Below are 72,089 nucleotides of genomic sequence, written 5' to 3' on the forward strand. Positions count from 1 at the left end.
TTTGGTTTTAAGTCTCCTCTCGACTCTCCAACTCTCCAACACACTCCCTCTTCCTTTCAGATGTTAAAATTCCTCGCACACTTCATCCCTGTCCAGGCTCTTTGCATCTCCTGCTCAGACCGACTGTCGATCCTCACCATCACTAGCCCCCAGCTGACAGCCATCCAGAGGCTCCGTGGCCCCAGAAGTGGGATTCTGGTAGAATGAGGGCCCCCTCCGTCCAGACACTGCCACTGGAGGCATTACCCCTCCGTCCCAACACTGCCACTGGAGATATTACCTCTCCGTCCCGACACTGCCACTGGAGGCATTCCTCCTCCGTCCCGACACTGCCACTGGAGGCATTACCCCTCTGTCCCGACACTGCCACTGGAGATATTACCCCTCCGTCCTGACACTGCCGCTGGAGATATTACCCCTCCGTCCCGATACTGCCACTGGAGGCATTACCCCCCCCCCCCCCGTCCCGACACTGCCACTGGAGATATTACCCCTCCGTTCCGACACTGCCACTGGAGGCATTACCCCTCCGTCCCGACACTGCCACTGGAGATATTACCCCTCTGTCCCGACACTGCCACTGGAGGCATTACCCCTCTGTCCCGACACTGCCACTGGAGGCATTACCCCTCCGACCCGACACTGCCACTGGAGATATTACCCCTCCATCCCGACACTGCCACTGGAGGTATTACCCCTCCGACCCGACACTGCCACTGGAGATATTACCCCTCCGTCCCGACACTGCTACTGGAGGCATTACCGCTCCGTCCCGACATTGCCACTGGAGGCATTACCCCTCCGTCCCGACACTGCCACTGGAGATATTACCCCTCCGTCCCGACACTGCCACTGGAGGCATTCCTCCTCCGTCCCGACACTGCCACTGGAGGTATTACCCCTCCGACCCGACACTGCCACTGGAGATATTACCCCTCCGTCCCGACACTGCCACTGGAGGCATTACTCCTCCACCGTGACACTGCCACTGGAGGCATTACCCCTCCGTCCCGACACTGCCACTGGAGGCATTACCCCTCTGTTCCGACACTGCCACTGGAGGCATTACCCCTCCGTCCCGACACTGCCACTGGAGGCATTACCCCTCTGTCCCGACACTGCCACTGGAGGTATTACCCCTCCGTCCCGACACTGCCACTGGAGGCATTACCCCTCCGTCCCGACACTGCCACTGGAGGCATTACCCCTCCGTCCCGACACTGCCACTGGAGGCATTACCCCTCCGTCCCGACACTGCCACTGGAGGCATCACCCCTCCGTCCCGACACTGCCACTGGAGGCATCACCCCTCCGTCCCGACACTGCCACTGGAGATATTACCCCTCCGTCCCGACACTGCCACTGGAGGCATCACCCCTCTGTCCCGACACTGCCACTGGAGGCATTACCCCTCCGTCCCGACACTGCCACTGGAGGCATTACCCCTCCGTCCCGACACTGCCACTGGAGGCATTACCCCTCCGTCCCGACACTGCCACTGGAGGCATTACCGCTCCGTCCCGACACTGCCACTGGAGGCATCACCCCTCCGTCCCGACACTGCCACTGGAGGCATTACCCCTCCGTCCCGACACTGCCACTGGAGGCATCACCCCTCCGTCCCGACACTGCCACTGGAGATATTACCCCTCCGTCCCGACACTGCCACTGGAGGCATTACCGCTCCGTCCCGACACTGCCACTGGAGGCATTACCCCTCCGTCCCGACACTGCCACTGGAGGCATCACCCCTCCGTCCCGACACTGCCACTGGAGATATTACCCCTCCGTCCCGACACTGCCACTGGAGGCATTACCTCTCCATCCCGACACTGCCACTGGAGGCATTACCCCTCCGTCCCGACACTGCCACTGGAGGCATTACCCCTCCGTCCCGACACTGCCACTGGAGGTGTTACCCCTCTTCCCCGACACTGCCACTAGAGGTGTTACCCCTCTTCCCAGACACTGCCACTGGAGGTGTTACCCCTCTTCCCCGACACTGCCACTGGAGGTGTACCCCTCTTCCCAGACGCTGCCACTGGAGGTGTTACCCCTCTTCCCCGACACTGCCACTGGAGGTGTTACCCCTCTTCCCCGACACTGCCACTGGAGGTGTTACCCCTCTTCCCCGACACTGCCACTGGAGGTGTTACCCCTCTTCCCAGACACTGCCACTGCGGGTGTTACCCGTCTTCCCAGACACTGCCACTGGAGGTGTACCCCTCTTCCCAGACACTGCCACTGGAGGTGTTACCCCCCTACCCCGACACTGCCACTGGAGGTGTTACCCCTGTTCCCAGATACTGGCACTGGAGGTGTTACCCCCCTACCCCGACACTGGCACTGGAGGTGTTACCCCCCTACCCCGACACTGCCACTGGAGGTGTTACCCCTCTTCCCAGACACTGCCACTGGACGTGTTACCCCTCTTCCCCGACACTGCCACTTGAGGTGTTACCCCTCTTCCCAGACACTGCCACTGGAGGTGTACCCCTCTTCCCCGACACTGCCAGTGGAGGTGTTACCCCTCTTCCCCGACACTGCCACTGGAGGCATTACCCCTCCGTCCCGACACTGCCACTGGAGGCATTACCTCTCCGTCCCGACACTGCCACTGGAGGCATTACCCCTCCGTCCCGACACTGCCACTGGAGGCATTACCCCTCCGTCCCGACACTGCCACTGGAGGCATCACCCCTCCGTCCCGACACTGCCACTGGAGATATTACCCCTCCGTCCCGACACTGCCACTGGAGGCATTACCTCTCCATCCCGACACTGCCACTGGAGGCATTACCCCTCCGTCCCGACACTGCCACTGGAGATATTACCCCTCCGTCCCGACACTGCCACTGGAGGCATTCCTCCTCCGTCCCGACACTGCCACTGGAGGTATTACCCCTCCGACCCGACACTGCCACTGGAGATATTACCCCTCCGTCCCGACACTGCCACTGGAGGCATTACTCCTCCACCGTGACACTGCCACTGGAGGCATTACCCCTCCGTCCCGACACTGCCACTGGAGGCATTACCCCTCTGTTCCGACACTGCCACTGGAGGCATTACCCCTCCGTCCCGACACTGCCACTGGAGGCATTACCCCTCTGTCCCGACACTGCCACTGGAGGTATTACCCCTCCGTCCCGACACTGCCACTGGAGGCATTACCCCTCCGTCCCGACACTGCCACTGGAGGCATTACCCCTCCGTCCCGACACTGCCACTGGAGGCATTACCCCTCCGTCCCGACACTGCCACTGGAGGCATCACCCCTCCGTCCCGACACTGCCACTGGAGGCATCACCCCTCCGTCCCGACACTGCCACTGGAGATATTACCCCTCCGTCCCGACACTGCCACTGGAGGCATCACCCCTCTGTCCCGACACTGCCACTGGAGGCATTACCCCTCCGTCCCGACACTGCCACTGGAGGCATTACCCCTCCGTCCCGACACTGCCACTGGAGGCATTACCCCTCCGTCCCGACACTGCCACTGGAGGCATTACCGCTCCGTCCCGACACTGCCACTGGAGGCATCACCCCTCCGTCCCGACACTGCCACTGGAGGCATTACCCCTCCGTCCCGACACTGCCACTGGAGGCATCACCCCTCCGTCCCGACACTGCCACTGGAGATATTACCCCTCCGTCCCGACACTGCCACTGGAGGCATTACCTCTCCATCCCGACACTGCCACTGGAGGCATTACCCCTCCGTCCCGACACTGCCACTGGAGGCATTACCCCTCCGTCCCGACACTGCCACTGGAGGTGTTACCCCTCTTCCCCGACACTGCCACTAGAGGTGTTACCCCTCTTCCCAGACACTGCCACTGGAGGTGTTACCCCTCTTCCCCGACACTGCCACTGGAGGTGTACCCCTCTTCCCAGACGCTGCCACTGGAGGTGTTACCCCTCTTCCCCGACACTGCCACTGGAGGTGTTACCCCTCTTCCCCGACACTGCCACTGGAGGTGTTACCCCTCTTCCCCGACACTGCCACTGGAGGTGTTACCCCTCTTCCCAGACACTGCCACTGCGGGTGTTACCCGTCTTCCCAGACACTGCCACTGGAGGTGTACCCCTCTTCCCAGACACTGCCACTGGAGGTGTTACCCCCCTACCCCGACACTGCCACTGGAGGTGTTACCCCTGTTCCCAGATACTGGCACTGGAGGTGTTACCCCCCTACCCCGACACTGGCACTGGAGGTGTTACCCCCCTACCCCGACACTGCCACTGGAGGTGTTACCCCTCTTCCCAGACACTGCCACTGGACGTGTTACCCCTCTTCCCCGACACTGCCACTTGAGGTGTTACCCCTCTTCCCAGACACTGCCACTGGAGGTGTACCCCTCTTCCCCGACACTGCCAGTGGAGGTGTTACCCCTCTTCCCCGACACTGCCACTGGAGGCATTACCCCTCCGTCCCGACACTGCCACTGGAGGCATTACCTCTCCGTCCCGACACTGCCACTGGAGGCATTACCCCTCCGTCCCGACACTGCCACTGGAGGCATTACCCCTCCGTCCCGACACTGCCACTGGAGGCATTACCCCTCCGTCCCGACACTGCCACTGGAGGCATCACCCCTCCGTCCCGACACTGCCACTGGAGATATTACCCCTCCGTCCCGACACTGCCACTGGAGGCATTACCTCTCCATCCCGACACTGCCACTGGAGGCATTACCCCTCCGTCCCGACACTGCCACTGGAGGCATTACCCCTCCGTCCCGACACTGCCACTGGAGGTGTTACCCCTCTTCCCCGACACTGCCACTGGAGGTGTTACCCCTCTTCCCAGACACTGCCACTGGAGGTGTTACCCCTCTTCCCCGACACTGCCACTGGAGGTGTTACCCCTCTTCCCCGACACTGCCACTGGAGGTGTTACCCCTCTTCCCCGACACTGCCACTGGAGGTGTTACCCCTCTTCCCCGACACTGCCACTGGAGGTGTTACCCCTCTTCCCAGACACTGCCACTGGAGGTGTTACCCGTCTTCCCAGACACTGCCACTGGAGGTGTACCCCTCTTCCCAGACACTGCCACTGGAGGTGTTACCCCCCTACCCCGACACTGCCACTGGAGATGTTACCCCTCTTCCCAGACACTGCCAATGGACGTGTTACCCCTCTTCCCCGAAACTGCCACTGGAGGTGTTACCCCTGTTCCCAGACACTTGCACTGGAGGTGTTACCCCCCTACCCCGACACTGGCACTGGAGGTGTTACCCCCCTACCCCGACACTGCCACTGAAGGTGTTACCCCTCTTCCCAGACACTGCCACTGGACGTGTTACCCCTCTTCCCCGACACTGCCACTGGAGGTGTTACCCCTCTTCCCAGACACTGCCACTGGAGGTGTACCCCTCTTCCCCGACACTGCCAGTGGAGGTGTTACCCCTATTCCCCGACACTGCCACTGGAGGTGTTACCCCTCTTCCCTGACACTGCCACTGGAGGTGTTACCCCTCTTCCCCGACACTGCCACTGGAGGTGTTACCCCCCTACCCCGACACTGCCACTAGAGGTGTTACCCCTCTTCCCAGACACTGCCACTGGAGGTGTTACCCCTGTTCCCCGACACTGCCACTGGAGGTGTTACCTCCCTACCCCGACACTGCCACTGGAGGTGTTACCCCTCTTCCCCGACACTGCCACTGGAGGTGTTACCCCCCTACCCCGACACTGCCACTGGAGGTGTTACCCCACTTCCCCGACACTGCCACTGGAGGTGTTACCCCTGTTCCCAGACACTGCCACTGGAGGTGTTACCCCTCTTCCCCGACACTGCCACTGGAGGTGTTACCCCTGTTCCCCGACACTGCCACTGGAGGTGTTACCCCTCTTCCCAGACACTGCCACTGGAGGTGTTACCCGTCTTCCCAGACACTGGCACTGGAGGTGTTACCCCCCTACCCCGACACTGCCACTGGAGGCATCACCCCTCCGTCCCGACACTGCCACTGGAGGTGTTACCCCTCCGTCCCGACACTGCCACTGGAGGCATTACCTCTCCATCCCGACACTGCCACTGGAGGCATTACCCCTCCGTCCCGACACTGCCACTGGAGGCATTACCCCTCCGTCCCGACACTGCCACTGGAGGTGTTACCCCTCTTCCCCGACACTGCCACTGGAGGTGTTACCCCTCTTCCCAGACACTGCCACTGGAGGTGTTACCCCTCTTCCCCGACACTGCCACTGGAGGTGTTACCCCTCTTCCTCGACACTGCCACTGGAGGTGTTACCCCTCTTCCCCGACACTGCCACTGGAGGTGTTACCCCTCTTCCCCGACACTGCCACTGGAGGTGTTACCCCTCTTCCCAGACACTGCCACTGGAGGTGTTACCCATCTTCCCAGACACTGCCACTGGAGGTGTACCCCTCTTCCCAGACACTGCCACTGGAGGTGTTACCCCCCTACCCCGACACTGCCACTGGAGATGTTACCCCTGTTCCCAGACACTGCCACTGGAGGTGTTACCCCTCTTCCTCGACACTGCCACTGGAGGTGTTACCCCTCTTCCCCGACACTGCCACTGGAGGTGTTACCCCTCTTCCTCGACACTGCCACTGGAGGTGTTACCCCTCTTCCCCGACACTGCCACTGGAGGTGTTACCCCTCTTCCCCGACACTGCCAGTGGAGGTGTTACCCCTATTCCCCGACACTGCCACTGGAGGTGTTACCCCTCTTCCCCGACACTGCCACTGGAGGTGTTACCCCTCTTCCCCGACACTGCCACTGGAGGTGTTACCCCCCTACCCCGACACTGCCACTAGAGGTGTTACCCCTCTTCCCAGACACTGCCACTGGAGGTGTTACCCCTGTTCCCCGACACTGCCACTGGAGGTGTTACCTCCCTACCCCGACACTGCCACTGGAGGTGTTACCCCTCTTCCCCGACACTGCCACTGGAGGTGTTACCCCCCTACCCCGACACTGCCACTGGAGGTGTTACCCCACTTCCCCGACACTGCCACTGGAGGTGTTACCCCTGTTCCCAGACACTGCCACTGGAGGTGTTACCCCTCTTCCCCGACACTGCCACTGGAGGTGTTACCCCTGTTCCCCGACACTGCCACTGGAGGTGTTACCCCTCTTCCCAGACACTGCCACTGGAGGTGTTACCCGTCTTCCCAGACACTGGCACTGGAGGTGTTACCCCCCTACCCCGACACTGCCACTGGAGGTGTTACCCCTCTTCCCCGGCACTGCCACTGGAGGTGTTACCCCCCTACCCCGACACTGCCACTGGAGGTGTTACCCCTCTTCCCCGACACTGCCACTGGAGGTGTTACCCCTGTTCCCAGACACTGCCACTGGAGGTGTTACCCCTCTTCCCCGACACTGCCACTGGAGGTGTTACCCCTGTTCCCCGACACTGCCACTGGAGGTGTTACCCCTCTTCCCAGACACTGCCACTGGAGGTGTTACCCCTCTTCCCAAACACTGGCACTGGAGGTGTTACCCCCCTACCCCGACACTGCCACTGGAGGTGTTACCCCTCTTCCCCGGCACTGCCACTGGAGGTGTTACCCCTCTTCTCTGACACTGCCACTGGAGGTGTTACCCCCCTACCCCGACACTGCCACTAGAGGTGTTACCCCTCTTCCCCGCCACTGCCACTGGAGGTGTTACCCGTGTTCTCCGACACTGCCATGGAGGTGTTACCCCTCTTCCCCGCCACTGCCACTGGAGGTGTTACCCGTGTTCTCCGACATTGCCATTAAAGGTGTTAACCCTCAGCCCTGACACTGCCACTGGAGGTGTCATCCCTTCGACGCAACACACTCGCTGGATGTGTTACCCCTCCACGCCAACACTGTCACTGGGGATGTTACCCTCTCAGCCCCGACACTGCCACTGGAGGTCTTATCTCTCCATCCTGACACTGCCACTGGAGGTGTCACCTCTCGTATCGTTAGCCCTGCTTTCTTCAAACTGCCAGAAAAGTGGGCCGGGATTCTCTGATGATGGGGCTATGTCCCCACACCCACCAGAAAACGGGCGCAAACCACACCAGACTTTTTTCAAAAGTCTGGAGTGATTCTCCGGTTTTAAGAGGAATAGCAGGGCCCCGGCGTGTGCCGCACAGCTCCTGCTGCCAATACCGGGTCCTGCACTTCCGCCCATGGGTCCGCACCTGCGAGCAGCGGCCGCTGCAGCGGCGGCCCCACACAACGTGGCGAAGCCACACAACGGGCTGGCGCAGAAGAAGGTAGGCCCCCCCCACACACCCCCGGATCGCGCACGCCCGCTGATCGGAGGCCCACGATCGCAGGCCTGGCCATCGTGGAGCCCCCCCCGGAGACTGATCCCACCGTACCCCACCAGGATGGCCACCCCAGCCGCGACGCCGAGCTCCCGCCGAGTGGAACCATACGAGAACCATGCCGGTAGGAACTCGGCCGGTCTACTGCAGAAAACGGCCCCCGACCGGCGCCACTTCGACTGCGCACGCGCGACTGGCGGCAATTTTCCGGTTGCCGGAGGTTCGGGTCCCGGCGTCGGACCCGATCGCAGTTCGAATGCCCCATTCTCCGTCCCGCGCCGAGTGCGATTTCGTCGCGGAGGCTCGGAGAATCCCGGCAGTGGTTTTTATTTCTTCTTCGAGAGGAAGTCTCAAACTGGAGGTACCCTCTCATACCCTTTGCAGCCTCAGTGGAGCCCTCCTCTCCCAGTGGAGCTGCTGATGTTGCAAAGCTGCTGGTGCTTTGCTTTTAATTTTTTTTTAATCCCATTCTTTTTTTTTTTAAATATGTTTTATTGAAATTTTTTTCCCAAACAACAATTTTCCCCCTCTTACAAAGCAAACGTAACAATAAAAATACAGAAATTTTTAACAATACACAAGTAACAAAACCCCTTTATCTTTGACCTAAACTAAACTAAACCCCCCCCCCTCCCCCCTCCCCCCTCCCCCCCCCCCCCTTCCCCCTGGGTTGCTGCTGCTGGTCATCTGTCTTCCCTCTAACGTTCCCCTAGGTAGTCGAGAAATGGCTGCCACCGCCTGGTGAACCCTTGAGCCGATCCTCTCAGGGCAAACTTTATCTGCTCCAGTTTAATGAACCCCGCCATATCATTTACCCAGGCCTCCAGTCCGGGGGGTTTCGCCTCCTTCCACATGAGTAGGATCCTGCGCCGGGCTACTAGGGACGCAAAGGCCACAACGTCGGCCTCTTTCGCCTCCTGCACTCCCGACTCTTCCGCAACTCCAAATAGAGCTAACCCCCAGCCTGGTTTGACCCGGGCCTTCACCACCCGCGAAATCACTCCCGTCACTCCCTTCCAATACCCTTCCAGTGCCGGGCACGCCCAAAACATATGTGTGTGGTTTGCCGGGCTCCCGCCACACCTCCCACATTTGTCCTCCACTCCAAAGAACCTGCTCAATCTTGCTCCCGTTATGTGTGCTCTATGTAGCACCTTAAATTGAATCAGGCTAAGCCTGGCGCATGAGGAAGAGGAATTTACCCTGTTTAGGGCATCAGCCCACATACCCTCCTCTATCTCCTCCCCTAGTTCTTCTTCCCACTTTCCTTTTAGTTCGCCCACCGACTCCTCCCCCTCTTCCCTCGTCTCTCGGTAAATCTCTGACACCTTGCCCTCTCCGACCCACACCCCTGAAAGCACCCTGTCCTGTATCCCCTGTGTCGGGAGCAACGGAAATTCCCTCACCTGTTGTCTAGTAAACGCCCTCACCTGCATATATCTCAAGAAATTTCCCCGGGGCAACTTATACTTTTCCTCCAATGCTCCCAAGCTCGCAAAAGTCCCATCTATAAATAAATCTCCCACCCTCCTAATTCCCAACTGGTACCAGCTCTGAAATCCTCCATCCATTCTTCCTGGGGCAAACCTATGGTTGTTCCTGATTGGGGACCCCACCAGGGCTCCCCGCACCCCTCTCTGTCGCCTCCACTGTCCCCAGATATTCAATGTTGCCGCCACCACCGGGTTCGTGGTAAACTTTTTAGGTGAGATCGGTAGCGGCGCCGTCACCAGCGCCTCTAAACTTGTCCCTTTACAGGACTTTCTCTCCAGTCTTTTCCACGCCGCTCCCTCACCCTCCATCATCCATTTACGTATCATTGCCACATTGGCGGCCCAATAGTAATCGCCCAAGTTCAGTAGTGCCAATCCTCCTCTGTCCCTACTACGCTGAAGGAACCCCCTCCTTACTCTCGGAACTTTCCCTGCCCACACGAAGCTCGTGATGCTCCTGTCTATTTTATTTAAAAAGGTCTTGGTGATTAGTATAGGGAGACATTGAAATACAAATAAGAACCTCGGGAGGACCATCATCTTAATTGCTTGCACCCTGCCCGCCAGCGATAGAGGCTGCATGTCCCACCTCTTGAAGTCCTCCTCCATTTGTTCTACCAACCGTGTCAGATTAAGTCTGTGCAAGGTTCCCCAGCTCCTAGCGATCTGAATCCCCAGGTATCGGAAGTTTCTTTCCACTTTCCTTAGAGGCAAGCCTTCTATCTCTCTACTCTGGTCCCCTGGATGTATCACAAATAAGTCACTCTTCCCCATGTTTAGCCTATACCCCGAGAAATCCCCGAACCCCCTCAAAATTCGCATAACCTCTATCATCCCCCCCGCTGAGTCCGACACGTATAACAATAGGTCATCCGCGTATAACGAGACTCGGTGTTCTTCTCCCCCTCTAATCACCCCTCTCCATTTCCTGGAGTCTCTCAACGCCATGGCCAGAGGTTCAATTGCCAACGCGAACAACAATGGAGACAGCGGGCATCCCTGTCTTGTTCCCCTATATAGTCGGAAATACTCCGATCTATGTCGAACTGTAACTACGCCTGCCGTTGGAGCCCCATAAAGAAGTCTAACCCAGCTAATAAACCCGTTCCCAAACCCAAACCTCCTTAACACTTCCCATAAATACTCCCACTCCACCCTATCAAATGCCTTCTCTGCGTCCATTGCCGCCACTATCTCTGCCTCCCCTCCACTGGGGGCATCATTATCACCCCTAATAGTCGTCGCACGTTAACATTCAGTTGTCTCCCTTTTACGAACCCTGTCTGGTCTTCGTGCACCACCCCGGGACACAGTCCTCTATCCTCGATGCCAGTACCTTTGCCAACAATTTGGCGTCCACGTTCAATAATGAAATGGGTCTATAGGACCCGCACTGCAACGGATCTTTATCCCTCTTCAAAATTAACGATATTGTCGCCTCCGACATCGTCGGGGGTAGAGTCCCCCCTTTCCTGGCCTCATTGAACGTCCTCACCATCAACGGGTAGTATTACAGTATTCTGTAATACTCCACCGGGAACCTTTTAATCCCATTCTTAAAGTCACAAACCCAATGTGCAGTGTGGACAGGGAAAGCCCTTAATCCATCTCATTGCTTGCTCCTAAAACCAATTCAAATTGAATCCAGTTCATGGTCTCTACAAGAGAGACATATCAGGTCCAAAAGTGAGCCAGCAATTTGGGAGTGTGCCCGCCTTCCAATTTTCAGCAGTGGGCTCAGGAGCACCCAATTAAGGAGCCATCGCTGGGAAGATTGCCAATATGATCCCACTGCTTGCCTGCCTGCACAAACTCAAAGTGCACATTAGGTCCCGATGCTGGCACGTACCCCCAGCTCGTTAAATACTGGCCATTAACTCTGTTTCTCTCTCCACTGACCTATTGAGTATTTCCAATGTTTTCCTGTTTTTCTGTCAGATTTCCTTCAGCTTCTGCAAAAATAACTCATATTGCCCCTTTGAAGCTCTGTCAATTTCTCACTTTGCTCCTGTTATAATTAGACAATTGGAAATTGGATGATTAGGGATTCTTCTCAATGATCATTAACCCTCTAACCTGATCAGTGGAACACAGTTATAATTAGTCTTTTACAAAAGCATGCTGCAGACAGCTCTAACCCAGATTTCTGTCAGCACTCAATAAGACCATCAGACAGAGGAGCAGAATTAGGCCACTCGGCCCATCGACTCTGCTCCGCCATTCAATCATGGCTTTTATTTTTTTCATCCCCATTCTCCTGCCTTCTCCCCATAACCCCGGATCCCCTTATTAATCAAGAACCTATCTATCTCTGTCTTAAAGACACTCAGTGATTTGGCCTCCACAGCCTTCTACAGCAAAGAGTTCCACAGATTCACCACCGTCTGGCTGAAGAAAGGACTCCTCATCTCTGTTTTAAAGGATTATCCCTTTAGCCTGAGATTGTATCCTCTGGTTCTAGTTTTCCCTACAAGTGGAAACATCCTCTCCACATCCACTCTATCCAGGCCTCCCAGTATCCTGTAAGTTTCAATAAGATCCCTGCTCATCCTTCTAAACTCCGAGTACAGACCCAGAGTCCTCATACGACAAGTTCTTCATTCATAATATAAAAGAAGATAGGAAAAGCTTTTTTCAATATATAAAAGGTAAGAGAGAGGCAAAAATAGACATTGGACCACTGGAAAATGTGGCTGGAGAAGTAATAATAGGAACCAAAGAAATGGCAGAGGGACTGAATTGTTACTTTGTATCAGTCTTCGCAGTGGAAGACACCAGTGGGATGCCAGAACTCCAGGATAATCAGCGGGCAGTGGTGAGTGCAGTGGCCATTACTAAAGAGAAGGTTCTGGGGAAGCTGAAAGGTCTGAAGGTGGATACATCACCTGGACTGGATGGACCACACTTCAGGTTTCTAAAAGAGATAGCTGAGGAGATTGTGGAGGCATTGGTGGTGATCTTTCAGGAATCACTGGAGGCAGGAAGGGTCCCAGTGGACTGGAAAGTGGCTAATGTAACACCTCTGTTTAAGAAGGGAGGGAGGCAGAAGACAGGAAATTACAGTTAGCCTGACTTTGGTCATAGGTAAAATTTTAGAGTCCATTATTAAAGATGAGATCGCAGAGTACTTGGAAGTACATGATAAAATAGGACTGAGTCAGCACGGCTTTGTCAAAGGGAGGTCATGTCTGACAAATTTGTTCGAGTCCTTTGAGGAGGTAACAAGGATGTTAGACAAAGGAGAACCAGTGGATGTAATTTATTTTGACTTCCAGAAAGCCTTTGACAAGGTGCCGCATAGAAGTGTTATGGGCCAGGGTTTAGAGAACCCCAAAGCGTAGCATGAGTTCACCTGACCCACAACTTTTAATAGATTGTCGTATGGGGAGCACACAGCCCACTCTACAGGTGTGGTACAGCAGAAATGGAAAAGTATTTTTTTAAGAAAAACAATGTTTATTCTATGAACTCAAGTTTACCTTTTAAAACATACAGTGAACATCTTAGCAACCATTAATTCAAATACAGCCCCCAAAGAATACAACACTAAGTAATCCGTAAGCTGTCCTTTTAACATCCAGAAGACTTTTTAAAAATCCTTTAAACAGAAGCACAACAGGTTAAAGTCACTACTGTTATTAGTTTTAAATCACCAGGATCGATTTACAGTCTTTAGATTACACAGAGACTCTAATAGACCTTCTGGCTGTGACTGCAGCTATCCAGCTCTGAAAATGAAACTAAAACACACCCTGCAGCAAACAGCCAAAAATGAAAGTAAAAAGCTGACAGACAGCCCCCAGCTCCACCCACACTCTGACATCACTGATAAGCACCCATTTCTTAAAGGTACATTTCTTAAAAATCAAATTCTTAAAAATACTCTCACATGACACCTCCCCCCAAGAAAAAATAAATAAACCATCAACTTCAAGATGGTTTCATTTTTCACCATTTCACTATCCTTTAACAATTGCATACAGTAAATACACTTTTTAAAAAAAAAACAACACACGCAAACAGGTACAATAATATAGTCCATTTTTATTCTTCTTCCTCCAACTGAAATCCTTCCTGATTGACAGTCTCCTTGAACAAGAAGGACTCTGCACGATCCATCCATTTCTTTACGCCTCAGCATTTCTCTTTCAAGTCAGATACTTTAGTTCAATCTGATCGCAGATTGTAATTCTCCCTTGTAATTCTCCAACACAGGAGCATTGGTTATCACAGCTTTCAGGCAGTCAAATGCATGTTGAAACTCCGCTGCCCACTGAAATTTTTGACATTTCTTCAGCAAGTCCATAAGTGGAGCAATCACGCTACAAACCCTTTGCGCGAATGTTCAATCAAATCCACTCATGCCAAGAAATCACATTATTTCCCTTCGTCTCGAGGGTATCGAAAACTCCTCAAGGAAAGTGACTTGGGCTTTTCCAAATTCACCTTTGGCTAGGTTTACCACCAAACCTGCCTCCTGAAGTCGATCAAATAACTCCATCAGATGTTTTACATGTTCTTTCCATGTCTGGCTGAAAATTACCAGATCGTCGATGTACACCGCACAATTGGGTAATTATGAAACAACTTTGTTAGTTAACCGTTGAAATATGGCTGGTGCGTTTTTCATGCCAAAGATAAAGGTGCCTGCCAGTAACCTTTATGTAAATCCAGTTTGGAAATAAAAGCTGATTGTCCCACTTTCTCAATGCAATCCTCCAAACGTGGGATAGGATAAGAGTCCGTTCTTGTAACTGCATTAACCTTTCTATAGTCCACACACAACCATTGGGTACCGTCTGGTTTAGGTACCATCATTATGGGTGAGCTCCATTGGCTGCAACCAACTTCAATTATGCCATTTTTAAGTATACTCACAATCTCTTTGTTAACCTGTGCCAATTTTAAAGGGTCTATATGGATGTTGTTTGATTGGAACAGCATTTCCCACATCTACATCATGTATAGCCATTTTAGTACATCCCAATTTATCTCCACAAACTTGCCCATGTGATATCAATAACTCTTTCTGGACAGTCCGTTTTTCCTCTGGAAGGTAACTCAACAATTTATCCCAATTTTTAAGAACATCCTCATTTTCCAATTTAATTTGAAGTATGTCAAATTCACAATCATCTGGGTTTGGTTCGTCACTTTGAGTTAGAATCATTCAAACCTCCTCCTTTTTCTCTCCTTCCCTTTCAAAGTACCTTATAAGCATATTCACAGGACACAGTCAGTGAGTTTTCCTTCTATGTGGGCTCCACCCACACTCTGACATCACTGATAAGCACCCATTTCTTAAAGGTAACTTTCTTAAACACCCAATTCTTAAAGGTACTCTCACATGACAGGAGATTATTAAATAAGTTAGAAGCCCATGGTGTTGAGGGTAAGATCCTGGCATGGATAGAGGATTGGCTGCCTGGCAGAAGGCAAAGAGTGGGGATAAAGGGGACTTTTTTAGGATGGCAGCCGGTGACTAGTGGTGTGCCTCAGGGGTAGGTGCTGGGACCACAACTTTTTACAATATTCATTAATGATCTGGAAGAAGGAACTGTTGCTAGGTTTGCAGATGATACAAAGATCTGTAGAGGGACAGGTAGTATTGAGGAAGTAGGGGGGCTGCAGAAGGATTTGCACAGGCTAGGAGAGTGGGCAATGAAGTTGTAGATGAAATACAATGTGGATAAATGTGAGGTTAGGCACTTTGGAAGGAGGAATATAGGCATAGACTATTTTCTGAATGGGGAAATACTTAGGAAATCAGAAGCAGAAAGGGACTTGAGAGTCCTTGTTCACGATTCTCTTAAGGTTAACATGCAGGTTCAGTCGGCAGTTAGGAAGGTGTTATATTACGTTGTGTAATATTTTATTATTCATTTGTTTCTTTCCAAGATGGTCCTGTATTCGATGTTCATTAACATTCAAAGTCTTCAATTAAAAGCATTAATTGTTTATTGAGTAATGATAACTAATGAACTGTGAGTTTGTTCTGTCTTCAGCAACTAAATTAGAGATTAACAAGATTAAATACATATTAACTATGATTAACAATACCTGCACTCTTAGCTACCTCTCTCTACATCTGGTCACTAGTCACTTCAAACACAAAGAGGTGGAAAATCTGCTTGAGTTGTCTTTTATATCCATTTCTCATGCTGCCATCTAGTGGTTACCTAGCTGTTATGTCTGTATATTAACCCTTTATATACAAACAGATATGCAGATCACTACATCCCCCTTTTTTTTTACACATTTTCTATACTTGTAAAGAAATTGTACAACAAATTAAGATAACTAATGATATGGATATCTGTACAAAAATGATGATAGTGCTAAGTATACATTGTTAAGTATCATTTAAGAGTCCAATCTTTACAAATTGAGTCGGTTAGGTTTCTTTCTTCTTCTGTTGGATCTTCTCAACTGTTGTGGTGCTGAGTCTGAAATCATAATGTCTTCGTGAATGTCAGCTGTCTTCTTGGTGTTCAGTAGATTCTGTTGAAACAATGACTCATCATATTTCAATGTAGGAAAAAAATCTGTGGTTGAAGTTGAATCTTCATTAAATCTCGTCAGTTACGTCACAAATGTAGGATCGAGGTGCTGCTTGCCTGAGTACAGTGGCTGGAGCAGACCATCCTCCATCTGGATTCTTTAGTCTGACAGTGTCATCTTTTGTCAGTGGGTCCAGTTTGATAGCGTGCTGATCAAAGTATAACCTCTGTTTAGAACGTTCATAGATCATAGAATTTACAGAGCAGAAGGAGGCCATTCAGCCCATCGAGTCTGCACCGGCTCTTGGAAAGAGCACCCTACCCAAGGTCAACACCGCCACCCTATCCCCATAACCCAGCAACCCCACCCAACACTAAGGGCAATTTTGGACACTAAGGGCAATTTATCATGGCCAATCCACCTAACCCGCACATCTTTGGACTGTGGGAGGAAACCGGAGCACCCGGAGGAAACCCACGCACACACGGGGAGGATGTGCAGACTCCGCACAGACAGTGACCCAAGCCAGAATCGAACCTGGGACCCTGGAGCTGTGAAGCAATTGTGCTATCCACAAGGCTACCGTGCTGCCTTGATTCCTTGATACGTTGTTCCTTGATTCTTTTTGAGAACTGGTATGTGATCAGGATCTTGAAATCATACTGCTGGTAAAGTTGTTCTGATGTCTCTGTTAAAAAGCATTTGAGCTGGTGATAGTCCTGAACTTAATGGAATTGCTCTGTATGATAATAAAGCCAAATGTATGTCAGATTGTGAATCATTCGCTTTACTGATAAGTTGTTTAACGATGTGAACACCTTTTTCAGCCTTCCCATTGGATTGTGGGTTGTCTGGACTAGATGTCACATGTTGAAAATTATAGTTTTTGGAAAACTTTGTCCATTCCCAACTAACGAAACAAGGACCATTATCAGACATTTCCGTTTGTGGAATCCCATTTCGTGAAAATGTTACATGCCTTTATGACAGGTGAAGGAATAAGATCAGGAAGTTTCATAACCTCCGGATAGTTTGAATAGTAGTCCATGATGAGAACGTAGTCACGACCAGTTGCATGGAAAGATCGATCCCTATTTTTGACCATAGTGATGTGATTAGCTCATGTTGTTGAAGTGTTTCTTTATACTGTGCAGGTTGGTGCTTCTGACATATTTCACATGTCATGACCATGTCTGTGATATCTTTGTTGATGCCATTCCAGTAAACTGCCTGTCTTGCTCTACTTTTACATTTCTCGATTCCGAGATGTCCCTCGTGAATTCTGTGTAGCGTGTCAGTGCGTAGACTCTGTGGAATCACAATCAGATAATTTATTAACAATAGCCCATTAACTACTGTTAACTCGGTTTGAATGTTGCGATATTGTGGGCATCGCCCCTTTGGCCAACCATGCTGGAGATGGTGCATCACCTTTAGCAAAGTTGCATCTTTCTTTGTTTCTTGCTTGATGAGCTGTAGTTCTCATCAGATGCCGCAAGATTCTCCGTACATAACTGAGTTTGAGCCTCAATGTCAATAATAAATTCCAGTGGTGTGCTTTCTGTAGCAATCGATCTGGATAACGTATCAGCTATGGTGAGATCTTTTCCAGGTGTGTATATCAAGGTAAAGTCATACCTCCATAACTTCATCATGATACACTGTAGGCGAGGAGTCATGTCATTTAAATTCTTCTCAATGATGTGGACCAACGGCTTGTGATCCATTTCCACTGAAAAGCCCGTTCACAGTCATGGAATTTAAGTATTCCCGTGAGTAATCTGAGATATTCCTTTTCTGTCTGTGCATATCTGCACTCTGTTGCAGTCAAGCCCTCAAAGCATATGCAACAGGAACCCAATCAGATTGATCATTCTGCTGTAAAAGAACTGCGCCTATTCCATCCTGACTTGCATCAGTGGATATCTTGGTTGCTCTTTTCGGGTCGAAGAAAGCAAGTATCAATGAGGTCATTAGTCGTTGTTTAAGATCGACCCATTCATTTTGATGACTTTGTGTCCATTCAAAAGTGATGGACTTCCTGATCGGACTTCGTAATGCAGATGTTCTCGATGACAGGTTTGAGTTAAACTTGCCCAAGAAATTTACAAAACCCATAACAGCTTTCTTATCTTCTGGCGTTTTCATATTTTGGATTGCAGAGATTTTAGTATTATCCAGTCTCACACCTTGAGAGGATATGGTATCTCCCAAGAAGTTTAATGATGATTGTGCAAATGTGCACTTCGCCGGGTTTAATTTCAATCCAAATTTATGGATTCGTTGAAAAACCTTCTTTAAACGACAAATGTGTTCTTCTTCGGTGGTGGACCAAATGATTATGTCATCGACATACACCCTTACACCATTAATACCCTCAGTCATCTGCTCCATTATCCTATGGAAAATCTCTGAAGCAGATATGATCCCAAAAGGCATGCGGTTAAAGCAGAATCGTCCAAATGGAGTATTGAAAGTGCATAATAATCTGCTCGAGTCGTCAAGCTGCAGCCAGAATCCCTGCGAAGGTCGAGTTTTGTGCAGATACGAGCATTCCCCATCACGCATGTGATGTCTTCAGGCTTAGGGATGGGATAGTGTTCCCTACGAATATTTTTGTTTAAATCCTTCGGATCTATGCAGATTCGAAGATCTCCAGAAGGTTTTTTAACTAGAGAGCTGACCCAGACCCAGTCAGTCGGCTGCGTGACTCGAGAGATGATTCCTTGTGATTGTAGTCGGTCAAGTTCTAATTTCAACCTCTCTCGCAAAGGAGCAGGAACCCTCCTAAGCGGATGAATTACACATTTTGCATCTTTTTTTAGTAAGATCTTGTACTGGTAAGGTAAAGTGCCCATACCTTTAAATACATCAGGGAACTGTTGAAGGATGTGCTGGATTTCATCTTCTGTGCGTAATGTGTCCTGAGATTCTTTGAACAAGCTGCAAGTCTTTGCAAGCCTGAGCGCCTAACAGTGATGATTTTTGGTTTCCACAATCTCAAATCGTAGAGTCTTCCTTATTTTCTTGTTTGCGACTTTGAGGTGGCATGATCCCAATTAAGCAATCTGGTTGCCATTGTGGTCCTTCAGTCTACATGCAGCAGGTAGCATCTCATGTTCCCCTGGAATTGTATTGAGATCTTTGCTTGTCAGTAAATTGGCTGAGGCCCCTGTGTCAAGCTTGAACAATATTGGATAATTGTTAACTTGCGCAATTGAGTTCCATTTACTGCTGGAGTTGATCATGTTGACTGGTTGAGGAGCGCTTGTTGTAGCCTCAGGTTCCTCACTTCTTTCAATTATTCCCACGAGAAACATGTTTTCTAATGAGAAATTGTCCTCTTCTGATGAATAATTCTCTTCGGTTTTCTTCTCCGATGAATCCACACTTCGAATGTTGATGTACCTTTCTTTTGGTTTCGGAGTTTGAAATTGCGCTGTAGATCCTCATTGTGAAGCACAGTGATTGAGTTTTCCACATTTTAAACATTGTTTGCCTTGTGCCGGACATTTCCTTTTTAAGTGGACGTTGCCACATTGGTAAAACATCATGACATCGTCTCTCTGCCGCATGAGACACGTTCGCGCATGAGCAGACTTCTTTTCTTCAGTCTCGCATTTTCGAGCGAAGTGCGCATGTCCCAGGTTGGAGTGCGCACGTGCAAGATAGCTGCCATTCGAAACACGCTTCTTTACTGCCTGTGACACCATTTTAACACTCTCGACCTCGTGGTTGACTTTCGTGCCTTTTTCACGGTGGTAAAATTCAATATACTGCTTTCGATTCTGTTCATGAGCTTAACATTTTTCAATTGCGATTTTCAGTGCTACATCTTGCTGTCTTAACAATGCTTCTCTTAAACTCTCATCACTTATTCCATACACTATTTGATCAGCGAATCATGCAAAACTGCATAATCAGAAGTTTGTGCCAGTAATTTTAAATCGGTGGCAAAGCTGGTGAATGATTCCCCATGTTTTTGCAAACATTTGTTGAATCTAAATCTCTCAAAGATTTAATTTGTCTGAACTTTGCAATGGTCATCAAATTCTTTAATGATTATATCGAATTTGCTTTTGGCCTCCCCTTCAGAGAAGTTGAAAGAGTTATATATTTCTATTGCCTACTGTCCTGCCATGGATAAAAGCAGTGCTATTTTCCTAGACACAGTAGCGGTGGTTAAATCATGTGCCTCTAGATAAATTTGGAACTGCTGTTTGAACAGTTTCCAATTGGAATTGAGATTACGGTTGCCTTGAGTTGACGTGGAGCTTGAAAGTGATCCATCGAGGTGATTTTTCTGTGAAGGATCCGAATGCTGCAAAGCTTCCCCAGTTGAATAGTCGGGACGAATTTGTCCTTTTTTTCTCTCTTTTTCCAATTTAATCTAGTAAATTTTCTTGAAGTCAATATCCTGGTACCATGTTATATTACATTGTGTAATATTTTATTACTCATTTGCCTCTTTCCAAGGTGGTCATGTATTCGATGTTCATGAACACTCAAAGTCTTCAATTAAAATCAAATACTGTTTATTGAGCAATGATAACTAATGAACTGTGAGTTTGTTCTCTCTTCAACAACTAAACTAGAGATTAAATTAACAAGATTAAGTATATATTAACTATGATTAACAACACCTGCACTCTGAGCTATCTCTCTCTACCACTGGTCACTAGTCACTCCAAACACGAATAGGCGGGAACACTGCTTGAGTTTGTCTTTTATACCCATCTCTAGTGCTGCCATCTAGTGGTTACCTAGCTGTTACTTCTGTACATTAACCCTTCATATACAGATATATACAGCTATGCAGATCACTGCAGAAGGCAAAGGCAATGTTAGCATTCATGTCGAGAGGGCTAGAATTACAAGACCAGGGATGTACCTCTGAGGCTGTATAAGGCTCAGGTCAGACCCCATTTGGAGTATTGTGATCAGTTTTGGGCCCCGTATCTAAGGAAGGATGTGCTGGCCTTGGAAAGGGTTCAGAGGAGGTTCACAAGAATAATCCCTAGACTGAAGAGCTGGACGTATGAGGAACGGTTGAGGACTCTGGGTCTGTACTCGTTGGAGTTTAGAAGGATGAGGAGGATCTTATTGAAACTTACAGGATACTGCAAGGCCTGGATAGAGTGGACATGGAGAGGATGTTTCCACATGTTGGAAAAACTAGAAGCAGAGGACACATTCTCAGATAAAAGGGATGATCCTTTAAAATAGAGATGAGGAGGACTTTCTTCAGCCAGAGGATGGTAAATCTGTGGAACTCTTTGCGGCAGAAGACTGTTGAGGCCAAATCACTGAGTGTCATTAAGACACAGATAGATAGGCTCTTGATTAATCAGGAGATCAGGGGTTATAGGGCAAAGGCAGGAGAATGGCGATGAGAAAAATATCAGCCATGATTGAATGGCTAAGAAAACCCAATGGGCCGTCTGGCCTAATTCTGCTCCTATGTCTTATGGTCTTATAAGATGGTCGTGGTGGCAGGGAACAGTATAGTGAGGGGGAGCGAGAGTCCAGACATTTGTGTTGCCTGCCTGGTGCCAGGTTTGGGAAATCTCTTCGGAGCTGGAGAGAGGCTTGCAGTGGGAGGGGGAGGATCCAGTGGTCATGTCCACCTAGGTGCCAACCACATAAGCAGGACAAGGAAGGAGGTTCTGCCAGGTGAGCAGGAGGTGATAAGCACCAAATTAAGTTGTAGAACCTCAAAAGTAATAATTTCTGGATAATTACCTGGGCCAGGTAAAAATTGGCAAACGCCAAATAGGATTCGATAAATGAATACATGGACCGGGATTCTCCAATAATGGGGCTATGTCCCCACGCCCATGATGAAACTCGCGCAAATCATTCTGGACTTACCTGGAGTAATCTGCTCGCATCTCCAGCTGCCGTTACGGGGCTCTGCACTTCCGGTCGGGGGTCAGCGCAGGCGCACGGTGGCGGGTCGTCCACCACGCGCGACATGGCCGACCTACACTGCGGACCGGCACCGACATCATAAGCCCCCCCGAGGTCGCGCGCGCCCGCGGATCGGTGGCTCCTGATCGGAACCCTGGCCGTCCTGGAGGACCCTCCGGTGAAGGACCGCCCCCCACCAAGGTGGCCGCGGACTGTGTACGCAGCTGCCAGCCAACGTTCCAGCTGGGTGGGATCATGCGAGACCCACGCTGGCGGGAACCCGGCTAGTTGTTGGCGGAGAATCGCCTCGGGGGCCTCTTCCACTGCCCCCGAACGGCGCCGCTTCGATTGCGTGCCCCCGATTGGCGGCGATTCTCCGGTGACAGGAGAATCGCGGGGGCGGGCGCGATCGGTTCCGAGCACGATTTTGCCGCAGAGAGTCGGAGAATCCTGCCCATGGTTCGAAGACTGGTGTGAGAGAAGTGGGTTCCGGTTTGTGGGGCACTGGCACCAGTGCAGGGAAAAGTGGGGTCTATATCGTTGGTATGGTCAACATCTGAACCATGCAAGGTTGATGGTTTAGCACGCTGTATAACTAGGGAAGTAGAAAGAGTTTTAAACCGAATATTGGGGGCAATGGGGTCAAAATTGGCCAGGTGCAGTGAAACAAAGAGCAGAGACAAGGCAAGGGAGAAAGGAAGTCAACCAGAGGGCAGGCGACTAGACCTGGTATTATGCAGTGAGATAGAATTAATTCATAACCTTATTTGAAGGCATCCCTTGGTAGCAGCGATCATAATATGCTGGTATTTTGCATTCAATTTGAGGGAGAGAAGAGTGTGTCCGAGACTAGTACTTTAAACTTGAAAGTAGAGGTAGCTAAAGTGAACTATCAAATGTGCTTCAGGGATAGATCAATAAGATGGAGTGGCAGACTTTGATCAGAATACACAGAATAGATACATTCCAATAGAGCAAAGAACAAAGAACAAAGAAAAGTACAGCGCAGGAACAGGCCGGTCGCCCCTCCAAGCCTGCGCCGACCATGCTGCCCGTCTAAACTAAAATCTTCTGCATTTCCAGGGTCCGTATCCCTCTATTTCCATCCTATTCATGTATTTGTCAAGATGTCCCTTAAACATCACTATTGTCCCTGCTTCCACCACCTCCTCCGGTAGCGAGTTCCAGGCACCCACTACCCTCTGTGTAAAAAACTTACCTCGTACCTCTCCTCTAAACCTTGCCTCTCGCACCTTAAACCTAAGCCCCCTAGTAATTGACCCCTCTACCCTGGGGAAAAGTCTCTGACCATCCACTCTGTCTATGCCCCTCATAATTTTGTAGACCTCTATCAGGTCGCCCCTCAACCTCCTTCGTTCCAGTGAGAACAAATCGAGTTTATTCAACCTCTCTTCATAGTTAATGCCCTCCATACCAGGCAACATCCTGGAAAAACTCTTCCGCACCCTCTCTAAAGCCTCCACATCCTTCTGGTAGTGTGGCGACCAGAATTGAACACAATAGTCCAAGTGTGTCCTTACTAAGATTCCATACAGCTGCAACATGACTTGCCAAGGCCAATGCCCAGGCCAATGAAGGCAAGCATGCCGTTTGCCTTCTTGACTACCTTCCCCACCTGTGTTGCCCCTTTCACTGACCTGTGGACCTGTACACCGAGATCTCTCTGACTGTCAATACTCTTGAGGGTTCTACCATTCACTGTATATTCCCTACCTGTATTAGACCGTCCAAAATGCATGACCTCACATTTGTCCGGATTAAACTCCATCTGCCATCTCCTTGCCCAAGTCTCCAAATGATTTAAATCCTGCTGTATCCTCTGACAGTCCTCATCTCTGTCTGCAATTCTACCAACCTTTGTGTCGTCCGCAAACTTACTAATCCGACCAGTTACATTTTCCTCCAAATCATTTGTATGTACTACGAACAGCAAAGGCCCCAGCACTGATCCCTGCGGAACACCACTAGTCACAGCCCTCCAAACAGAAAAGCACCCTTCCATTGCTACTCTCTGCCTTCTATGACCGAGCCAGTTCCGTATCCATCTTGCCAGCTCACCTCTGATCCCGTGTGACTTCACCTTTTGTACCAATCTGCCGTGAGGGACCTAGTCAAAGGCTTTACTGAAGTCCATATAGACAACATCCACAGCCCTACCTGCATCAATCATCTTTGTGACCTCCTCAAAAAACTCTATCAAGCTAGTGAGACATGACCTCCTCTTCACAAAACCGTGCTGCCTCTCGCTAATACATCCACTTGCTTCCAAATGGGAGTAGATCCTGTCTCGAAGAATTCTCTCCAGTAATTTCCCTACCACTGATGTAAGGCTCACCGGCCTGTAGTTCCCTGGATTATCCTTGCTACCCTTCTTAAACAAAGGAACAACATTTGCTATTCTCCAGTCCTCCGGGACATCACCTGAAGACAGTGAGGGTCCAAAGATTTCTGTCAAGGCCTCAGCAATTTCCTCTCTAGCCTCCTTCAGTATTCTGGGGTAGATCCCATTAGGCCCTGGGGACTTACCTACCTTAATATTTTTCAAGATGCCCAACACCTCGTCTTTTTGGATCTCAATGTGATACAGGCTATCTACACACCCTTCTCCAGACTCAACATCCACCAATTCCTTCTCTGGTGAATACTGATGCAAAATATTAATTTAGTACCTCGCCCATTTCCTCTGGCTCCACACCTTGATTCCCTCCTCTGTATTCCAGTGGGCCAACTCTTTCCCTGGCTACCCTCTTGTTTTTTATGTATGTGTAAAAAGCCTTGGGATTTTCCTTAACCCTATTTGCCAATTACTTTTTGTGACCCCTTTTAGCCCTCCTGACTCCTTTCTTAAATTCCTTCCTACTTTCCTTATATTCCACGCAGGCTTCGTCTGTTCCCAGCCTTTTAGCCCTGACAAATGCCTCCTTTTTCTTTTTGACGAGGCCTACAATATCTCTCGTTATCCAAGCCGGGAATCAAACCTAGGACCCTGGAGCTGTGAAGCAACTGTGCTAACTACTGTGCTACCGTGCTGCCTATGGTGGATAAATTAAACAGGTATTTTGTATCGGCTCTCACAATCGAGGGCACAAGTAACACCCCAGAAATAGCTGTGAATCAGCAATTACAATCACCAGGGAAGTTAGGTCTGCGGGCAGACAAATCCCCAGGTCCTGGTCTAAGGTCGGAAAAGAAATGACAAATAAGATGGGTAATGCATTGGCTTTATTTTTCCAAAATTGCCTGGATTCGGGGAAGGTTCCATTTGATTGGAAGATAGCAAAAATATTCAGAAAGGGAGTGAGATAGAAAGCAGGAAGCTACAGGCTAGTTCACCTAACATCTGTCATGGGGAAAATGTTAGCAGCTATTATTAAAGATGTTCTAGCAGGACACTTGGAAAAATTCAAGTCAATCAGGTAGAGTCAATGGGCGAGATTCTCCGTTTGTGAAATTAAGGGCGGGATTCTCCGTTCCCCGACGCCGATTTCGTAATCGCCGATGGGGGTGAGAATCCCTTTTGATGGCGAAATCGGGGCGGCGCCTGTTTGACGCAGGTTTCGTATGAAACAGCATCATAGCGGCACGCACCGCACGCCATTGGGACAGCCTCAGCATAGCAACTGAAGTCCCTCCCCCAATGCTCAGCCCCTGATGGGCCGAGTTCCCCACCGCACAGTTGACGTGTGGTCTCAGCGGTCGGGAACCCGGTGTGGCGGCTGCGAACTGGGTCCAGCATCGCCGCAGTCGGGGCGAGCCGTGCTGCTGGCTGGGGGGGGGGCTTCTGCAAGAACTGGGGGGACTGGCGGGGGGTGGCCAGGGGATGGCGAAGGGGTGGCCAGGGGATGGCGAAGGGGTGGCCACGGGGGCACTATCTGGTAAGTCGGGTCAGCGCACGACTGCTGCAGGTTGTCGCCATGCGCATGCGCGGCCACTCTCCGTCCGTTCATTTTGTGGCGGCCGGGAGTTTTGTGTGGCGTGGCTGCTAGCTGCACACCGGTCGCAGGATCGGGGAGGGGGCGCCACCGATTCTTTTCCACGTATAACGCCACAGATCCTCCTTACTTCGCCTCATAATCAAGGAATCTGGCCCCAAGTATTGACGCCAACGCAGAATTCGTGGACTTTCACTGCAGCAAAACTGGCGCCGTACCTGGACCGATTCTGCTACTGTTAATGGGCTAGCACCGGTGCCACGTGGAACACAATCAATTCCAATGAGAAACGGTGCCGGATTCGCCAGTTTCGCGATTGACACTCAGGAGGCTGACAAGCTGCAGCCGCAAATACACACTCCACTCCCCACACACACCATCAGCCCCCCCCCCAGGAGGACGGGCAAACCCCCACCCTGCACCACATGCCATCACCCATATCGGGTGCCCTGGCCACTGAGGCCACCAGCTACCCATCCCCTGGGGCTGCATGTGTCGGACCGTCTATCGCTGTCACTGTCTATTCCCCCCCACAGGAGAAGGCCATGCACAACCGGGAGCCGGGAGCGGGAGAAGACAGAGGAGGGGGACCACCAGAGCTGTGGCCCCTCACCATGGCTGAGCAGAGGGCCCTGGACGTGGTCAGCGGCCCAGAGGAAAGGGAGGTTGCCGAGGTGGAGTTCGGCTAAGAAGTGAGAACCCGCTTAGTTACAGTTCCCTGTGATGTGTGTCGCCCGCAGTCTAATCATGCATCTTGCCTTGTGTCTTACAGGAGGGGCGGGTCCATCTCGCTGCAGAGGCTAGCTGCCATCCAGATGGGCTTCAGGCTTCTGGAATGCATAGCCCCATCAATCGTGGAGATGCAGTCGCAGAGCCAGGGACAACCTGAGGGGTGTCAGTGAGCAGGTGCAGTTGGAGGAGTCCAACCGCGTGCAGGAGCAGGAGGTGGTGCCGACAATGCGTACCATCCAGACCAACATCGCACGGGTAGCGATGCAATGGTTTTAGCTATGGATCAGCATGTCCAAGGCCTGGGGCATTCTGTGCGGGCAGGGGCCAAGGTCAAGGGCAGGGTTGCCGACTCACAGGCCACCATGTGCCAGAGTCACTTGGACATCGCAGCGGTGCTCCTGCGTGTGGCCCAGTCACAGCAGGATATGGCTGGGAACATCGACGTCATTGCCCAAGCTCTGGCTGACGTGGCGCAGACGCAGAGGGAGGTGGTGCACTCCCAGTAGGAGGTGGCGCAGTCACTGGCTGATGTGATACAGGCCCAGATGTTGGTGGCTTAGTCAATGGGTGATGTGGCAGAGTCCCAGACAGAGATGGTCCACTCCCCTTGCTCCATGGCCTTGAGCTCCCTTTGCACCTCCGTTCCATGGAGTAGCCTGGGGGCCATCAGGCACCCCGAGGGAGGAGGAGTTAATAAGGCCCATGCCAGTAACTCTCGCACGGGAGGTGCCAGAACACCACGGCAACTCGGACTAGCCCCTTGTCCCTGGGGTATCTGATGGCAGTGGGCAGTACAGCGCAGCACCACACCACCAGGGACACCCGAGCAGCAGCCAGGCCCGGTCGCCCCAGAAGACAGCTGCCTATGGGGACCCAGGTCACAGGAAGGAATCACAGCAGGCTGCCTCCACTCTGCTGTGACATCTGGGGAACCACCTAGACATAGTGTTAGGGCCCATAAGGCCAAAAAGTTAGACACCAGTTCAGTTGGCACCGGTGTAGGGCACAGTTTGGTTGTTAGGGCGAGGGCACAAACTGTAAATATTTTTTCACATTAAACACTGTTCACACTGTTACAACCTGTCTCTGTGCTCTGTCAGATGTGTATGAAGGGCGGACTGGTCTGGGCTGGCCACAGAGGGGGGTGGGGAATGGGCAGGCATTGTGCGTGGCCAGGGTTTCCCACCGTACCCCTGACTGTCCCCACCACCGTCACCCCAGGACCGTATGATGGAATGACCAGCTCGCATGCAGTAATCACCCAGGTGGACGGTGGAAAGTGCGACCGTGGACAGGAGCAGACCTCGTCATCCGATGCAGAGCACCAGAACTCATCGCAGAGCGGGTTGTCAGCATCCTCCATCCCATGGACCAGACCCCCTGATTCTGCCAACCCAGGCCCCCCACCCTGTAGTGCGGGAGGTATGTGTCATGGAGGGGTTGCAGGTGAGGGGTGGCTGAGGGTGGAATGAGGACTGGGATACCCCTGGTCAGTCCCCCAACACCCCCCAAACCCAGTTGGTGAACCTGGAGGTGATCAGAGCGTCCCGTGCGCGTTGGCTTTGGCGCACACGCCATGCAGCCTCCCTTGCCTGCCTGGGCCCCATGTCCTGCCCATTCTCCCATTCCCCCACATCCTCCTCATTGGACAAGGCCTGGTGTTCATCCTCCTCCTCCGGCATATCGCCCCTCTGCTGCGCGATGTTGTGGAGGACGCAGCCGGCCGCCACGATGCGGGCGACCTCTCAGCATCACACTGGAGGGCCCTCCAGAGTGTGTGTGTCGTCTTCCCCCCCCCCCCCCCCCCCCCCGGGGACAAGGTGAGTGGTCAGTGGGGTGCGCAGCAAGTTGGCTGCCTCGCAGGCTGTAGTAATGGTGGTCCGTGACTGGGCACCACCCCAGTCTCGTGGGGGGTCTCTCTGTCTTCTCGGCCTGTATCCCCTCCTCCGGCACTGGCAGGGACCCTCCTACCCCAGCCAGCCAGCCCAGCCAGTGTCTGGCCTGGCTGCCCACAGTCGCTCCTCTCCATGTCCTACCTCCTGTCTCTTCCTCATCAGCCATGACACCGGTTTCACAATTTTTAAAAGCAAGTGAAGCGCGCCGTCGGGATCTCGGCCCATCGGAGGCGGAGACTCATGAGGCCCGGGAGAATATCCGGTCAGGCCCGCTAATGATGTGCAAATGGTGTTTACTGTACGTGCATTCCAGTACGCAATGATGCCACTGTCGAGGTGACAGAGAATTGCGATTTGGTGTCAAATCAGCACCCGTCGCGATTTTGGCATTGGCACCTATTCTCCAGCCAATCGGGCTTCCCGATTTTGGCGTCAGCTCATGGAGAATCACGGCCAACATGTTTAACCTATTTATTGGAGATCATTGAAGGAGTCAAGAGTGCTGTAGATAAAGGGGAACCGGTGGATGTACTGTACTTAGATTTCCAGAAGGCATTTGGTAAGGGTTATTGTGTGGACTAAAAGCTCATGGTGTAGGGGGTAACATATTGGCATGGATTGAAGATTGGCTAGCTAACGGGAAACAGAGATGGCATAAATCGGTATTTGTCGAGTTGGTAGGATCGGACCAGTGGTCTGCCACAGGGATCAGTACTGAGGCCTCAACTGTTTACAATTTAAATAAATGACTTGGATGAAGGGACTGAAGGTATGGTTACTAAATTTGGGAACGACAGATAGATAGTTAGGAAAGTAAATTATGACGAGGATGTACGAAGGTACAAAGGAATAAAAATCTGGTAACTGGAGTATAATGTGAATAAATGTGAAATTATCCATTTTGGAAGGAAGACTTAAAAAATAAGCTTTTTATTTAAATGATGAGAGATTGCAGAGCTCTGAGGTGCAGAGGGATCTGGGTGACCTAGTGCATTAATCACAAAAGGCCAGTCTGCAGATACAGCAAGTAATTAGGAAAGCTAATAGAATGTTATCATTTATTGTGAGGGGAATTGGTTACAAAAGTAGGGAGGATATGCTTCAGCTGTAGAGGGTAATGGTGAGACCACATCGGGAGCATTGTGTGGAGTATTGGTCTCCTTATTCAGCGAAAGATGTAAATACATTGAAAGCAGTTCAGAGAAGATTTACTCGACTAATGCCAGGAATGGGCGGGTTGTCTGGTGGATGTGGAGAGGCTGGTTCCTCTTGTTGGAGAATAAGTGAGTACTCATTTAAGACAGAGATGATGGGAAACCTTTTCTTGTGGTGAGATTCTTCTTTTCTGACTCTCATGAAAATTTGCGCCCACTTTGACATTTGCACCTGCCTTTGCTGCAGCCGCAAAATCATGTCGAGACTCTTTGAATATTTTTAAGACAGAGCTGGAAAGATTCTTGATGAACAAGGGGGTGAAAGGTTATCGAGGGTTGGCAGGAATGTGGGTTGAAGTTGCAATCCGATCAGCTGTGAACTTATTGAACGGTGGAGCAGGCTCGAGGGGCCGAGTGGCCTATTCCTGCTCCTAATACATTTGTTTGTAGGTTTTCAGATAGATAATCTCTCATGAAAACTGGCAAATATTTGTTGGCATCAGCCTTTCTGCCCTTGCTTTACATGGAGCAGGATTTTCCAGCCTCCCACCTCCCAAACAATGTGTTTTCCAGCAGCAGATGTTGTTCGGCGTTGACTGCCACCGGGATCTTCCATTGAGGCTTCCCCTCCCCCGCCACCGCTGGAGCTACTCTTACTTCTGTGCCCATGGAGGGATCCCCATGACTGCCTTGCATCTGGCGAAATGTGGAGAACCTTTTCAGGCATGAACCTCCTGACGTCTCTGTCGAGCAGCAGGGTTAATCGCAAACGCGATCTCTCTGGCGAGAATAGTGTCCCCCAATTCTTGATAATCCCACAGACTGGTAGCACGGGCTCAAAAACGCCTCCCCCACTGTTATCAGGAGTTGAAACGTTAACTCTTTTTCTCCCTCCACAGATGCTGCCAGACCTGCTGAATATTTCCAGCACTATCTCTTTTCTCCGGGTTCTCTCACTTAGTTGAAAAGCAATTTTTAGAACCTGTCGTTGAAGTGACTTTGTTTCCTGGTAAATCATCGGCTGTTTACATTTCTATATCCCTGCTCACCCGCACGCTGCCTCAGAAATATTGGAATGTAATAGCTGAAGTTGTTTTGTTTTATCAAGGCCCTTCTGCCCATCACCCCCCTCACCTGCTCCACCGCTGACCAGGTACTGAGGAGACAGACAACTTACAGACTTCCAAACAGGGAAACAGCAGAGAATTGTGAGAAATTGCCTGAAGGAAAAGGGTTCAGCAGAATACAGACATTGTTAAATGGCATTCCACAGGAGGCTGTCTAAACATTGGCACTTTACCACAGCTTGGCAATTTGGCTGGATTGAATTTCTGCTGTTTGAGTTATCAGGTTGTTTTAACACGTAAGTAACTGCCAACCAAAACTGCAAAATAAAGGGAAAACACTTTAATAATTTTCAAAGTCACTGCAAGATGGTGTTTAATTAGTTAGTGACACTTAAATAAATGCTTTGCAGGGCTCGTGTTGGGGTTATCCAATTGCCAGTGATGTTAATCGCAATGTTTAATTAACCTCTTCCATCTTTTCACTTTCTTTCTCGGGTGCCATTTTGCAAGGTTTTTTTCACTCCCATATCCTTCAGGAGGCAGTTACCACAGAGAACATTGGGCTGGATTTTCTGGCATAAAAATCCCTACAGTGCAGAAGGAGGTTATTGGGCCCATCGAATCTGCACCGACCCTCTGAAAGAGCACCGACCTAGGCTCACTCCCCCGCTATTCCACCTGACATTTGGACACTAAGGGGCAATTTAGCATGGCCAATCCACCTAACCTGCACACCTTTGGACTATAGGAGGAAACCAAGACACCCGGACACTCCACACAGACAGTCACCCAAGATCGGAATCAAACCTGGGTCCCTGTCGCTTTGTGGGAGCAGTGCTAACCCTGTGCCACCATTCTGTCCCTTTAGTTCCTCTCGGCGGGATCTCCAGTCCTGCCAACAGATCCCCCGCCCCCCCCACCGCGGGTTCCCTATCGGCAGAAGGTGGGAAAACAATGGGGAAACCCATTGACAGTGGCGGGGGGCAGAAAATCTCGGCCATTGCTTCTAAAAACGTTGACCTGAAAACCAGTTTTGCCAAGTTGATTTCAGTGGTAGCCTCATTGTTGGAGAGTCCTGGCAGTGAGGAGACCATATTAAACACTGAAGGATTTGGGTGGAGATTCTGAAGATTAATTTTCTGGGTCAGAAATGAGAGCCTTGATTTTTATAATTGTTTAGTGGACATTGAATGGCAAGACCCACATCTATTCAATGCCCATCCCTAATTTATTTTATTTGTTCATGGGATATGGGCATTGCTGGCTAGGCCAGCATTTATTGCCCATCACTAGTTGCTCTTGAGAAGGTGGGTGAGCTGCCTTCTTGAACTGCTGCAGTCCATATGCTGCAGGTCCACCCATTGTGCTGTTAGGGAGCGAGTTCCAGTGATTTGACGTCCCAGCAACAGTGAAGGAACGGCGATATATTTCCAAGTCAGGATGGTGAGTGGCATGGAGGGGAACTTGCAGGTGGTGGTGTCCCCATGTGTCTGCTGCCCTTATCCTGCTAGGTGTTCAAGGCCATGGGTTTGGAAGGTTCTGTTGAAGGAGCATCTTGTTGATGGTGCACACTGAAGTAGTTTTGACAGACTGCTTCAGGGTCAGTAGTATCAGCATCCAGTTCCCTCAGCCATTTATTGTTGGCATGTTGAACAAATCGAATTGGCTTAAGACTGTCACCTTTGATCCTGGGGACTTGGCGAGGCCGAGATGAATCGTTCCCTCGGCACCTCTGGTTGGAAATGACCCAAATACTTCAACTTTGTCAAATTTCCCTAGAGGAGGTGGTGGTGAGTTACCTTCTTGAACTATTGCTGTCCATGTGGTGTAGGTACACCCAGTGCAGGGAGGAGGTTTTAGCACTTTGACCCAGCGACAGTGAAGGAATAGTGATATAGTTCTCACAGCTCCTGCCAAAAAGGCAGAATTTGACTGAGCGTGCCATCAAGGAGCCAAATCAAAACTGCAGTCAATGGGAATTAGAGAAGAAACTCTCTGCTGGTTGGAGTCATACCTAACACAAGGAAGATGGATGTGGTGGTTGGAGGTCAATCACCTCAGCTCCAGGACATCTCTACAGGAGTTCTTCAGGGCAATGTACTAGGCCCAACCATCTACAGCTGCTTTATCATAGGAACATAGGAACGTGAGTAGGCCATTCAGCCCCTCAAGCCTGTCTCACCATTTAATGAGATCATGGCTGATCTGTGGCCGAACCCTATATACTTTGGCTCATATCCCTTAATATCTTTGCTTCACCAAAATCTTTCTATCTCAGATTTAAAATTAACAATTGCTCTAGCTTCAACTGCTGTTAGTGGGAGAGAGAGTTCTACCCTTTGAGTGAACATGAAATGACCTTCAATGACCTTCCAACATAATCAAAGACTCCTCCCACCCGACTTACTCACTCTTCCAACTTCTTCCATCGGGGAGGGGATACAAAAGTCTGAGAACACACACGAGCAGACTCAAAAACTGCTTCTTCCCCGCTGTTAGCAGACTCCTAAGTGACCCTCTTATGGACTGACCTCATTAACACTACACCCCTGTATGCTTCATCCGATGCCGCTGTTATGTAGTTACATTGTGTACCTTGTGTTGCCCTATTATGTATTTTCTTTTTCTTTCCTTTTCTTTTCATGCACTTAATGATCTGTTGAGCTGTTCGCAGAAAAATACTTTTCACTGTACCTCGGTACACGTGACAATAAACACATCTTTTCATCACAGGGGGCGGGATTCTTCGACCCCCCCCCACCGGGTCGGAGAATCACCGGGGGCTGGCATGAATCCCGCCCCCACCGGTTGCTGAATTCTCCGGCACCGGATATTCGGCGGGGGCCGGAATCGCGCCGCGCCAGTCGGCGGGCCCCCCCACCGGCAATTCTCCAGCCCGCAATGGGCCGAAATCCCGCTGCTGGAATGCCTGTCCCGCCGGCGAGAATCAAATCACCTCCCTTACTGGCGGGACTAGGCTCCAGGGTCCTGGGGGGTGGGGTTGCGGGGCGATCTGGCCCCAGGGGGTGTCCCCACGGTGGTCTGGCCTGCGATCGGGGCCCACCAATCCGCAGGCAGGCCTGTGCCGTGGGGGCACTCTTTTCCCTCCGCCTCGGCCACAGCCTTCACCATGGCCAACGCGTAAACCCCCCCCCCTACGCATGCGCGGGTTGACGTCAGCAGCCGCTGATGCTCCCGCGCATGCGCGGACTTCCGCCAGCTGGCGAAGTCCTTTCAGCCCCGGCTGGCATGGCGCCATTGGCCTTTCCCGCTGGCCGGCGGCACGCGGGCCTAGCCCCTCAAGGTGAGGGCTTGGCCCCTAAATGTGCGGAGAAATCCGCACCTTTGGGGCGGCCCAATGCCAGAGTGGTTCCCGCCACTCCATCCCGCCGGGTAGGGGCGAATCCCGGCCAAGTTCAGAAGTGGGGATGTTTGCTGATGACTACACACTGCACAACGTTCAACACCATTACGACTCTTCAGATACCGGAGCAGTCCATGCTTATGGATGTGCTGGCCTTGGAAAGAGTCCGGAGAAGTTCACAAGAATGATCCCGAGAATGAAGAGCATTTCATATGAGGTGCGGTTGAGTTTTCTGGGTCTGTACTTGTTGGGGTTTAGAAGGATGAGGGGGATCTTATTGAAACTTACAGGATACTTCGAGGCCTGGATAGAGTGGACGTAAGAAGGATGTTTCCACTTGTCGGAAAAACTAGAAGCAGAGGACACCATCTCAGACTAAAGGGACGATCCTATAAAACAGAGATGTGGAAGGATTTCTTCAGCCAGTGGGTGGTGAATCTGTGGACCTCTTTGCCACAGAAGGCTGTGGAGGCCAAATCACTGAGTGTCTTTTAGACAGAGATAGCTAGGTTCACTGACATTACCATCACTGAATCTCCCACTATCAATAGCCAGGGGGCTTGCCATTGACTAGAAACTGAACTGGTCTAGCCATGTAAATACTGTGGCTACAATGGCAGGTCAGAGGCTGGGAATCCTGTAGCGAGTAATTCACCTCCTGACTACCCAAAGCCCTTTTTGGAGAGCCCATTGCTGCGATGTTGCGCCTGCATTTGCCATGAGCACAAACAGCAATGTGGGTGTAAAATCTCTCCAGACTCAGAAAACGAGAATCTCAATGGTGAGATCTCATTTTCTGACTCAGCCACCACTCACCGGTGACATAACGACATTCCCACCCAGGAACGTCATGGAACTAATTTCAAAAAAATTAAATGGGCTTGCCTGCCGTAGTCACGTAATCATAGAATTCCTACAGTGCAGGAGGAGCTTATTTGGCCCATCGAGTGTGCACCAACCCTCCAAACGAGAACCCTACCTGCGTCCACTCACCCACCTAATCCCCCAAACCCTACCTAATCTGCACATCTTTGGCCCCCCACAATTCCCTCCCTTGCCGATGTGACATCACGTCAGCAAGGTTTAAAGCTGCTTTTGAAAAACGTGAACAATGCGAAGGGAAGCCACCTGGGGTGCACAGTTAAGTATAGCCCCCGGGGGAGGGGGGAGAGAGGACCATGACCGGGCCCCTGCACTGTTCCCTGGAGCCCTGGCACCTTGGCTCTCCCTCTTTCACCCTGGCACTGCCCACTGGCACTTCCTACTGGCACTAGCAGTGCCAGGGGGCAGTGTCAGGAGTATGCCGATGGAGCGCTCCAATGTGGGTGATCTTGTGGCGGGTGGGCGGACGAATCCAGCCCTATATCTCAATTCCATTGTATGAAGTACAATTTGTCATAATATACACCACTATATCATGGTGCAGACACACACACTGATGGACACACAGTGGGACCAATCAACACAAACAACACCGCAGCCAATCACCAGTGAGAGCACACGCACTATAAAGACAGGGGGCATCAGAGTTCCCGCTCATTCGAGTAGCAGCTAGCTAGGAGCACAGAGCTTACAGCCTGCAACACAGACATTCACCATGTGCTGAGTGCATCAACTGGTTCGGACAAGGCAAAGGTCGTTAGTTAAAGCTGGTATTGTATTTACCCACAGTTCAAGTCTGTTTAAATAGTTAACCTTTTAATAAAATAGTGTTGCACTACTTCAAGTTTTGGTGACCTGTATGTGATCCAGAACACCCAACACATCATGATCCCAGGAGTGGTTGCATACTAGCCTTCCGCCAGCATTCCGTCATTCTGCAACATGGACAACATCAGCCCGCCGCCGCCGCTCCGCATCGCCGGCAACCACGGGGCCAACTGGAAGATTTTCAAACAGCGCTTCCAGCTCTACCTTGAAGCTACGGACAGGGAGGGCACCTCGGACACCAGAAAGATTGCTCTTCTCCTCTCCACGGCCGGGGACCATGCCATCCATATTTTCAACTCCCTCACCTTTGCAGATGACGAAGACAAGACGAAGTTCAAGACGGTTCTCCTCAAATTTGACACTCAGTGCAGCGTAGAGGTGAATGAAAGTTTTGAACGCTACGTGTTCCAGCAGCGTTTGCAGGGTAAGGATGAACCTTTCCAATTCTTTTTAGCGCACCCCCGCATCCTTGCGCAATCTTGCAGCTACGGGCCCATCTCCGACTCCATGATACGCGACCAGATCGTTTTCGGTGTTCAGTCGGACCCCCTACGTCAGCAGCTCCTCAAAGTAAAGCAACTCACCCTAGCAACCGCCATCGAGACCTGTGTCCTACATGAAAATGCCACCAGTCGGTACTCCCATATACAAGTGGCTGAAACGGCACGGCAAGGTCCCCACGAGGCGGAACGGGTCCAAGTGATTGAACACCTCCAGGGCCACAGCCTGGATGAGGGCAGCCATTTCGTGCGCTTTTCGCGGACACCCACGCTTGTACGCACCAAACAAGGGGACGGCGACATGGAGGAATGTAATGCGCAGGCGCGCACCACGCAGGGCCGCACTGCGCATGCACGGTGGCGCAGCGAACGTGCTGACATCACGACGTGCGGCAACTGTGGCTCCGCCCATTTAAAGCGGCAATGCCCTGCAAAATCTCAACAGTGCCTACGATATGGAAGACTTGGCCAGTATGCTGCCTGCTGTCGAGCAGCTCAGCCTTCCAATTCATGTCGCTTCAGCCAGCCTCGCAGGAATGTTCGGGCAATTCAACCCACGGTCACCTAGTCCGATTCCGACCTCCCACACAGCAGTGACACTGAGGACCCGAAGGCGCCTTTTCGAGTCGGTGTCGTAACGAAAAACAGGCTGTCCCCGAAGCAAAGAAGCCGCTGTCGGTATACAGCATCGATCCAGGCGATGAGTGGTGTGCCACCCTGATGGTCAACCGGTCCCAAATACGATTCCGCCTGGACACTGGTGCCTCCGCCAATCTCATGGCGTGGTCTGCTTTCCAAAGCCTTCGTGTCAAACCAATCATTCTCCCATCGGCCTGCCAGCTATTGGACTACAATGGCAACATCATTCCTGCTACCGGCTCATGCCAACTCGAAGTGACGCACAAGTCACGAAAAGCCATCCTTCCTTTCGAGATCGTGGGCACCTCGAAGGAGTCTCTGCTTGGCGCACAGGTGTGCAAATTGCTAAACCTCGTTCAAAGAGTTCACTCTCTCTCTCCTGATGACATGTCTGCCTCCAGGATGCTGACTTCAGGGCGCAACTCAACGCCATCATCGACCAGCACCGCAACCTTCGAAGGCATGGGCACGCTCCCATATACTTACAAGATCCTACTCAAACAGAACGCCACGCCTGTGGTGCATGCACCTCGCAGAGTCCCAGCACCCCTCAAGGACCGCCTCAAGCAGCAGCTGCAGGACCTCCAAGACAAAGGAGTGATCTCCAGAGTTACGGAACCAACCGACTGTGTCAGTTGGCGAGTAGTGAACTCGCCAACATTGAGGGCATTTAAAAGTTTATTGGATAAACATATGGATGATAATGGCATAGTGTAGGTTAGATGGCTTTTGTTTCGGTGCAACATCGTGGGCCGAAGGGCCTGTACTGCGCTGTATTGTTCTATGTTCTATGTTCTATGTTCTATGTTCCATGGTGTGCGTAAAGAAGCCTTCCGGCGAGCTCACAATCTGCGTTGATCCAAAGGATCTGAATCGCAACATAATGAGGGAGCACTACCCAATCCCCAAGCGTGAAGAGATCACATGCGAGATGACTCGCGCCAAGCTCTTCACCAAACTTGACGCCTCGAAAGGATTCTGGCAAATTCAACTAGACAGATCCAGCAGGAAACTGTGTACCTTTAACACCCCTTTTGGCAGATATTGTTACAACAGGATACCGTTTGGGATCTTATCGGCGCCAGAAGTATTCCAAAGGACCATGGAACAAATGATGGAAGGCATTGAAGGTGTTCGCGTCTATGTTGACGACATAATCATTTGGTCCACCACCCCGCAGGAGCATATCAGTCGCCTCCAGCGGTGTTCAAACGCATAGGAGCAGGGCCTACGCCTCAACAGAGCCAAATGCTCTTTCGGTCAGATGGAACTCAAGTTCCTCGGGGACCACATCTCCCAGTTGGGTGTGCGACCGGTTGCGGACAAGGTGGCTGCTATCACAGCCATGAAAAAGCCAGAGGACAAGAAGGCGGTCCTCCGATTTCTGGGCATGGTCAACTTCCTAGGGAAGTTCGTCCCTAACCTCGCCGCTCATACCACGGCTCTCAGGAACCTGGTCAGGAAGACGACAGACTTCCAGTGGCTTCCTGCCCACGAGAGCGAATGGACAGAACTTAAAACCGAACTTACCACGGCCCCGGTATTGGCCTTTTTTGATCCAGCGAAAGAGACAAAAATTTCGACCAATGCCAGCCAATCTGGCATTGGGGCAGTGCTCCTGCAACACGATGAGGCCTCATCATGGGCCCCCATTGCATATGCGTCACGCGCCATGACCCCCACGGAACAGCACTACGCGCAGATAGAAAAGGAGTGCCTGGGCCTTTTGACCGGTGTTGTCAAATTTCATGATCATGTGTACGGCCTTCCCCAATTCACCGTCAAGACCGACCATCGCCCGCTGGTCAATATAATACAAAAAGACTTGAACGACATGATGCCCCGCCTCCGGCACATTCTGCTCAAACTCCAGCGATACGACTTTCAGCTCGTATACACCCCGGGCAAAGACCTGATCACAGCCGACGCTCTGTCCAGGGCAGTCAACACCCCGTGTGACCCAGCGGGATTCGTCTGCCAGGTTGACGCCCATGTAGCCTTCATGGCCTCCAATCTACCGGCCACGGATGAACGCCTCGTCCAAATTCGACGGGAGGCTGCGGCTGACCCCTCCTACAGCGTGTCATGCGCCACCTAACAGACGGGTGGCTCAAGAGCCAATACCCGCAGTTCTACAACATCAGAGACGATCTGGCGGTTGTCGATGGTGTTCTCCTGAAACTGGACCGCATTGTTATCCCGCACAGCATGTGCCAGCTCGTCTTGGAACAGCTACACGAGGGCCATCTTGCCGTGGAGAAGTGCCGCCGACGGGCCTGAGAGGCAGCGTACTGGCCCGGCATCAATGACAACATCGCCAACACAGTGCTCAACTGCCCCACCTGTCAGCGGTTCCAGCCGGCCCAACCACGTGAGACCCTACAGCCCCATGAGTTGGTCACATCCCCTTGGACTAACGTCGGCATCGACCTGTTCCACGCGCTGGGCAGGGACTATGTTCTGATTGTAGACTATTTTTCAAACTACCCGGAGGTGGTACGCTTGCACGACATCACATCGTCTGCAGTCATCCGTGCCTGTAAGAACACATTTGCTCGTCACGGCATCCCACTCACTGTGATGTCGGACAATGGCCCCTGCTTCATAAGCCAGGAATGGTCCAACTTTGCCAGGAGGTACAACTTTGTGCATGTGACATCCAGTCCCCTGTATCCCCAATCCAGTGGCAAAGCGGAGAAGGGCGTCCACACAGTCAAACAGCTCCTCTGCAAGGCTGCCGATGCGGGATCCAACTTCTACCTCGCCCTGCTGGCCTATCGCTCAGCCCCACTGTCCACTGGCCTGTCGCTAGCCCAGCAGCTCATGGGTCGCACCCTGAGGACGATGGTGCCGTCCATTCACGTCCCAGACCTCGACCACGTTCCGGTCCTTCAACGAATGCAACTGTCTCGTGCACAGCACAAGGCGGCTCATGACACCCGTGCAGCTGATCTCCCTGCTCTGGCTCCAGATGGCAACGTCCACATCCATCTTCCGGATGGTGGCTGGTCTGCAACTGCTGTGGTTCTTCGGCAGGTGGCTCCCCGCTCGTTCCTGGTTCATCTACCAGATGGTTCCATTCTGCGCCGTAATCGGCGAGCCCTTCGTCTCGTTCCGCGCTCGCTAAGTGATCCTCCGCCAGTGCCACGCCCTCCTGTTGTCCCTGACCTGGACTATGCAGAGATTCCGGTTACTCTGCATCCTCCTCACTCTGACGCAGTCCAGCCCGGTCCTCAGCTGGTGGCTCCTGACCCACCCTTGAGGCGGTCAACCAGAATTCGTGACCCACCTCAGAGACTTAATTTGTGTACTTTGCACTAATGGACTCTCTGGTCTGTTCTGTTCTTCCGTTTAATCGTTCAAGTGGTTGTATATAGTGTTCATCTCGTTCTTTGTGTGACACACTGTTTTTTTCTGCACCAGGCACCTTCCCATGTAAATAGCTTAGTTTTATGTACATAGTCCTGTAAATATTTCGCACACACGTAGTCAGGAACATTCACCACACACTGTTTATTGTCACGCAGGCACATTTTTTTATATAAAAGGGGAGATGTCATAATATACACCAGTATATTCATGGTGCAGACACACGCTGATGGACACACTGTGGGACCAATCAACATACACAACACCGCAGCCAATCACCAGTGAGAGCACATGAGAGCACACGATAAAGACAGGGGACATCAGAGTTCCCGCTCATTCGAGTAGCAGCTAGCTAGGAGGAAAGAGCTCACAACCTGCAACACAGACATTCACCATGTGCTGAGTGCATCAACTGGTTCGGACAAGGCAAAGATTTTTAGTTAAAGCTGGTATCGTATTTACCCACAATTCAAGTACGTTTAAATAGTTAACCTTTTAATAAAATAGTGTTGCACTACTTCAAGTGTTGGTGACCTGTATGTGATCCAGAACACCCAACACATCACAATTGGAATGTGATATTTGTCCGGTCCAGTAGTTGTGAGAATGGTTAAGAAGTTACCAGTGGATGGAGTAGACTTACTTTTGGGGAATGATTTGGCAGGAGTGAAGATTATAGCTTCGCCCATGATTACAGAGAAGTACGAGAGAAGGTAAGGAGACAGAACAGTTACAGGAACAATTTCCAGATACTTTTTTGTTGCGTGTGGTGACCAGGCCAATGGCTAAACAAAGTTCACCATCAGAGATTAAAGTCACGCGACAGTCAGATGGTAGCGTAGCCAAAACTATCCTTGAGAATGGGGATAATTCTGAAGAAGTGTTTGGTTGGACTTCATTGATTGAGGTCAGGAGGCAAATCCAGAGATGCATAGATTAGCACAGTTAGCTCTCACAGATGTTGAGGCTGAGGGTGTTCCAGGGTGCGATAACATTAACCACGGAGTTCTGATGAGCAAGTAGAGACATCCTCATAGACCTGCAGACGAGGAATGGACGATTGTTCATCAGATAGTGGCACCATTCAAATATCATAGGGAAGTACTGTGGATAGCACATGAGATATTAATGACAGGACATGTGGGAATTCAGAAAACCCAGGCATCAGTCAACAGTTCCTGGCCAGGACTGCATCAGGATGAAGTGCAATTCTGTAGAACCTGTCATACCTCTCAGGTAATAGTAAACCACAACAAGGGATTAAACCTGAACCTTTACTATCCATAGCAATGCTTTAAGAACCATTTAGCTAGGTATTGATTATGTAGGACCATTGCCTAAAACAAAGGCAGGGTATCAGTACATTCTTACGGTCAGGGATATGACCACCCAATTTCCGGAAGATATACCTTTGAGAACACTTACAGCTAAGGTAGTAGTGGAAAAGTTGAGACAGTTTTTCACACGCTATGGCCAACCCTTAGAAGTACAATCTGACCAGGGTTCTAACTTTGTCTAATATTTTCCTGAACATAATTTGTACTTGAGGTATGAATCAATTAAAATTATCCGCAAACTCGAGGAGCTTTGGAGAGATATCATCAGACTCTCAAAACCATGATAAGGGCCCATTACCATAAATATCCAAGAGATTGGGACAAGAGATTGGATTTTTTACTATTTGCCATCCGAGATTCTCCAAATGAATCTACTGGCTTTAGCCCATTTGAGTTAGTTTATGGCCATGAAATAGAGGGTCCATTAAAATCGATGAAAGAGAAGTTTCTAAAGCAACAGGAGAAATCCCCAAAGTTGGATTACGAGTTCACACTCCTGGAAAGACTCACAGGAGCTTTTCAGGTAGCGTGAGGGCATCTAAAAGTTTCAGGAGCAAGAATGAAAATGTGGGCAGACAAACATGCTCGGTCCAGAACCTTCCAGGCTGTAGGTGAGGCACTAATATTATTGCCATTGCAGGGTGAACCTCTGACAGCAAAATTCAGTGGCCCCTATGAAGTGGTTAGGAGAGTGAGTAAGGTGACGTACCTAATTGTTTCTCCAGATCGTAGGAACAAGGATCAATTATGCCACGTAAATATGTTAAAGAAATACCACCGTAGGGAAGAGGATAGGAAGGAACCAGTGTATTAGGTGGTAGAAGTAGTGGAAAAGTACAGCGATGGGAAGAGTGAGGTAGGAGAAGACGTCGGGAGTTTACAGAATGACCCGCCTGTGGTATGTGCTTGCAATTCTGGTCGCCGTATTATAGGAAGGATGTGGAAGCATTGGAAAGGGTGCAGAGGAGATTTACCAGAATGTTGCCTGGTATGGAGGGAAGATCTTATGAGGAAAGGCTGAGGGACTTGAGGCTGTTTTCGTTAGACAGAAGAAGGTTAAGAGGTGACTTAATTGAGGCATACAAGATGATCAGAGGATTGGATAGGGTGGTCAGTGAGAGCCTTTTTCCTCAGATGGTGATGTCTAGCATGAGGGGACATAGCTTTAAATTGAGGGGAGATAGATACAAGACAGATGTCAGAGGTAGTTTCTTTACTCAGAGAGTAGTAAGGGCGTGGAATGCCCCGCCTGCAACAGTAGTGGACTCGCCAACACTAAGGGCATTCAAATGGTCATTGGATAGACATATGGACGATAAGGGAATAGTGTAGATGGGCTTTAGAGTGGTTTCACAGGTCAGCGCAATATCGAGGGCCGAAGGGCCTGTCCTGCGTTGTAATGTTCTATGTTCTAAATACAGACATACTTGGACACCTAGAGGGCTAGTTTGCCTATTTGGAAGAAGAACAATGGAAAGATCTAATAAAGGTACTGAAAAAAATAGGCAGATTTGCAGGGACACATGAGGGTGCATAACAGTAACTAATCGTGATGTAGACAGAGGAAACTCCAAACCAATAAAGCAGCATCCGTATTGGCTGAACCCACAAAAATCTGGTTCAGTTAGAAGCAGAAAGCAATATATGTTGGATAATTACTGAATTGAGCCAAGTAAGAGTAGCCTGTAGTGTTGGTACCAAAGGCAGATTGAATAACTCGGTTCTGCATAGCTTACTGGAAAATAATTGCCATCACCAAAACAAATTCATATCCGATTCAATGGTTGGAGGACTGTATTGATATAATAGGTTGTGCCTCATTCTTGTTGAAGATCAGTCTGTTAAAGGGATATTAGCAGGTTCCAGTAAAGCCAAGGGCTCATGATTTTTCTGCCTTTGTAAAACCCCAAGTGCTGTGTCAATGTAAGGTATGCCGTTTGGACTCAAAAATGCACCAGCTACATTCCAACGGCTTATGTCCCAGGTAGCAGCTGGAGTGCCTAACTGTGTGGTCTACTTGGACGATGTGGTAGTGTATAGTGGCACATGGAAAGAGCATATGGAGGAATTGAAGGAGTTATTCAATAACATATCGAGTTGACCAAGCGAGTAATCAATTTTGCCAAAAGCGAGTTTGCCAAGGAAAAAGTGACCTATCTAGGGCATGTTGTGGGACAGGAGCGAGTGGTGCCCAGAATGGCCAAAGTAAGGGCAGTATTAGATTTCCCCACTCGCAAAGCCAAACAAGAGATTGAGATTCCTGGGCATCAGCGGATTCTATAGGAAATTTGTACCTGTCTTCAGTACTGTAGCGGTATCTTCAACCAATATGGTGGGGAAACAAGTGAAAATAGTGTGGTGCGTAGAATGCCAAGCAGAGTTTGAAAAGTTGAGGGCCAACTTCCGGGTGCGGCAATGACCAGCTAGGTCGCACGTTTCGGCAGCTCCCGGTGGAACGGACTTTTGGGCTCTTGATAGGAGCCCCAATGGCAATTTTAACGGCAAAAAACACTGTGCTGTAATCCAGAAGGGAATCCCCCCTGAACACGGATGGAAAAAAGAGAGGAAAGTGGCCGGATTGCGGTGGATCCTCTAGAGCAGCGGCCAGGAAGGCAGGCACAAAGCAAGATGGCGTCGGAAGGAGGCAGTTTAATATGGGGCCCTGACCAACAAGAGTTCCTGCGGCGTTGCGTGGAAGAACTCAAAAAGGAGATGAAGAAGGAGCTGTTGGCCCCGATATTACAAGCGATTGAGGGGCTAAAGGAGGAGTAAAAGACCCAGGAACAGGAGCTTCGGGTCGTGAAGGCAAAGGCTGCTGAGAATGAGGATGACATACAGGGCCTGGTGGTGAAAATGGAGATGCACGAGGCACAACACAAAAGGTGTGTGGAAAGGCTGGAGGTGCTGGAGAATAATGCGAGGAGGAAGAATTTAAGGATTCTTGGTCTTCCCGAAGGTGTAGAAGGGGCGGACGTCGGCGCATATGTGAGCACAATGCTGCACTCGTTAATGGGATCGGAGGCCCCGACGGGTCCGCTGGAGGTGGAAGGAGCCTATCGAGTTATGGCGCGAAGACCGAGGGCTGGAGAAATTCCTCGAGCCATAGTAGTGAGATTTCTCCGATATAAGGACAGAGAGATGGTCCTCAGATGGGCAAAGAAAACTCGGAGCAGTAGGTGGGAGAACGCGGTGATCCGCAAATATCAAGATTGGAGTGCAGAGGTGGCGAGAAGGAGGGCAAGCTTTAATTGGGCCAAGGTGGTGCTGCACAAACGGAAGATTAAATTTGGAATGCTGCAACCGGCAAGACTGTGGGTCACACATCAAGGGAAACACCACTACTTCGAAACGGCAGATGAGGTGTGGACATTTATTGTCGAGGAGAAACTGGAGTGAGCGGGCCATAAAAAGAACGTTTGGGACAAAGTGGGGGGGGGGTGAATATGTGGGTTGAAGGGGGGAAAAGAGGGAAGAGATGACTTCCCAAGTTGTTAATCCTGCGACCCTGTAACTTTTCTCTCTTCCCCATGTCGTGGTGGAGGGGGGGAGGGAGGACGAGGAGCTGAGGGCGCCGGCCATTGGGGGCGGGGCCAAAAGGGAAGCGCAGGCTTTGTTCCCGCGCTATGGTAATCATGGCGGGTACAGGGAAGCAGGAAGGAGGGGGCCTCGCACAGTGTGAGCCGAGGTCACGGGGGGAAGCCGAGGTCGGCCAGAGTTTGCTGACTTCTGGGAGCAACATGGGTGGTGCAATTACGCTAGTTTGGGATCTAGCGGGGGATGGGGGGGTTAACTGGGTTGCTGCTGCTGGGGAGAAGGGGGAGCTGGTATGGGGGGGGGGGGGGGGTCGGGGCGGGGGGGCGCCGCTTGGGGGAGATACGGCTACGTGGGAACCGGGTGAGGAGCTGGATTGAAAAAGGAGATGGCTAGTCGTCAAGCGGGGGGGGTAAAGAGCCCCCCAACCCGGTTGATCACGTGGAATGTGAGAGGGCTGAATGGGCCGATTAAGAGGGCACGGGTACTCGCACACCTAAAGAAACTTAAGGCAGATGTGGTTATGCTTCAGGAGACGCATCTGAAGCTGATAGACCAGGTCAGACTACGCAAAGGATGGGTGGGGCAGGTGTTTCATTTGGGGCTAGACGCAAAAAACAGGGGGGTGGCCATACTAGTGGGGAAGCGGGTAATGTTTGAGGCAAAGACTATAGTGGCGGATAGTGGGGGCAGATACGTGATGGTGAGTGGCAAATTGCAAGTGGAGGCGGTGGTATTAGTGAACGTGTATGCCCCGAACTGGGATGATGCCAACTTTATGAGGCGTATGTTAGGACGAATCCCGGACCTAGAAGTGGGGAAGTTGGTAATGGGTGGAGATTTTAATACGGTGCTGGACCCAGGGCTGGACAGATCGAGGTCCAGGACCGGAAGGAGGCCGGCTGCAGCTAGAGTGCTTAAGGACTTTATGGAGCAGATGGGAGGAGTAGACCCCTGGAGATTTAGTAGACCTAGGAGTAAGGAGTTTTCGTTTTTCTCCTATGTCCACAAAGTTTATTCACGGATAGATTTTTTTGTTTTGGGAAGGGCACTGATCCCAAAGGTGACGGGGACGGAGTACACGGCTATAGCCATTTCGGATCATGTTCCACATTGGGTGGACCTGGAGATAGGGGAAGAAAAACAACAGCGTCCACCCTGGAGAATGGACATGGGATTATTGGCAGATGAGGGGGTGTGCTTAAGGGTGAGGGGGTGTATTGAAAGGTACTTGGAACTCAATGATAATGGGGAGGTACAGGTGGGAGTGGGCTGGGAGGCACTGAAGGCAGTGGTTAGAGGGGAGCTGATATCTATTAGGGCACATAAAGGAAAGCAGGAGTGTAGGGAAAGGGAGCGGATGTTGAAAGAACTTCTGAGGGTGGACAGACAATATGCGGAGTCACCGGAGGAGGGACTGTACAGGGAAAGGCAAAGGCTACATGTAGAATTTGACTTGTTGACTACGGGTAATGCAGAGGCACAATGGAGGAAGGCACAGGGTGTACAGTACGAATACGGGGAGAAGGCGAGCAGGTTGCTGGCCCACCAACTGAGGAAAAGGGGAGCAGCGAGGGAGATAGGGGGGGTGAGAGATGAGGAGGGAGAGATGGAGCGGGGAGCGGAGAGAGTGAATGGAGAGTTCAAGGCATTTTACGAAAGATTATATGAAGCTCAGCCCCCGGATGAGAAGGAGAGAATGATGTGCTTTCTGGATCAGCTGGAATTTCCTAAGGTGGAGGAGCAGGAGAGGGTGGGACTGGGGCAGATTGAGGCGGAGGAAGTGGTGAAAGGGATTGGGAGCATGCAGGCGGGGAAGGCCCCGGGACCAGACGGATTCCCAGTTGAATTCTATAGGAAATATATGGACTTGCTGGCCCCGCTACTGATGAGAACCTTTAATGAGGCGAGGGAAAGGGGGCAGCTGCCCCCGACTATGTCAGAGGCAACGATATCGCTCCTCCTAAAGAAGGAAAAAGACCCGCTGCAATGCGGGTCCTACAGGCCCATTTCCCTTCTGAATGTGGACGCTAAGATTCTGGCCAAGGTAATGGCAATGAGGATAGAGGATTGTGTCCCGGGGGTGGTTCATGAGGACCAAACTGGGTTTATGAAGGGGAGACAGCTGAATACAAATATACGGAGGCTGCTAGGGGTAATGATGATGCCCCCAACAGAGGGGGAAGCGGAGATCGTGGTGGCGATGGATGCCGAGAAAGCATTTGATAGAGTGGAGTGGGATTATTTGTGGGAGGTGCTGAGGAGATTTGGTTTTGGGGATGGGTATATCAGGTGGGTACAGTTGCTGTATAGGGCCCCGATGGCGAGCGTGGTCACAAATGGACGGGGGTCTGACTATTTTCGGCTCCATAGAGGGACGAGGCAGGGATGTCCTCTGTCCCCGTTATTGTTTGCACTGGCGATTGAACCCCTGGCCATAGCATTGAGGGGTTCCAGGAAGTGGAGGGGAGTACTCAGGGGGGGAGAAGAACACCGGGTATCTCTGTATGCGGATGATTTGTTGCTATATGTGGCGGACCCGGCGGAGGGGATGCCAGAGATAATGCGGATACTTGGGGAGTTTGGGGATTTTTCACGGTATAAGCTGAACATGGGGAAAAGTGAGTTGTTTGTGGTGCATCCAGGGGAGCAGAGCAGAGAGATAGAGGATTTACCGTTGAGGAAGGTAACAAGGGACTTCCGGTACTTGGGGATCCAGATAGCCAAGAATTGGGGTACATTACACAGGCTTAATTTAACGCGGTTGGTGGAACAGATGGAGGGGGACTTTAAGAGATGGGACATGGTGTCCCTGTCATTGGCAGGTAGGGTGCAGGCGGTTAAAATGGTGGTCCTCCCGAGATTCCTTTTTGTGTTTCAGTGCCTCCCGGTGGTGATCACGAAGGCGTTTTTGTCAAAAGAATCGAGAAGAGTATTATGAGTTTTGTGTGGGCTGGGAAGACCCCGAGAGTGAGGAGGGGATTCTTGCAGCGTAGTAGGGACAGGGGGGGGCTGGCACTACCGAGCCTAAGTGAGTACTACTGGGCCGCCAATGTTTCAATGGTGTGTAAGTGGATGGGAGAAGGGGAGGGAGCGGCGTGGAAGAGATTGGAGAGGGCGTCCTGCAGGGGGACTAGCCTACAAGCAATGGTGACGGCACCGTTGCCGTTCTCACCAAAGAAATACACCACAAGCCCGGTGGTGGTGGCTACATTGAAAATTTGGGGGCAGTGGAGACGGCATAGGGGAAGGACGGGAGCTTCGGTGCTGTCCCCGATAAGAAACAATCATAGGTTCGTTCCGGGGAGAATGGATGGGGGATTTGGAGCATGGCAAAGAGCTGGGGTAGTCCAACTGAGAGATCTGTTTGTAGATGGGACGTTTGCGAGTCTGGGAACGCTGACGGAAAAATATGGGTTGCCCCAAGGGAATGCATTTCGGTACATGCAATTGAGGGCTTTTGCGAGGCAACAGGTGAGGGAATTCCCGCAGCTCCCGACGCAGGAGGTGCAGGATAGAGTGATCTCAGAGACATGGGTGGGGGAAGGTAAGGTGTCGGACATATACAGGGAAATGAGGGTCGAGGGGGAGATCATGGTAGATGAGCTGAAAGGGAAATGGGAAGAAGAACTGGGGGAGGAGATTGAGGAGGGGCTGTGGGCTGATGCCCTACGTAGGGTAAACTCATCGTCCTCGTGTGCCAGGCTAAGCCTGATACAATTTAAGGTGTTACACAGGGCGCATATGACTGGAGCACGGCTTAGTAAATTTTTGGGGGTAGAGGATAGGTGTGCGAGATGCTCGAGAGGCCCAGCGAATCACACCCACATGTTCTGGTCATGCCCGGCACTACAGGGGTTCTGGGTGGGGGTGGCAAAGGTGCTTTTGAAGGTGGTGGGGGTCCGGGTCGAACCAAGCTGGGGGTTGGCTATATTTGGGGTTGCAGAAGAGCCAGGAGTGCAGGAGGCGAGAGAGGCTGACGTGTTGGCCTTTGAGTCCCTAGTAGCCCGGCGCAGGATATTATTAATGTGGAAGGAAGCCAAACCCCCGGGTGTGGAGACCTGGATAAACGACATGGCAGGGTTTATAAAGTTAGAACGGATTAAGTTTATGTTAAGGGGTTCGGCTCAGGGGTTCACCAGGCGGTGGCAACCGTTCGTCGATTACCTCACAGAAAGATAGAGGGAATGGAAAAGAAGTAGACAACAGCAGCAACCCAGGGGGGAGGGGGGGGAAGGGGGGGGGAGGAATCGAACGGACTCTCAGAGATGTTATTGTATATGTATAATATGTATAGGTATTTGCTATAGGTAATTGTATATTGGATTGTTGGATTGTATTTTTGGAGAGTATTTATTTCGGACAAGGCAGTTGCCATTCAGTTTTGTTTTTGTTTTTGTTTATATATTATTTATTTATTTGTTTAAAACTGGCCACTGTTATTTATATTGCTTTATTGTTGTGTAAAAGAAACACTACGTACTGTTATGTTTGGCCAAAAATCTTGAATAAAATATATTAAAAAAAAAGAAAAGTTGAGGGCCATATTAATAAGCAAACCGGTGCTGGCCGCCCCGGATTTTTCCAGACCCTTTAAAATTGCCAAGGGTGCCAGTGACCTAGGGGTAGGGACAGAGCAACTACAAGACGACGATGCAGGAATAGAGAGGCTGGGGGATATTCTACAGGAAAACGAAGTGCGTGTCAAAGAAAGTATTCCACCATTGAAAAGGAAGCCTTGCTATTAGCCCATCAGCACTTGAAGTATATGTCCGGCATGACAATAAACAAAACTTAGTTTGCACAAACCATAATCCGCTTGCGTTTATATAAAAGTTTAAAACCCAGAACGAAAGATTATTCCGTTGGAATTTATTATTACAACAGTTCAATGTAAAAATTGTACATTTCCCAGAATATTCCAAGATGCTATGTCATGGGTTTGAGGGCTGACTAGTTACCAATGTAAGAACTGGGGAGGGAACTCATATAAATGAAGAGGGATGAGCGGGTATTTGTGATTTATGTCTTGCATACCTCATAATGAAATGCCCATGCCCTGATATTTCATTTCTTTTAGGGTGAGAGGTATGCAAGGGCCCTTTCTGTTGATTCCCTTATTTCCCATTTCTGTTACTTTGTGGTTAGCATTTTGATCCATGGATACTTAATTGACATAGACCTTTAATTCAAGCAGAAGAAGCGAGGAACTCAAAAGTTGAAAAATTATTCACTGTACTCTGGAGGTTTAGCTTTTGAACAGAAAAACTCAGACTTTCTGGCACCCGAGAGATCGGAGGGATTCGATATGATTGGTTGGCTGGTGGCCAATGAATTGGCCAAAGGCTGTATTCTGCCTGGCGACAGGTGGTGATTGGCTCCTACCTGTGAGGGATGGTTTTCAGAGAACCCAGTTCAATAACACATCATGATAGAAGTCTTTAAGATGACAAAGGGGTTCAGTAATCCAATAGGGATTTCATGAGAAAGCTCTTTACCCAGAGAGTGGTGAGAATGTGGAACTCCCTACCACAGCGAGTGGTTGAGGTGAACAGCATGAATACATTGAAGGGGAAGCTAGGGGCTGTTTAGCACAGGGCTAAATCGCTGGCTTTGAAAGCAGACCAAGGCAGGCCAGCAGCACGGTTCGATTCCCGTAACAGCCTCCCCGAACAGGCGCCGGAATGTGGCGACTAGGGGCTTTTCACAGTAACTTCATTTGAAGCCTACTTGTGACAATAAGCGATTTTCATTTCATTTTCACATACATGAGGGAGAAAGGAATAGAAGGCTATGCTGATGGGGGGAGATGAAGAGGGGTGGGTGGAGGCTCATGTGTAGCATAAATACTCTCAGAGACCAATTAGCCGACTGGCCTGACCCTGTGCCGTAGAATACCACAAATGTATTAGTTTTAGATCTACCAGTAGTGGGGGGAAAGACACTATTTACTATCCAGGATAAAATAAATGCCCTTCATCAGCTTTTGTGGATCATTTCAGTGGAAATGTGCTCTCCCAGGCTCAAAGAGAATCAGCCCACTGGAAGCAAAGTTGTGAGACCAGCCAAAATATACCCATTGTATAGAACCTTGGTTAGACAGCAGAATTTTTATTTATAATCTTTAGTGTCACAAGTAGGCTTACATTAACACTTCAATGAAGTTACCTTGAAAAGCACCTAGTCACCACATTCTGGCGCCTGTTCAGGTACACAGGGGGAGAATTCCGAATGTCCAAATGACCTAACAGCACATCTTTTGGGACTTGTGGGAGGAAACCGGAGCACCCGGAGGAAACCCATGGAGAACCTGCAGACTCTGCACAGACAGTGACCCAAGCCGGGAATGGAACCTGGGACCCTGGAGCTGTGAAGCAACAGTGCTAACCACTGTGCTACTGTGCCACAGTACCGTACAGCTAGAGCATTGTGTACAGTTTTACTCACCCCAGATTTGAGAAGACACTATTGCCAGAGCGGGAGTGTAATGAAGGTTCACCAGACTTGCTCCGAAAGTTCTGATCCGCAAGGTCAAACCAGAGACAGAAGAAAAACTTATCGACTCAATTTGTAGATTTGGACTATTTGTACATACTATGCTTGCTGTCCTTATTTATACATGTTCTGTTCTTGTGGCACAGTTCGTGCACAGTAAGGGAAAGTTTGGGTGGCACGGTAACGCAGTGGTTAGTACTGTTGCTTTGTAGTGCCAGGGACCCGGGTTCGATTCCCGGCTTTGGTCACTGTCTGTGCAGCGTCTGCACATTCTCCCTGTGTCTGCGTGGTTTCCTCCGGGTGCTCCGGTTTCCTCTCACAAGTCCCGAAAGATGTGCTTGTTAGGTGAATTGGACATTCTGAATTCTCCCTCTGTGTACCCGAACAGACACCAGAATGTGGCGACCAGGGGATTTTCACAGGATGCATGTATCACAGGTTTTGCATCCTCTTTGAGTTGTATCTTGTCGATGAATGGTAGTGCACCAAAACCTGTGAATTTGCTGATAATGTTCTCAGAATCCTTGGAGTGTTGATCCAATCCGTTGTGGATGCTGTATACCAACTGCACTAGACCTAATTCTTCACAGGACTGATCACCTAATAACAAATCCAAGCCCTCGGATACAACACAGAATAGGACGGAATAAACTGTGTTCTTCACCACCACACTCAGTCACAGCATCATAACATTTAATGCTTGAACCATTATAATCTCTCAGAGATATTTTGTGATTTTTTCTAATCGGCTGAATTTTTAGATTTTTAAAATCAGTCATGCTGATAACTTCAATTGGACCACTGTACCGTTCACTTCAAACGGTAGCAGACGTTTTTACTCATCAACTGCATTTATTTCAAATGGAGTATCAGTTTGCGTTGTTTTAAGTGTTGGAGAATATTTTGATGTCTCCCAAAAGTTCTTTTTCTCTGTTGTTACTCCAACAAACACTGGAGACTGGGCTGAATTCTCCGATCGCCGACGCCAAAATCGCGTTTGGCGATTGGCCGGAGAATCGGTTTTTATGCTGAAATCGGGGGTGGTGCCGTTTTTCAGATGTTCTGCCCCCTCAAAAATGGCGTACTTGCTGAGTACGCTGCACACCTGAGGCCCTCACCCGTTTCTCCGTCCCTGGATGGGCCAACTCTCCGGAGTCTGTCATGTGTCCTCTCAATGTGACCTCGCATGGCGGCTGCGGACTGTGTCTAGCGCCACCACAGTCAGGGGAGCGCCGTTCCTCTGGCAGGGGGGGGGCTTCGGCGGGGGCTGGGGGACTGGTGGGGGTGGTCTGGGGGTGACGAACGGGGTTACGGGGGGCACTATCGGGCAGGCCGAGTCCATGTGTGGCTGGCGCCATGTTGTATGGCGCAGCCGCCGCAGGTCGCCGCCGTGCGCATGCGCGGCCATGGACCCGGCCATTCTGCGTCCGTATCTGCAGGGATGTGGCACGGCTGCAAGCCCCCCCACCGGGCGGAGCATCGGTGTGGGGGTGGTGCCAACATTTTGGTCGTAAGACCAGACGCTTCCTCCAAACATCGCCACAAAGTCGGAGAATCCAACCCTGTGTCTTCCACTGCGCTGACTGGTCTGGGTAACAGATTCTCCAGCCAATCGCCAATCGCGATTTCGGAGTCGGCAATCAGAGAATCCAGCCCCAGTCTACAGTTAGAGTAACAATTCTGAGCAAAGTGACTTTTTTCCTTTGCATCAGGAACCAAACTTGCCAAACGCTGGACACTGCCTTAATTTGTGCCTTTGGCCACATCTTTTACACAGAAATACTTTGTCCTGATCTTTTGTTGGTGTGCGAGGAGCTGCAGGAACTTTCCCACCTTTTTCTGGAAGTTCCCTGCCTTTTTGGAAAAAGGGCGGCAACCGGGAATGCTTTCCTCCAAGAAGACACTGCCATTACTGAGAAACATTTTAGAATGCTGTCCTGCTAGCTCATGAGCCTGACAATTTTTTTTTTCTCAAATCATCTTTTTTCCAATTAAGGGGCAATTTAGCATGGCCAATCCACCTAATCTGCACATCTTTGGGTTGTGGGGGTGAAACCCACGAAGACACAAGGAGAATGTACAAACCCCACACAGACAGTGACCCAGGGACGGGATTCGAACCCAGGTCCTCAGCGCCGTAGGCAGCCATCCTAACCACTGTGCCACGTGCCGCCCGAGCCTGACAAATCTTAACTATTTGTTCGGAAGGCAGCTCCGATTCCCTCAGCAACTGTTCCCTCAGCTTATTTTCATTCACACCAAACACAATTTGGTCCTGAATCATGGAAGTTTCCACCACAGAAAAATTACAGGTTTTAACTTTTAACTTTAAATCAATGGTGAAATGATTTATGGACTTTTCTGTCTTCTGTCAAAGTAATCTAAACACATAGCGTTCATAAATTTCATTCTTTCTGAGGGTGCAGTGTTCATCAAGTCTTCGAATTACTTTGTTAAAATTTTTACTATCTTCATCGTTTGCAAATTTAAACGTATTAAATGCAGCATTTGCTTCGGGCCCTGCCACTGTTAGGAGTATCGCTAACTTACACAAATCTGATTGATCTCCTAAATTTACTGTCGTTAGAAACAGATTAAATTGTTGTTTAAACACACGCCAGTTGTTGTCCACATTACCATGAAATCTGAGACTCAGTGGTAGCTTCAACAACTCCATGTAGTTCATTCTTGCAGTCTAAAAAATCTTCAAATCTCTGTGGACCTCGTGGCAGGCGGATAGTTTTTTCTCAGTGTTTAATACCATGTAATGTTCTTGTCAGATGGCCTGATTTATATTATAAGAACACTAGTAGCTAAAGTTATAAATTATTTATTAACATTAACTGTGGGTCAAATATATACAAAACAGCAGATGAATAACAGTATGAACATGCACAAACAACCTCTCTCTTCCACCTCCCTCGTCAGTCTGAGTCACCTGGCTCTAACATTCACTTATATATTAATAAGACACCTAGCGGTCTGTCGGTGAATTACAACACAACCATGATATCACTACAATTGCCCCAACCCTTTTCTCCATCTTCGTTGCCACCATCCTTCACCTTGTCAAGAACAAACTTCCCAGTGAAGTGGACATTGTCTACAGGATGGACAAAATGCTTTTCAACCTCAACAAATTGAAATCAAATAAGAAAACAACACTGACTTTGTTCGTGGAACTCCAGTTTGTGGATGACACTGCCATTTCCACTCTCTCAGAAGATAATCTCCAAGCCATGCTTGACAACTTCGTGGAAACATGCCAAAGAATTAGTCTCAGCCTCAAAAAGACTCCAGTCCTTTACCAACCCACCACAGGGCAAGATCCAGCCCATCCATCCATCAAGATAACAGAGAAACCATCCCAAACGTAGAGCGTTTCCCATACATGTGGAGCCGCCTCTTATCTACATCACTGTGGAGGTCCAACATCATGTCCAATCCGTGGGCACCGCCTTCAGATGCCCAAGGATGAGAGTTCTTTGATGACCATGAAATTCGTGCTGACACCAAGATCCTCATGTACAAAGCAGTCATCCTTCCAACTCTTCCACATGGCTCAGAAACTTGGAAGACATACAGACACCACCTCAAAGTCCTGGAGGGGTACCATCAAGGCTGTCTGAGATGGATTCTCTGCATCAGCTGGGAGGCCAGACATACTAACATCAGTGCCCTTGGAGAGCACCAACATCGAGGCCATGATCTTCCAAAACCAACTCCACTGGGCCGGACATGGGCTGAGGATGTCAGAGTCCCGACTTCTCAAGCTTCCCAGCTCAAGGAAAGCTTGCGAACAATAGGAGGATAAAAGGAGTGCTTCAAAAACACCCTGAAGGCTTTCCTCAAGAAATGCAACATTGATGTCAACGGCTGGGAGACCTTTGCTCAGAAAATACCTACTTGGAGGAACCTCCTGAATGAAGGGACACAATTCTTCTAGGACACTAAATGGCAAGAGGAGGCCCGGAAAAGGAGTCTGAGAAGGGAATACAAGTGATCGAGAGTCCAAGGACCGATCCCACATCCCGGAAACACCTGTTAAGTGAGTAATTGAAGATGCAGCTCTAGGATCGGGCTCATCAGCCACGCAAGGACCGACAGAACCCTTGTCTAGTGTAAGGGTCTTTCTTGTTGATTCCTTCTTTTATTTTTGCCACAATATTTTTGACCCATTGATGATTTATGTGCATGTGTCTTTAAGGCACCTGCGATTTTAATTCAAGAAGAAGAAAGTGGTGGCCTGTGTCTTTAATTCAAATTGAAGGATCTAGAAGGCTGTGCTGATTCAAATGGTGGGCTGTCACCAATGACAGAGATTTGCACTGACTTGTTTTGATTGATTTGGCTGGTGGCCAATAAATGGGTGCAAAAGCCTGTGCTGTGCTTGGTAACAGGTGGTGATTGGATATTAACCAACTCGCTTTTTCAGAGACACAAGGCTCCATTTTAGTTCCACTTTTGATTCTGGCAGCGGAGGTAAAAGATCCACCAAAATCCTCTGCAGAAAACTGCTGCTCTGCATCTTCAGAAAGGTCCAACTAACTCTCTCTCCAATAAGCCTTTGGGTGTTGGATTCCTGAAAACAGGGCCTGAAGGCAGATCACAAACAGAGCAAAGTCTGATGAAACCAGGACCCTGTTTCGCCAAGAAAATTGTGAGTACAGGCTGTTTAGCTTAGTTGGCCAGATAGCTCGCTCGTGATGCAGAGCAAGGCAAATCTAACCCTGTGTTGTACCTGCCCTGAGAATGTTTGATCAGTGTAGAGGGAGATTTACCCTGTATTTAACCCCATGCTGTATGTGTCCTGGAGTGTTTGATGGAGACAGTGTAGAGGGAGCTTTACTCTGTATCTAACCGCGTGCTGTATGTGTCCTGGGAGTGTTTGATGGGGATAGTGTAGAGGGAGCTTTACTCATTTTATATCTGGCCTGGGAGAGTTTGATGTGTCAATGCAGATCCACCTTCATTCTGTATTTAACCCCGCACCTACCTCTCCACCTTCTCTCTCAGCTGAACTCTACCTTGAGACAAGACTCCCAGATGATGCCGCAGCCTGGATGACATATCTCCAATTCTGCTCCTACTTCATCTCTTCCTGGGGCTGGTTTAGCACAGGGCTAAATCGCTGGCTTTGAAAGCAGACCAAGGCAGGCCAGCAGCACGGTTCGATTGCCGTACCAGCCTCCCCGAACAGGCGCCGGAATGTGGTGACTAGGGGCTTTTCACAGTAACTTCATTTGAAGCCTACTTGTGACAATAAGCGATTTTCACTTCATTTTTTTTTTCCCTCTGATTTAGCTCTTGTGTTTTCCTTTGTCCATTCTAGGCTTGGTGATTCCAACACCATCCTCAACATCAGCATATCCACTCACACAGCATAAAACTCAGCTTATTCAAAATGTTACCACTTGCATCCTGTACCGAGACTCACTCAGTCACAATTCACACCCACCTACACTGCCACTTGTCCTAACTCATTGGGGAGCATTACAACACTTGGCAATGGAGTAAAATGAGTTTTATTGAATCAGCCGCATATTGTGCATCGCTCCTTGCTCCATTGACAATGAAAGTTGGGGAAAGGATGCTAAACAGTCTGCTGATTGGCTATCATCCATTTTACGCTCTGTCCAGATGTTAAAATTGCTCACATTTAATTCTAAATTTGTTTCACCTGAATCCTTCAATTGCCCTGTTGGGCCCTATTTTGATATTCTCCCCAACCACACATCCTCCCAAAATCCGTGGCTATCTAGGGCAAAATTCTCCTACCCGCCCCGCCACATTTCTGCCCCGACCGGCCGGCGGACGTCTCCGTAACACCGGCCGGTGAATGGGGTTTCCCATTGTGGGGCAGCCCCACGCCGTCGGGAAACCCCCGGGCGCCGGCAAAACGGAGACTCCCGCCGGCGGAGAATGACGCCCCTAGCTGATTCCTGTCTTCAGCATCCTGCCTAAATTCTCTCTCTGAGATATTTGGACTGCAGTTTAATTTTGAGCAGGTTTCATTGAACAACACCGATTATAGAATCTAGCCCACATTGCCCTTCAGAAGATGCGAAGAAAGGTTTTCCTACTTATTGCTATTGTGACAACACAGAGAGAATATATGGATCATGTTTCAAACAAGCATAAAAGATTCGCAGATATTAAAAAGAAAATCACCACAATATTTCCTGCAGTTATTAGTTCAGATGATACTATGTCCAATTAACTCGAAAACTCTGTGCTGAGGTGTCCATCCCTCAGGAAATGGGCCTCCTTTCATTTCACTGATAATTAGGCAGAGCGTTGGAGCACAGCGTCGGATCATTTTGGAATCTCTGTTAACTCTTCTTGAAGGCTTGATGCCGAAGGGTCCTTTTCAAATTTTCTGTCAGTCCTTGCCTCCTGCCTAAAAGAGCTTCTGACTCCACCCCACTGGTGACTCAGAAAGTAAATGTGACTCAGCTACTGAGGTACAGAGAGAAAAACTATTGCATTATTATAGCACCTTTCTCAACCATAGGACCTCCCAAAGAATTTCAGATCCAATGAGGTCGGTTTCAAGCAAACCCACTGCGGGAAATATGACAATTTGCGCACAACAAGATCATACAGACATTAACATCTCGGACGACAGCTATTCTGCTAGATCATTAAGCAGAAATGCTAATTTCTCCATAGATATTGTTTGATTTGGTAAGTGTATCTGTGCTGTACTCTCTCTGTTGCCTCAATGATTTGTCAACACTGTGTGAAGTCCAAAGTTAACGCAGCACTCCATTCTTATTATTGCTCCCCAATAACCTCCCAGTGCGGCATCTTGCCAACGGTTTTCTGAAAGTCCATATACACCACATCTTCTGCATTTCCCCTCGGGCATGATTCTCCGTCGGCCGATGCCAGACTCGGGAAACGCGATTGGACAGAGAATCGGTTCCGATGTTGAAATCGTGGCAGGAGCCAGTTTCATGCCAAATCACAATTCTCCGTCGCCTCAACAGCGCCGTCAATGCGTTCCACAACGCACATACAGTAAACGCTTTTGGCATATCATTAGTGGGCGTTACCCGGTATTCTCCGGGGCCTCCGCAATTGTCCGCCTCCACTGGGGCCAATTCCGCACGGCGAGGTTCACTTGTGCTTTTAAAAATCGATCATGAAACTGGTGCCATGGGCTGATGAGGGAGAGAGAGAGAAGATAGGACACGGAAAGGTGCTGCCATGGACTGCCGGGCTGGACACTGGTCGAGCTGGCTGGGGTGGGGGGCCCTGCCAGGGCCATGGGGGGGGGGGGGGGGGCGGTGGGGGCGGTGACAGAGGAATGGGCCATGAGGCCAGGCTGTCCCCCATGGGACTGGCACCATGCCTATGCAGAGACCACCATTGCTGTGGCCTGCAAGGCAGCCATCTTGCTGTGCACCCCACTGACCAGCCACCTTGGCTTTAGTTCTGCAGAGTGTAACTGGCTGTTTGGGTGCCTGCGCCACCATGGCCACCATGTATCCCGGTGGACCTGGTTGGGCACAGGGATATGTACCAGGCTAACATGCCTGCCTTTCACCCCCTGCAGACAACGAATATTGGAATTCAACCAGCAATGGTGGCCTTCCTGCTAGTCGCTGCAGCCCTGGGTAATGCCCTATGGCTATGTGAGTGGGTGCTGCTCAGGGAGGAGGAGGGAGCTGCAGCAGCGGAGTGTGCCGCAGCAGGACACGAGGCGGCCATCGAGGATAGAGAGCCGGCCGCCCAACAGGCCAAGATGAGATGGTGCAAAGGAGGCACCGCATGAGGCCTCGTGTGTACTAGTAGCACCTGTCATTCGAGGACCTACCGCACTGGGCATGCCGTCGAAGACTCCGGCTGAGCAAAGAGACAGTGCGGCATGTCTGCCAGATCATGGCACCTGGCACCTTGGGAGAATGGGGGTGGACACCCACTCCCGGTGGCATTAAGGTGATGGTCGCCCTGAGCTTTTACGTCATGGGGTCCTTCCAGGCGCCGAATGGGGACCTGTTTGGGATCTCACAGAGCTCGGTGCACAGGTGCATTTGCGCCATCACGGGGGCCCTATATGCCCAGTAAGCACAGTACATCCATTTCAACGTGCACCAAACCCACCAGGATGCCTCGGAAGCAGGGTTCACCACCATCGGTGCGATACCCAGGTTCAGGGGGTGATTGACCGGATGCACGTTGCCCGACGAGCACCTGCAGATGACAGGCCACTCAACACAAATCGAAAGGGATTCCACTCGATGAACGTGCAGCTGATATGTCCCCATCAAATGCGTATCATGCACGTCTATACCCGGGCAGTGCGCACAACGCCTTCACCCTGGCATACTCGACGATTCCTGACATGTTTGAGATGCCCCACCCCCCACTGCTGGGAGGTTGGCTCCTGGGTGACGCGGTTATCCACTACGGCCATGGCTGATGACGTCTATCCGGAGGCCACACAACGCCGCGGAGACCCACTACAATGACGCCCATACAGCGACCAGATGCTTCGGCATCCTGAACATGTAGTTCAGTTGACTGGATCTGTCTGGAGGGGCCCTCCAGTATGGCACTGGGAGGATCGGCCGCATCGTGGCAGACTGCTGCACCCTCCACAACATCGTGCTGCAGAGGGGCAACATGCTGGATGAGGAGAATTAACACCAGTCCTCGTCTGACGAGGAGTTCGCGAGGGACTGCGAGGGTGGGCAGGACCCCTGGGCAGGCACAGGAGGCTGCACAATGTGTGCACCAGGGCCACGTGCACAGGACAGCTCCAGGATCACTGACAGGGTGGGGGGGTGGGGGGGGGGCGGCGGTGACTGGCAAGCGGCATGGACTTCGCATCCCCCCCCCCCCCCTGCCTGAAACCCCCTCCATGATACTTATCTGCCTCACTATGGGGTGTGGGCCCTGGTTTGGTAGTAACAGCGGGTCTTGTTCATGGGAAGCAGGATGATGACAGCCCGCTCTGCGATGAGCTCTGCTGCTCCACAGCGTTTGACAATGTCTGACTCCTGCCCATGGTAGCACTTCCTACCATCTTCCGGGGTCATCCCTGTATGCCAGCTGGCCATTCCATCACAAGTCCCATTGAATCTCTGGTGTGACGGAAGTGGGGACGGTAGGGGGAGGGAGGGTGGAGATAGGACACCGGAGAAGTGAGCACTGGTTCAACTGCGGTCCCTGAGCCCAGCCCAGCCCCAACCTCTGCCCATTCCCCACCCCCTCCCCCCCGGCCCCTTTTGCGGCCAGCCCACATCAGCCCACCCCTCGCATCCTTCTGACAGAGCAGCGAGGCAGGTTAGAACATTGTGAACATGTGTTTAATTACCGTGAACAAATATATACAGTGTCATGCCATGGTCCCTATCTCTAAACACGGTTGCAAGCAACCGTGCCAACTTAACTGGTGTCTATCTTTCTGGCCTTACAGGGCCTCACGTTATGTCTAGGTGGTCCCCAGACGGTACATCAGGAGTGGAGGTGGCCTGCTGTGATTCTCACCCTGTGACTTGAGTCCACATTGGCGGGCAACCTCTGGGGCGATCAGGCTTGGATGGGCCCGGCTGCTGCTCGTATGTCCCGGATGGCGTGGTGCCACCGTGTTCAGCCCGCTGACCACCAGAAGCGCCATGGACAGGGGGGTGGGGAGGGAGTCTGAGGTGCTGCGGTGTTAACGCACCTCCCCTGTGGGATTCAGTGGTTTGGGCCCCACCAGCTCCTCCTCCCTAGGGGTGCCCGATGGCCCCAGGGTTACTCCATGGGATGCGGTGCGGGCAGAGCTAACCCCTGAGGCTCCCCCACCGCCTGACGCTGCCAGCCCTGGAGACCTGCTCTGGACTCGACCAGGGTCTGCATGCTCGCGGCCATGGAGCACAGGGAGTGGACCACCTCTGTCTGGGACTGCGCACATCACGCAGCGACTGTGCCACACCTTCTGGGCCTGTGCCACATCCGCCAGCGCCTTGGCAATGCCGCCGACGCTCTCAGCCATGGCCCACTATGACTGGGCCACGCTCAGAAGCGCCACTGCAATGTCCAGGTGGCTCTGGGACATGGTTGCCTGTGAGAGGACAGCCCTGTCCTGGGACTCAGCCAGCGCCTGCACAGAATGCCCCAGGCCTTGGACATGCTGATCCATAGCCAAAAAACTCGGCCCCAGTGCCTCCTCCATGGATGCCAGTCGTGCGGTGTTGGCCTGCAGGGCACGCATGGTCGGCACCACCTCCTACTTCCGCACGTGGTTGGACTCCTCCACCTGCGCCTGCAAGTGCAGGATGTTCGCCGACAACCCCCCATTTAGTCCCTGGCTCTGTGACTGCATTTCCACAATCAAAAGGACTATCCATTCCAGAAGCACTAAACCTGGCCAAGACTCTCCAAGCCCGCACCGACTCGATGAATCGGAGTTGATACCGGGGCGGCCCGCGACGCCAGTCCAATGCCGGGACGCGATTCTCTGGTGACCGGAGAATCGCTGCCAGCCGTGCGCGCGCGATCGACGCGGCGCCGGTCGGGGTCTGTTGAAAGTGGTGATTCTCCGCGGTCGACCGGACGAGTTCCCGCCGGTGAGGTTCTCGCATGGTTCCACCCGGCGGGAGCTCGGACCCACAGCTGCGATGGCCGTCCTGGTGGGGAGGCGGGCGGGGTATCAGACTCCGGGAGGCCTCCACGATGGCCATACCCGCGATCGGGGGCCACCAATCGGCGGGCGCCGGCAATCCGGGGGGTGGGGGGGGGCTACCTTCTTCCGCGCCGGCCCGCTTTGTGGCTCTGTCTGGACAGCAGGTAGTGCCTGGGTCACGGAATCGCTGGGCCAAGAGGCCCGTTGACACCGGCGTGAAACATTCCGGTGTTTACGCCGGCGTCAACACTTAGCCGCAATCTCAGAGAATCCCGGCCCCTGTCTGGACAGCAGCTAGTGCCTGGGTCGGCCTGTCCTCCGACCGTCCACCTCCTCGGGAGTTCCTACCTCCACTTGATGTACCGGACCATCTGTTTGGTGCAGATAGTTTCCCAGGAGCCTCTTCACTAAAGTGCCCAACTGAGATGAGTGTCCCTGGGATGGCGGAGGGTGTTGGAGACGCTGTGATTGGAAATCAGTGTCATCCTCAGACTCGAGCTCCGTGATGTCCTGGGTCACAGGCATATGACTCCCCTTCGTGCCGGTGTCGTCATCGCTTCTCGGTACACAGGGGGGTTCTGGTTGTGGCTGTGACTGGGGCCGGAGGTGGTGGGTTGTTTTTTTAAAACTCAGAATCCCTACAGATCAGAAAGAGGCTATTCGGCCCATCGAGTCTGCGCCGACCCTTTGATAGAGCAGTCCAGCCAACCCCACTTCCCTGCCATATCCCAATAACCCCTTAACCTAACCTACACATCCCTGGACACTAAGGGGCAATTTAACATGGCCAACCCATCTAACCCGCACATCGTTGGACTGTGGAAAGAAACTGGAGCACCTGGAGGAAACCCACGTAGACACTGGGAGAATGTGCAAACTCCACACAGACAGTCACCCAAGGTCAAAATTGAACCCGGGTCCCTGGTGCGGTGAGACAGCAGTGCTAACCACTGTGCCACCCTATGGTTTATTCTTTCATGCGATGTGGAGATCGTTGGTTGGGCCAGCATTTATTGTCCATCCCTAATTGTCCTTGAACCGAATGGCTTATTCGGCTATTTAAGAGATGTTAAGAGTAAACCCCATTGGTGTGGGTCTGGAGTCACATGTAGGCCAGACCGGGTAAGGACAGCAGATTTCCTTCTCTAAAGGACATTCGTGAACCAGGGGCGAAATTCTCCGCCATCGGCGCGATGCCCGCCGACCGGCGCCAAAAGTGGCACGAATCAGTCCGGCATCGCACCGCCCCAAAGGTGCGGAATCCTCCGCATCTTGAGGGGCCGAGCCCTAACCTTGAGGGGCTAGGCCCGCGTCGGACAGATTTCCGCCCCGCCAGCTGGCGGGAAAGGCCTTTGGTGCCCCGCCAGCTGGCGCAAAACTGACTTTGCCATGCGCCGCATGCGCGGGAGCGTCAGTGGCCGCTCACGGCATCCCTGCGCATGCGCAGTGGAGGGGATCTCTTCCGCCTCCGCCATAGTGGAGACCATGGCGAAGGCGGAAGCAAAAGTGTGCCCACATGGCACAGGCCCGCCCGCCGATCGGTGGGCTCCGATCGCGGGCCAGGCCACCGTGGGGGCACCCCCCGGGGCCAGATCGCCCCGCACCCCGCCCCCCCAGGACCCCGGAGCCCGCCCGCGCCGCCTTGTCCCGCCGGTAAGAGAGGTGGTTTAATCCACGCCGGCGGGACAGGCATTCCAGCAGCGGGGCTTCGGCCCATCCGGGCCGGAGAATCGCCGGGGGACGGGCCCGCCAACCAGCGCGGCGCGATTCCCGCCCCCGCCGAATATCCGGTGCCGGAGAATTCGGCAACTGGCGGGGGCGGGATTCACGCCAGCCCCCGGCGATTCTCCGGCCCGGCGGAGAATATTAGATTAGGTCCCTGGATGACTAGTTCTGTGACAATACCACTACACAAACATTATTCTTTTTGATGGATCTTGACCCAATATATCATTATGCACTTTCTAATAATCTCTGCATGCCACAGGCTTAGTGTTCAGGAGTATAGGGAACAGATTAGTTTTTTGAGCCTGTGAAACTGCGGCTGATATACACCCCAACTCTAGTTACTCATTGTTGGTCCAAATCCCTTAATAAGCTGACCCAACCAAAATCTATCAGTCTTAGTGATGAGAATGTGAATTGACTGCCAGAATTAAGAGCTTATTTTGGGAAGAGTGCTGCATTTTGCCACTATTATTATTTGAAAATCAGGCAGAGATTTTGCAGCAGTAATTGATAATACATTAGCAAACCATTCATTCAATATGCAAGCCTAGACAAGGCACATGCCATTATTTTTCAAATGTTCAAGCCTTGTGTCTTTGATCTGACAGACTGGGATAAGTACCATAAATTTACACTCCGTCTTTCCTTCATCCACAAGACACTGTAGCTGCACGACATCACATTGAGTCACAAGACTTCTGAAGCTGGGCAACTGTGCTGCAATTACTTGAGGCTGAATTAAAGACTCTGCAAAGGCAACTTCAAGAACTGCAAATTGTTTTGTAATTTTGATTTCTGACATTGCTCAAAAATGTCACGGAAAACTAAATATCGCATTTTTCTTCATCTGCTGATGTAGTTTGACAGCCGTCGATGAATCATTCTGTTTTATGCCTTGCATTCTGTAAATTTGCAGGAGCTGACCCAGACATACATTATCGTGCTATAATGCTCGTATTTTCAACTCCACATTCTTTTTTTTTCAGAAGATAAAACAGTCGGTGAGATGTTTCAGGATCCCCGTCAGAAAAATATTTAAGCTGCTCAGAAGTGGGGTAGGCCCGAAGGGGTCAAGTGGAAAAGGAAAAACAGTCTTTCCAGGTTTATATCAATCTCCTCTCTCTTGAGCAGGTGCCAGAAGTTTCCGAGTGGTTGACAGTTTTTGTAGTTCTGGGTTCGGCTCAGTGAAATTAGGGAAAACAGGGGTGAGATGCTGGGGTAGATTTCCAGCTGGTGGCTCGGGCAAAGCAGCTGAAAATTGAACAGTTTCTATATTCAACCCACAATGCCAGTTTAACACTTAATGGCAAAGTTTCAAATTTATCCTCGAGCCCAAATATTGCCCCACAAAATTATTGAGTATCCATCTTTGGGATAGGTCAGGACGACCCGTAGTCGCAGCGAAAGTTAGGGGACAGCCGATCGAGCTTCTCTGGGACACAGGAGGGTTCCCGCACTACCTTAAATTCCTCCACCCTTGGTAAGGACACGTGGCCCACTACAGCCACTATCACCCTCAGCGGCTTCACAGGCCACTCACAGCAGGGACACATCACAACCCCTGTACCCATCCAAATCGGAACCATTAACACAAAACACCCCGTTGTTTTAGTCGACCTGCCCCCAACAGCAGAGCACATTTTGGGGATCGACTTCATGAATTCCCACCACCTCTCTTTCGATCCAGTCAACCAGTGTGTCTGGAAGATGGCGAAATCCGCTAAAGCCCCCGCAACGCTCAATATAGGGGACTATATGAACAAAATTAGCGCAGTAGGCGAGTTTTGGTTCAACCCTACCACACTCAGCACGGACCGACAGGTTAGGGCAGTCCTGCAAAAAAAACAGGGCAGCATTCACGACCCACAAACATGACTGTGGACGGGTTACTGGCTCCGTACAAATAACAGGACCGGACCCTAGACCCCAAAAGCAGTACGGATTCCCCCTAGAAGCAGAGGGAGAAATCCTAAAGGTTATAGAAAGTTTATGAGAGCAGGTTTATAAGATCGGTAACCTCAACTAATAATGCCCCGATTTGGCCAGTAAGGAAGCCCGACGGATCATGGCGCTTGACCATAGATTATCGGGAACTCAATAAAGTCACCCCAGTAGCAGCCCCCACCGTTGCAACAAGTCCCGAGACCATGCTCAAACAGGGACTCCATGCCCGATATTTAACGGTTTTGGATGTCAGTAATGGATTCTGGTCCATTCCATTGGCAAAGGCGTGCCAGTACAAATTTGCCTTCACTTTCAGAGCGCAGCAGTACACGTGGACATGCCTGCCACAAGGCTTCCACAACTCCCCCTCCATTTTCCTGGCAAATGGACTAGCGAAATTTTCTCGCCCTGAATGTCTGGTACAGTATGTAGACGATCTACTACTGCAGACAGACACAAAGGAAGAGCACATTGAGCTTCTGTCCGAACTCCTGGAATTACTACATTCCATTGGCTGTAAAGTCAACCCTAAAAAGGCCCAGATATTGGAAGAAAAAGTGGTATATTTGGGTACTATTATCACACACGGCAAACGCGAGATCGAGCACAAAAGAATTGACTCGATCGCTAAATTGCCCCTTCCCCAAAACGTTTCAGCCCTCCGGTCGTTTTTAGGACTGGTTGGCTACTGCCGAAACCACATTGACGGTTTCAACAGTCCACTTATCCTGCTCCAGCGTCAACACTCCATCTCAGGAGAATGGAGAATACCTCCCTGTATGTTTTCAAGAAGCAGTTAGATATAGCATTTAGGGCGAAGGGGATCAAAGGAAATGGAAAAGCGGGATTAGGCTATTGAGCTGGATGATCAGCCATGAACATAATGACTGGTTGAGCAGGCTCGAAGGGCCGAATGGCCTCCTCCTGCTCCTATTTTCTATGTTTCTTTGCCTGGGCTCCTGTGGTTTGGCTGTTGCTGCTGCTGGGCAGCTTGCTCTGGTTCCTATACAGCTGTGGTCACTTCCAGTGCTGGAAGGTGAAGGAGCACAGAATCATAGAATCCCTGCATTGCAGAAGGAGGTCATTCAGCCCATTGACTCTGCACCGACATCGTACCTAGGCCCATTCCTATACTATCCCCGCAATCCCATGAACCACCTAACCTTTGAAGACTGAGGGCCAAGTTAGCATGATCAATACACATAACCGACACATCTTTGGAATGTGGGAGGAAACCGTAGCAACCGGAGAAAACTTACACCCAAGGCTGAAATCGAACCCGAGCCCATGGTGCTGTGAGGCAGCAGAGCTAACCACTGTCCCACCGTGCCACCCTGGCAAAGGGTGAATGATTCCCAATCTCTCCCCTCCTTTCAAGGCATCTTCTTAAATGCTTTCCCTTAGGGAATCCAATATGTAATCTTTTATATTACGTGATTGTAATACGTCGTTACTCTTTTGCTTACTTCCAGAATGGTCTGATGGTTGTAGTTCAATGAAACTATCAGTCTTCAAATTAAGCAAATAACATTGAATGAATAATGAATATAAATATCAATGAGTTTGCTCACTCTTCTACAACTATAACTGATGATTAAGCAAATAAGAAGAAGTATAAATAATGTTTAACTGCACGTGCCAACTAAGCTATCTCTCTAACACTCTGCTATCTAGTCATTACTTTTTAAAAATAAATTTAGAGTACCCAATTCATTTTTTCCAATTAAGGGGCATGGCCAAACCACCTAGCCTGCCCTTTGGGTTGTGGGGGCGAAACCCCCGCAAACACAAAAGGGGCAGCACGGTAGCATTGTGGATAGCACAATTGCTTCACAGCTCCAGGGTCCCAGGTTCAATTCCGGCTTGGGTCACTGTCTGTGCGGAGTCTGCACATCCTCCCCGTGTGTGCGTGGGTTTCCTCCGGGTGCTCCGGTTTCCTCCCACAGTCCAAAGATGTGCAGGTTAGGTGAATTGGCCATGATAAATTGCCCTCAGTGTCCAAAATTGCCCTTAGTGTTGGGTGGGGTTACTGGGTTATGGGGATAGGGTGGAGTTGTTGACCTTGGGTAGGGTGCTCTTTCCAAGAGCCGGTGCAGACTCGATGGGTCGAATGGCCTCCTTCTGCACTGTAAATTCTATGATTCTATGAAACACGGGAGAATGTGCAAACTCCACACGGACAGTGACCCAGAGCCGGGATCGAACCTGGGACCTTGGCGCCGTGAGGCTGCAGGGCTAACCCACTACGCCACTGTGCTGCTGTCTATCTCGTCATTCCTGATACGAAGAGGTGGGAAGAACCTCTGAATTCAGCTTATATACATGGATCTGGTGCTGACATCTAGTGGTTGTCTAGCACTTTGATACAGTTGTTAACCCTTTACATACCAGCAGATACACTGCATAATCCACTTTAATGAGTGGCCTCTTTGCCCACTGTCCACAGCCTCTTCCATTTGTGGAACCAACACGTTAAGTTTAGTCACTTCCTATCTCAGACTCTGCCCCTCAAGAGTGCAGCTTATTAAACTTGAACACAAAGAAGCAAACCTCCAAAGACAATGCAGCTTCTTGTGACTCATTCTGCTGAATATCAAACAGGCTCGCCCACTGAGGCTGGTAAATAGTCAATAGTCAGTTTATTGAAGGCACGGGAGACTCATGTCAGTTTCATTTAATCTGGGAGGCTTCATTAAATCCTGGCGAATTACATTTGAATTTTGAATATTTATGAGGTTGCCGCAAAACCAGGGGCTGTATTCTCTGTTTGGGAGACTAAGTCTCCATGCCGGCGTGAAAACCGTGGTGTTTTACACCAGGAAAACTGGCGCAAAATGGCCACCAATTCCATGCTCCGGGGGGGCGGGCAGCGAGGCAGCATTGTCGGGTCCGTGGCTGCGCATGCGCACGGCAGCGGTCTACAGCGGCCGCGCCATGCGTGATGACGGACGCAGCCCGCGGACCCGGACCGCAGAAATAGTCCCCCACTTCGGCCGGCTCGCGCGCCCCGGACCGCCCCCCCCTCACAGTGCCCTCAGCCCCGAATAAAGCCCCCCCTGCCCGCGGATCAGCCCTCCACCGACTGTGCCGGCGCTGGACTAAGTCTGCAGCCGCCACGCTGAGGTCCCGGTGGGTGAGACCATGAGAGTCCCACGCTGTCGGGTATTCGGCTGGGCGGGGACGGAGCATCGCGGAGCCTGAGGCCATGGATATGGCGTGCGGTGCCGCCCCCGATTTTGTCGTCATCAGGGATTCTCCGCCTCATCGCCGAACGCGATTTCGGCGTCAGGGATCGGAGAATCCAGCCCCAGGTGTTGCTTTCTATTTGTTTACCCTCACAGATAATCCTGCTGCTCGGGTTCTGACACGTGGCCTTCTCATGATTCTCCAAGCCCACCTGCCAGCTTGCTCGCTCCACAACACCTAGCCCATTGGGTGAGTTTGGAGCCACACATAGGCCAGACTAAGTAAGGATGGCAGATTTCCTTCGCTAAAGGGCATTAGTAAACCAAATGTGTTTTGAAGGTAATCCGAAGGTTTAATAATCGTCTATCCTTCAATGTACTAATTAAGTGAATGTATTAATTAATTGGATTTAAATTCTACCAGCTGCTGTGGTGGGAATGGAACCCGTGTCTGCAGAGCATTAGCCTGGGCCTCTGGATTACTAGCCCAGCCAGTGACCTCACCACTCTGCTGCTTTCCCTCATCTCGGTGCCCACTTGGACAGTGGTGGGTAAAGTCGCAAACTCTGTTTGGATGTGATGCTGGACGTTTTATCACATGAGCTCCCATCTGCCATCCAGCTAATTAATCTTTTGTTCTCTTCTCCAATATACTGATAATTTGAAAAATGAGTGTAAGAGAAAATGAATAACACATTTTTCAATGTCACTATATTCTTTTCCTTGGTCTCTCCCAGCAGCGTATTGGAACTTAAACTTTAAACCCCGATGTCTCCTGGACTATCTCCTCAGGTGTCCCGGGTGGTATTTTGATGTCCTGCCCAACATTTCCATCTTACCGCGTAGCAACGTGGCCTGTGATAGCCGGGAGACCCCGCTCCTTGGATCTACCCAGCTCGCAACGCCTCCCGAGATTCAACGCAATCTCGCGAGACGTTGCGAGGGAAATCCCACCCACAATGGGCAGGATCACGTTTTGGCAAATCTGCATATTAGAGCGAGGTAGTAAGCCTTACTTTAATGTACAGATTCCCGAGGTACCTGAGGCTTTGAATTTAACCCCTTTGCCTCGGGGATCTCCGGCGAGCGCCATTTGGTACTGGTCCCCACAAATGGGGATCAGACGGAACGGCACTTTTGGGGGTCTCCAAGGGGATCGGAGGCCCCCAACTGCAATACTTTGGGCAGGTACCCTGGCAGAGCCACCTGGATGCCAGCCTGGCATTGCCAAGGTGCCACAGGCAGGGGAACTGCCAAGCTGGCATTTTGTACGTGCAATCGGCCCGGGGTTACCCAGTGTGGCTGTTGGTGGGTTCGTGGGATGGGCTAGCGGACCCTTCCATGTTGCCATTTAAAAATGGCATCCCGATCTCTCGCTACAATGCGGAGTTCCGGCGAGCGGAGCTCCCACTTGTAAAAAACAGGGCTATGTGCGGCCTTGGCCACACGTTTCCCATTCAGGCCACTTATTTGAAGCAAGTCGCGTTGAATAGCCCGTGTTTCACAGCACTGCAAATGCCGGGAAACACGCGGCTAAACGCGCTCGCTCGGGGACTTCGTTTCCTTTTGGGAAAATCGCGTCCAAAGTTTTTCTTTGATTCTGTTCCATTTCACCCACTTCTCAATGTGTTAACACTCAGTTGTCTGGTAATCCCTCGCAACAACCCACCCACAATGTCTCCCATCCCCACACATGCACAGTGTGTTACAGGGTGTGTTTTCCTGTGCCTATGTGTGTGCCTAGGTCACCCTGATAAGGGCAGCACTCCAATCGTTTTCTAAAACCTAAAGCTCAGGTGCAAGAATCAACTACAACAGCTAAAGGACTGTTAGCCTTTGCATAAGGCGCACAAAGGGAAAGAAGTTACATGTCAATTGTAGAGATTTGACCAGAAACCATCTTGGAGGTACCTTGTGCCTTGGAGCACAAACTGTCCAGAATGCGACTGCACCTTGAAAAGTTAAATTATAAGGAAAGGCTGCACAATCTTAATTCGTATCTCCTTAAATTTAGAAGAGGGGGCTGGTTTGCTCAGTGGGCAGCATGTGGTTCAGAAAGATGTCAACAGTGTAAGTTTGACTACTGTTCTAACCGAGGTAATCTTTGAACCTGCCTCTTCACCCTGTCCCTGTGAGTGGGATGTTTTGTTGGGTGCTCTGCTACACAGACGAACCAACACGGTTGTGGAAGGTACCACTCAGTTTTATTACTAACAATTATTCACATTTGTAAACTGGTTGCTGTGGTTCGTTCATTACCCTCTAGCCTGTGGACCCAGCCCTAACACTATCTTGGAGAAGCACTCAGCACATGGTGAATGTCTGAGTGGCTTGCTGTGAGCTCTGTGCCCTGAGCTGTCTCCTGCTGGAATCAATCGGAAGTGTTGTGTTCCCCGTTTTATAGTGTGTCTGCTCTTGCTTGTGATTGGCTGTGATGTTGTGTGTGTATTGATTGGTCCGTTGATCTGTCCATCAGTGTGTATGTGTGTTTGCACCATGATGTTTATCTGAATATCATGACATCCCACCTTTTTTACAAGAATATGTGCCTATGTGGTAATAAATATGGATGTGTACTGAGGGCAGCTGAATGTGTGTGTGTGCAATATCTGCAACATGTACATGAGGCTAAACTATATACATAGGAAGGTGTCAGGTGCAACATAGCAATGAG

Source organism: Scyliorhinus torazame, chromosome 8 (genome assembly GCF_047496885.1).
Source record: "Scyliorhinus torazame isolate Kashiwa2021f chromosome 8, sScyTor2.1, whole genome shotgun sequence".
Lineage (NCBI taxonomy): Eukaryota > Metazoa > Chordata > Chondrichthyes > Carcharhiniformes > Scyliorhinidae > Scyliorhinus > Scyliorhinus torazame.